This window comes from Saccopteryx leptura, chromosome 3 (assembly GCF_036850995.1).
Source record: "Saccopteryx leptura isolate mSacLep1 chromosome 3, mSacLep1_pri_phased_curated, whole genome shotgun sequence".
NCBI lineage: Eukaryota > Metazoa > Chordata > Mammalia > Chiroptera > Emballonuridae > Saccopteryx > Saccopteryx leptura.
The window spans coordinates 161722781-161775956 of record NC_089505.1 but is presented as its reverse complement, the minus strand read 5'-3'; the positions used below and the strand labels follow the sequence as shown (position 1 = coordinate 161775956).

Below are 53176 nucleotides of genomic sequence, written 5' to 3'. Positions count from 1 at the left end.
AGTATTTATTTTTGATAATTTTGAGGACAGAAAAACCTTTCAATAATTCATTCTTAATCCTTTAATTCATTGTATCTGAAATTAAAATGGACAGCAGGAGTAAAAATGATAGTCATAAAATTCCAGAAACTTCATCTTCAACCAAGTTTTATTAGATGATCTTTACTAAATATGATTTTATTTTGCTTTCCATGTTGTTTTTTTCCTCCTGAAAGATATTTTTCTAGATGCCTTGTGGAAAGATGAAAGATTAGAAGAGTACAAGTGTTGAGGTAATAGCAAATCAGTTTTTATACAGTTAACACTGCCTTTCAAAGAGTTATATAAATGAATTGAAAGCAAATGCCATCCTGATAATGTGAAGTAGGAAGAAGGAAATGTTAAGACCTCACCTGCATATACAGTACGCTGATTCAGAGGCTTATGAACCATCACAACCCCACACACCCAGTCATGCTCCAGTACAATCATTCTTACACATCATAGTTAATTCCTATAGAGATTATGCTGGAATTAACCAACTGAGAACTACAGTGAACTGGTAGCTTAATTTCCATGTAGATACTTGTCAGAATTTACTAGCTTTACTTTGTTTCTTTATGCCATCACATTTGTAATGTCATTCTGTATTCATGCTCTGAATTTGTGAATATTCTCCTCATTCTTCTAGTTTGTTGATCTGTTCCTTTATTTATTTACTCATTCAACAAAATTTATGACTGGACACTTGTGATTTGTCAGGCACTCTGCTAGGAAGACGGGTATATAATATTAAGTTACGATCCCTACCTTCTTCAAAGTGTTTCTGATGTCACAAGAATCCTGGATGCTAGCAATTATTTTGACTGATTTTCTGTAGCTCTTCCTATAATATGGAGCATTATTTTAATTCAGAGAATGTCCCAATTGATTATTATGCAGTTTACTATTATGAATTTTGTACGTATCTCAATGCAGGTATATTGTAGCACACTCTGTAAGTTGCCTCAATATCCACTTTTCCTTCTCACTGTCGAACTTCAGTTATGTTCTGTATCTTCAACTCTCATGATTGAATCAACTCTCATTGATTGATGAAAGTCACTTCCATCTCAAGCTCAAGGGTAAATCCAGGTTGATCTAAGCCCATGGTCCTCAAAGTGTTGTTTGCAGACCACTAAAAGTCTTCAACATTTTTTCAGAGCATAAGAAAGGTCAAATGTATTTTGATAATAATACTAAAAGTTACTAGTAATTTTTAATATGTTGACATTGAATCTCTAACCTTGAATACACATCTTTTATATTCTTTGTGATGAAATAGCACTCCTGCTGCATAGCAAAGTACAATGTTTGTACTTGAGGAAAACCATCTTGGCAAAAGGTGTGAGCTGAACTACTTAGTGTTTCAAAAGCACCATGTCTTTTTTTTTTTTTTTTTTTAAATGAGAGGTAGAGAGACAGACTTCCACGTGTGCCCTGACCAGGATCCATCTGGCAAACCCTGTCTAGGGCCAATGGTTGAACTGATCGAGCTATCCTCAGTGCCCAGGGCTGACGCTCAAACTGATTGAGCCACTGGCTGTGAGAGGGAAGTGAGAGAGAAGGGGAAGAGGGAGGGGCTAAGAAGCATATGGTTACTTCTCAGCTGTTCCCTAACAGGGGATCAAACCCCAGATGACCACACACTAGCCTGATGCTCTAACCACTGAGAAAACCAGCCAGGGCCAAGAAAGACAATCAACAATATTTATTGCTAATGATAAAATTTGACATTTAAAAAATTAGATTTTTGGACAACCTTTATTGGTTGTAGATAACTTGATGGCTCCCCAATAGTTTTTTTTTCCTTAAAATTTTCAAATATTCTGTTAACATGAATTCACATGTCCCACTCAATATAATACCCCCAACAACATGCCCCTATTAGACCCCCTTTTCTCTCCTCCCCTTGACTCCCTCCCCACCTTCCCTATGGGATTTGCTATCCTGCTATCTGAATCTATGTGTTATGTATATATAATTTCACTAATCCCTTCACCTTCTCTGATCTCATCCCTTCATCCCCCTTCCCTCTAACAGCTGTCCCTCTGCTCCCTGTGACCCCACCTCTTCCTCTATTCCTTTCTTAGTTTACTTTGTTCATTAGATTCCACATAATAAGTAAGATCATATGATATTTGTCTTTCTCTGCCTGGTTTATTTCACTTAGCATAATAATCTCCAGGTCTATCCATGCTATTGCAAAAGGTAAGATTTCCTTCTTTTCCACAGCTGCATAGTATTCCATTGTGTATATGTACCACTGCTTTTTAATCCACTCGTCCACTGATGGAGCATAGCTATTGCACTAGAGCAGGTGTCGGGAACCTATGGCTCGTGAGCCAGATGTGGCTCTTTTGATGACTGCATCTGGCTTGCAGACAAATCTTTAATAATAAAAAATAACATTAAAAATATAAAACATTCTCATGTTTTACAATCCATTCATTTCCTACTGCTCATGTTCATGGTTGCGGGTGGCTGGAGCCAATCTCAGCTGTCCTCTGGGACAACACCAAATTTTTATTGGATAATGCGTACATGGGTCATTGTATGACTCTCATAAAATTACATTTTATAATATGTGGCATTCATGACTCTCTCAGCCAAAAAGGTTTCCAACCCCTGTATTAGAGCATCTGGAAGGGTAATAAAAACCAGGCTGGTAGGCTTTGCCAGAACTGTGTGATGGGTGGATGAAAAAGACACAGGGAAAGTCTAGTTATTGTGTATTATTTCTGTTGCTGACACAGAATTTCAGGCTTTTATTTGCTCAGCAAAAGGCCAGATGGCCTACACTTACCCATTTTCTACATTTTGTTTATGTTCACCTCAGTGGAGGGATTCAAATAGCTTAACAAATGGTTCACTGCCCTAATGATTGTTTTAAGTATAAAAAAATATATACTAAAGGGTAGTTTATTATTTCTTATATTTAATACTTAAATAAGAACAATAAAAGAGGTACACAAAATTAGGTTATGTTATAAGAAAGAGTTTAAAAATATTAATGAAAAAATATTAAATAATGCCTGACAAAAAACAATACAAGTTGTCACCCACTGGTTGGCACTTTTTCTCTTTATGTTTGTTACTGAAGTAACAAATGTGAGATAATAAAATGTAGTATTTTATCAAATGCATAATGAGTTTTATGAAATGAATAAATAAATATTACAAGCATAGTTCTGTCAATTTTTATTCAGCTATGGACAGAATGAATATTACTGCGGACACTTAAAATACGCTGTTGCACAGATGAACATTGAAAAAGAGTAAGGAATGTAAATTTGTGATTTCCACATTGGGCAGCTGCCCAGGCGTCCACCTTAGAGAGAACCCTGATTACAAGTGCCATTTTAACAACTGGTTTGCTGAACTCAACTAAAAGTTAGGTATAGGTTCTGCCGAACCAGTGTGATCCGACTGGACCCCACCACTGGTTCACCTGTACATCCACAGTCGTCTCACTGGCTGAGTGGTTACCGGTCCCCTAAGGGCACTGCACTGCTGATAGACCTGCTTCAGTAGCACTGTATCTAAATGCCCTGCTACACAGCTTCTTTTCCCAAGATTGCTGTGAGAGTAACTCAGACCTTCCCAGTGACTAGGGGTCTCCCATGTAACTACTTGTCCCTTCTTTACTACTTTCAATTTAAACCACAATACCCTTTTTGTCAATCCTGCTAATCATGCCAAATTGATTATGTCATATCAAAAAGTCTGTTCTATGTTTAAAGATTGTTAAAAGTGACCACGAAACTTGGTTTATATGACTTTCATTTTGGTTTACTTGCAAACCTGTTAATAATTCCTGCCAAGGTTACAGTAGATAAGGAGGCAAGTGGTGATGCTGACCTTTGTGCCTGTCCAGTTCCTCAGGAAACTGAACTATGGGGTAAAACTCTGTGCAAAGTGAGGAACAAGGGAGCCATATGCTTGTAAACTTGGACTCATAAGTCCACCTATTCTATGAAGAAAAATTCTTTCAGCACCCTAGTAGGCCCATAGTTACACGCTCTTTTGTTTCAGTTTGTTTGCATCTTTAGGGTCTCTGGTAGGCCTGGCATGTAAACCTGTGCTTCCCAACCTACTTTCCCTCTTTAATTGATCTCACTCATTGCTATGGTTGTGACTCCTAGGCTATGACTCAGTGATAATTATTAAAATATATTTTAAAATTTTGTTTTCTTTATCTGAAATATATATGATTATATTGAACCAAAATAAGAGAGACTATGGTTTGAAAGGTGGTAACTAATTTTTTTGTTAGTATTTTTCATGTCAATGAATTGCACTAAACATGACCTTATTTATATTGTATATAGTAGTATATAATTTGGAAACTTTGGGAAAATACAGTAACATCATTTACATTTAAAAGTTCCAAGACCAAATACAGATTATTTGCTTTCTTACACTTGTATTTGACTATTCACATAGACAATTTTTAACTTTTTGATAAAATTTAAAGTTTTATTCTAGACAGCTTTTGTATCAAATAATATACAAATGGCATCAATATTAAAAAAAGGTTTTTATTCATTACTTTTTCTGATAAACAAAATAATGACTAAATACACTTATTAAATTTTGGTATTGACTTACAATTTTTCAAATACCCCTGGATATTTATACTTAACGTATCCCTTCTAGACCTCTTGAAATTATTTTTATGAGTTCATGATCACACAGGATGAATTTAAATATTCAAAAATATCCTATACTTCTGTTGTTGATGATTTTTAAAACCTTGATGTAAGTTGCCTCGAATTTTTCTTCTTGTTTAAGATACAAATGGTGGCACTTACAATAATACTAACAGCTACCACAGACCCAACCACTATCAACACCAAAGAAGTAATGTTAATTCCAGAAGTAGGGTAATTTTCATCAGGATTTGGATGACTGTCATCAGCATCTGCTTGAGGAATAAACAAAGCTACTTGTGCAATGTTGGATAGTTCTGATACCAAATTGCTTTTATCCACACTTCGAATAGCAATGAATATGTGGGTTGCATTTTCTTCTGCAATATTTCCTTGTTTAAATGCAAATGTTTCTTTGGAGTTGGCATCATTTGGTAACAGATCAGTAGTGTTTACTTGGAAAGCACGATCAAAATTGTCTCTTAGATCTAGGATGCTCCCACTTATTCTTATGATATACCGTTGAACTAAGAAAATAAAAAAGGTACATGTAGTTTAGAAACTAGAAAAGCATACATATTCAATTCCTTTTCATTGATTCTCCTCAAAAATATTGTTTAGCTATGTCAAGTTTATGCTCGTATCTAAAGCCTTACTAGGTTTTTTTTTTTTAATATAAACTGAATTTTTATTTTTAAACTTTGCCTTTGCTACCTTTTCTGTTTGAAAGTGGGACCAGTTAAAATGTGTCATATTTCATTGATTCAGAAATATCAGATTATAGCTCTGGCCCCGTAGCTCAATTTGTTAGAATGTATCCCCATGTGCCATGGTTGTGGGTTTGATCCCCTAGTCAGGGCACAATAAAAAATAAATCAACCAATAAATGCAGAAATGAGTGAAACAACAAATTGATATTTCTCTCACTCTCTCTTTCCCCTCTCTCTCCATATATCTCTCAAAAATCAATAAATATAAAAAATGGTTAACATGGTAAATTTAAAAGTATCAGATTATAAAATTAATACAATTACACATTGTTCTCTTTTCCCACCCACCCTTATACCTTTGCTTTTGCATGAACATCTTTCACATACCCATTGCCACATGACACTTCATCCTTACCTTTTCCAACATCAAAATCATCTCCTGGTGCTGTCCACGTTAGGTTGATCATATCCCCATCAGGTGTGGCTTCAAGGTCTGTGATTTGACTTGGTGGGTACAGGTCAGGCAAGGGAAGTGAAACATTTGAAACCACAAATGCACCTCCAGATGCTGTTCTGGTAAAACTCTCCAAGTTTGTCTGAGTATCCTCATCAATTTCAGGTCTTGGTGGATTTGCTTCAATTTTCCCTGCATTAAAAATTTCTTTGTTTATAATGAGCACAATTCTACTAGTGTTTTCAATGGAATCTCTGTTCCACTTGTCCTCTCCTCTTATATATGTAAAAAAGTGTGGGGCAAAAGTGAGTTTACAGTTGGGAGTTTGTGAAACAGTGTGTGTGTGTGTGTGTGTGTGTGTGTGTGTGTGTGTGTGTGTGTGTGTGTATGGATATTGTAGGATAAATTGGATAATGAATTGCTAAGGAATTAAGGCTTCCCTGAATGGGAATAATGTTATATAATTTAATAAAAGCTTTTTTTTTTAAAGGGAATTTCTTTATTTCTCAAACTACCTTTATCTGGGAATAAGCCTGGAGAAGTTGCTCCAGTTCCTTCTAACCACTTGTGCCAGGTTCTTCCCTTCCTCCCTGTTGCAAGTACGAGCAGTGTTTTTAACTGCGGTCTGCAGACCAGCCCTTCAGAAATTTCATGCCAGTCTGTGACAGAGTTAACCACCCTGATGTTGTGTGAAAATTGTAGACCCAATGATTGTATTCAAATAGCTTATGCTCAGGGTGATTTCAGCCTTCGTGGTTCCTGAAATAATTTTTCTATTTTCACTGGTCGCCATGCGTAAAAGAGTTGACAACTCCAGTGCTAAGGAATAATACTTCAGGTTATATTCCACTCATCAACAGAAGGCTCCCCAAAGTCACAAATAAGGGACAACACAAAAAAAATTAACAAGGAATGCATTTTTAATCCTTATTATCACCTTGCTCAATACATTTTTATTTTGACTTAAAAATATTCAAACTAAACATCTGACCAGGCAGTGGCACAGCGGATAGAGTATCAGCCTGGTACTCTAAGGACCCAGGGTCAAAACCCCTAGGTCACCAGTTTGAGCACGGGGTCACTGGCTTGAAGCCCAAGATTGCTGGCTTGAGCCTAAGGTCACTGGCTTGAGCAAGGGGTCATTGGCTCAGCTGGAGCCTCCATGTCAAGGCACATATGAGAAAGCAATCAATGAACAAATAAGGTGCTCTATGAGTTGATGCTTCTCATCTTCCTCTCTTCCTGTCTGCCTTTGTCTGTTCCTGTCTCTCTTGCTTAAAAAAAATATTCAGAATAAATGTTTGCTCACTTAGGTAACTTTCACATTACATGTAACCTAAAGGGTAAATACTGCTATTGGCTTATGCATAGGTACATAAGATATTAGCTTGTTTCCTTTACCCTTAGTTGGAAAAGTGTCATACAATTGTTGCTATAGGTAAGGTACTCCAAATTAATATAATGGCTGACATGTATGAATGTCTACTAGATGCTAGACGCTGTACCAGAGCATAGGTTAATTTGAAGGCAAACTCCAGTATGACTGAGAACTTTATTTTAGAGATGAAAAAAACTATGAGTTGCAAAATATTTGAAGTCTTAATCACATCAACTCATGATTATTCCAGCCAGCAGTGGGTTGCAGATATCATGAACTACTTACCATCCACTACCCAGCCCGGTATATACTTGGCTCTATTTGGTGGATGCCGTAAGCTCCGTGTGACAGCATTTGCTCCTCCAACAGCCCGTACTTTTAGGCTGTACCTGCCATTTTCTGAATAAGCTGTAAAGTATCTGGAGTAGACCCCATCATTCTTGAAAGTATCAGCACCTTGTCATAGAAATTAAGGAATAAATTATTATTGTCAAGAAAAGGAGAAATTTATACATTTTCTAAAGCAAGCACATGGCCTTTATAAGCATATCTTTTAGATTGGGCTCCCTATTTTGTGATTGACCCTTTGAGGAATATTTCCATTATGCTTTATCCAACAGTAGCTTGTTAAATTGATATCCTTGAGTTACGATCTATATATTTATGTATAATACATTTATAATGTTATATGTTATTTTATAATAAATATAATATCACACACATGGCACACTGATACTGATGTGTATATAATAAATAACTTCACATTATCAACTTATATGCAGATTATTATATACCTTTCTTGCCATTTCTCAGCCAAATCCTGTCTGAATCTCTTACTTTATCTAAACATATAATTATGTCATATCTATGTTCAAATCAGAAACATTTCCACTAGAGAAAAAGTAAATTAATATAGGATTTAATTCTCATTATTGTCACCTACAAATTAACATTTTTATATAATCTTCAACCATCCTTTTTTTTTCTTCTAATCCTCACCTCTTGCTCTATGATCCATTAACCTCCTGATCTGATAGTGGAAAGACCTGTCTATTTTTAAGAATGAGCAATTGGGGGAGTTCAGGAATACTGCATCATAAGCATATTTCTTGATATCATGAGTACTGAAGTTATTTGCTAAACTGCAAACCATTTCTCAGGGCGTTTAGCATTCTAAGACAGAAGTTCTTACAATGAGATTCTTGAACCCAGAGCATCTGCATTTCTCTGGATTGTATTAGGAATACAATTCCTTAGACCTCCTAGGAATTGGGCCCAGAACTCTGTGTTATTAGAAGACCTCCAACTGATTCCTTTGCTTTCGAAAGTGTAAGAACCTCGGCTCCAAGACATTGGTTATGATCAATGTATTCTCAGGTAAAATCATTCCAAATTAGCTAAGTAGCTACCTGGTAAAACCTTGAGAAACGACAAGATGAAGGTAAGTTTTAATGTAGCTTGGAGGGGGTTGGGGGAAAAGGAAGAGTTAGAGGACAGTTGAGGAAAATACTGTCACATCAGGTGAAATCACTGGGGTGTACCAAAGAATCTTTACCTTCTAAATTATTCACAGGGCCAATTCTTGTTGACGATAGGATCATAAACTGAATGAATTACTAATTACATTGCATAAGACACTGATAGAAATCTGTGATAATTCAGATGCCTGTCACATTGGTTTTCTCCTTGCTCATTGACCTCTCAAAATAAGGTTACTTCCCAGAATAACCCAGAGTCTGTTAAAAAGGTCTTCAAACACCACTCACACAGACAGGCCAGGGAGACAGCATGGTCACCACTAGTCTTATTTCCTGCAGGCAGACCTGGTATCTGATGCCCTTGTGTTGCTGCCTCCTCCCTTGGGGCAGTTCCGCCTGCCCTTGGGCCTCAGTTCCCAAGACTATATTTGCAATTTGGGAATTGCTCTTACCTGTCCCCCTTCCCTGCTGGGGGTCCAGGTTCTACCACTTAGCCCCTTAGGGCTGCTGTGCTTCACTCTCGCTGGCCAGACTTTCTGATGTGGCCCTAAGAAACTGCTTGTTCAGGATTTCTGATGCTGTCCTCAGTCTCTTGAATGAAACCTTTCTGTCTGGTAGTAGACATTAATTGTCTAGATGACAGATAATAATGACATTAAATAACATTAATTGGATGTTACTATGTGTGAAATATTTGCTAATCTTTTTGTAGGTTTCACCTGGATAAAATTTCCTGCTGGGCCTGCAGTTCATCACAATCTGCGTCAGTTTTCTTGGTGTCTTTCTCTCCTCCATGCTGCCATAGGACCCATAACACATCCCCGGTAATGAAAATGAAAATATAGGCTTATTTTTTTATTTATTTATTTTTTTTTTAGTGAGAGGAAGGGAAGCAGAGATAGACTCTTGTGTGTGCCCCGACCAGGTTCCACCCTGCAAGCCCACTAGGGGGCGATGCTCTGCCCACCTGGGGCCCTTGCTCCACTACAGCCAGAGCCATTTTTTAGCACCTGAGGCAGAGGCCATGAAGCTATACTTAGCACCCAGGAATAACTTGCTTTAATTGAGCTGTGGCTGCAGGAGGGAAGGAGGAGGAGAAGGAGGAGGAGGAGGAGGAGGAGGAGGAGGAAGAGAGAGAGAGAGAGAGAGAGAGAGGGAGAGAGAGAGAAAAGTGAGAGGGTGAGGGGTGGACAAGCAGATAGGCACTTCTCCTGTGTGCCCTGACTGGGAATTGAACCCAGGACATCCACATGCTGGGCCGACGCTCTACCACTGAGCCAACTGGCCAGGGCTTAGGCTTATTCTTTTTTTAAAAAAAAAAAACCTGTGAATTACCTGCACCATTATCCAAGAGTTCCAAAACTTCTGTGTTTCCATTTTTTGATTCAATGAATGCAGTCACTTTGGCTCCAAGAACAGGTAAATACCCTTGTGTAACTTCTCCATAAACAATCATTGGACTGGGGAAGCTGTTTGTGTCTTGATTCATTTTAGCATTCACTATGATTGGAGGTACAGAAGCATTTGCTGCCCGAGAATTAACTGTTATAGTTAATGTTTCTGGTTTTGTGTTGGCTTTAAGACTATACGTCCAAACACCCGCCTAAAAATTCAATGGAAATATAGTAAGTATCCAAGATCTAGCTATTTTCTGCAGTTCCATTATCCAACTCTAAAAAAAACCTTATCAAAGTGTTGCAGAGTAAACAGGGCTTTGAGATTTTTGAGGCTTTTTTGAAGGTAAAAGGATGAGAGTCAAGGCACTTTGGACAGGGCATCCTGGCTGTTGTCATTCACGGTGTCCAAATTGTGATATCTCTGCTGGGAATAATAAGTTTTAAAAAGTTTTCCTTGGCCTTATTTTTGACCTCAGAATTTGCAGACTGTATGGTCTGGTAATGCTAATAAGGAACGACTATCTACACACCAAGTTGCACAGACTCCTGCATTGCCTCCTCCAAATGACTGTTACTCTACCTAATTTTTCCCCTTCTCTTTCTTCCTCCTAATGCATAAGTTCTTTCCTACCTTCCCTGCCAGCCTAATTTCCAGGACCATACAGGTATAGAAAGTACATTGTATTTTATCTTAATTTTGAAGATAAGTATTGGTACTCATATTTATGATATTAAACAATGTATTTTTAGCTATGAAACAAATCTGGGTGGAAATAAAAAAAGCTGATTGCTTACCTTTGCAGTTCCTGGAATACTGAGATAGGCCATTTTGGAAACTCTGTCCTCTGTGAAACTTCCCATTGATCTTCCATTGGGATCCCAGAGAGAAATAATGGGAATCCGGTTCTCCCATGTGACGAGAAAGAGTGTGTCCTTTCCCACAGTGCTATCAATTATTACAGTTCCATTCATCCAGGTATTATTGCTAAGCGTTAATCCCTTACTTTCAAGCTGTATAAATATATTTTTAAAAAATTAATGAATGAGGAAAAGAGTAATTTTATTTATTTATTTATTTATTTATTTATTTATTTATTTATTTATTTATTTATTTTAAACATAGTTTCTAATTTCTGGCCTGGGAACAAACTTACAAAGGGTATACCACCTGAGGCTTGTGATCTCTCTGAAGGCTGGTTGGGATGTGACAGTTATTAGTCAGAAAGTGTGGATATATAGGGGCTGAGAAAAGGACATAGTATAATAAAAGCATTAGAGCAAGAGAATGTATTTTACAGCTGGAGACATGGTTGTATTATTTTTCCCAGTTGTTTTTGTAAATGCCCACATGAGACTTTAGCATTAAAGGGTGATACAACATTGATGAAAAATTAGCTGTAAGGTATGTGTGTGTGTGTGTGTGTGTGTGTGCAAATCACACTGAGTTTATCCATCTTTGTGATGACCTGAAAGAAAACACTTATTGGTGGTGGCTACAGTATTTGAGTAGAAAGCAAATAAAAAGACAAACACTCATGGTTATTTTTCTGATGTGAAATCTTCAAATAATTCTTCACACATTCTGTAGTTAGTAGTCCTGGATGATAAACATGTCCAACAATAGAATAAAGAGGGCCCTCGCCAGCTCAGTGGTAGAGCGTTGGCCTGGTTTGTATATCCTGGGTTCCATTGCTGGTCAGGGCACACAGGAGAAGTGACCATCTGCTTCTCCACCCTTCTCTCTTTTCTCTATCTCTCTTCCTCTCCTGCAGCCTTGGCTCTACTGGATTGAGTGCATTGGCCCTGGGCACTGAGGATAGCTTTGTGAAGCCTCTGCCTCAGTGCTTTAGTATGAGCTCGGTTGGGACTATGGCCCCAGATGGGCAGAGCATTGGCCCCAGACAGGAGTTGCCGGGTGGATCCTGGTTGGGGTGCATGCTAGAGTTTATGTCTCTATCTCACTCCTCTCACTTGAAAAAAAAAAAAAGAGTGTAAAGAGGACAAAATGATGTTTATGAAGGTTGGACTTTTGAGAAGAGAAGAGAAAAGAATGTTAGGACCTTTCTCTGAGAGGAGTCTCAAAGAAAGTTTTTCAAATCTTTGCATATTACTCTTAGTCAAGTACAGCAAACTTTATCTATTGACCAAGAAGGTGCTGTCTACAATGTGTCATTTCAGGAAATATTGGGAAGTTCCATTTCTACTCCAACCCAGTCCTAAACCCAAATACCTCCATATCAGTGCTGAGAGAGGAGAGTGAATTCTACCATTGAAACATCATTGCAATGACAAAAATCTCAGTCCTGTGTTAAGTGGACATGTCTTTGAGTGGATAAAATATTATTATCCAGTTAAATATGAATGCCTTTTTGAGACGTCCCACCGGAAACTTGTAAGAAAGTTAGAAAGCTTTGGTACTAGGGGAAAATAACTGGGCGGGAGTGGAGAACAACCTTTCTTCTGTGTTCCTGCCACCATTTAAGTGAGGGGAACAAAACTTTTCTGCCCCTTTCGTACAGTTTAAGAAGTCCATTTTTAAAACTTGGAGTACTTCCTGTATGCAAATGTCTTTTTTCTGGCTGACTTTCTGTATCCGGCTCTTAGAGTTAAAATTCTCTTGGAATATTCTATTTTAATGTCCCACCATCCTTTAAATTCTACTAAGGTTTTAAGCAGAACCCAAAATAATTCTCTTAAAATCAGTTCTCCCTCTTTACTTGTCAGTGTTAGAAAGTAGTATCATCATTTTCGAAATCAACCAGATTGAAGCCCTCAGAAATTAGTTTTATTCTCTTGCAGTTCATTTTCTATACACTACCAAGCTAGACCCCAGATCAATTTTTAATCTGTTTGCAAGGTGAAGCTACAAACCAGATCTCCAGATCAATCTGCACATATAATCCTAATCCTGCCTCCTGTAATGTATGTGCTCTTCATCATTGGAGACTAGAGGAAAATAGATTTGTTTAGGTGATTATGTCAAGTTTTAATGTAGGCAGTGACCTGGAAAACTAGAAGATGGAAGACAAGTCTTCACATAGGTGACATGATATAGACTTTGTGGAAATGGAAATGAACAAAAATAGAACTTTGTGAAAAAATATTTTTCAAGAAAATAGTCTGTGTTGACATTTTACATGGGGTATGAATAAAGAGTCGAAGTTTAGTCCAAGTTTTTCAATCAAGTAACAGGGAATGAGGGTGTTATTTAAACACAGATTAAAAAGAGTTCAGAGGAGAGGTGAATAAAATAAAAAGCCAGTGAAAAGAGTGGTTAAAGACATAAAGGAAATCCTAATTTTTAAAAATATTTATTCTTTTTCTCCAAATGAATTTCTTTCCAAACTACTTTTCTTCCTTTTCCAAGTCTTGAGTTCACCCTAACCTAATTTATTCCACAGCAGTGAAGTGTGAGAGAAATCTTGGAAGTATGAGATATATTTTTATGTGTCATAGAAAAATGGATACTATATTATTAGACAGTCTATTTTGTATGAAAAATTTAACATTTTGATGTTATACTGTAACCAAACTCTAGGGGAAAAGGAAAAGAAAAACTATGTTGGCTATTTCACTACTTAGTTCACTATTTGACTACTTAATTTGGCCATATCTAAAGAATAATTTCTATTTTATGCTGAAGTTTTGATTTTAATTAACAATTTACTTTGAGAAAAATATAGAACTTAAAACTTATAATAACTAAATTATTTTTCTTGGTTATGGCTAAATGCAAACATAAAACTTAAGGAGTGGGAACTCAGACCTGCAGAGACTGCTGGGAAACAGGGGCGTTTTCTGATGCCAGGGCTGCGAAAGCATCAATGAGGCCATTGTTCTGAAGCAGATCCGAGGCATAATAATGTTTTCCTCCTAAAATGTAAATACATTAACTGGGTTGTTTTCTAGAAAATAAGTACTTATCACAATTTAGTAATTTTAAGGTAACAGGGTGAACAAATAATAGTTTCAGTATATATTATTAAAAGGGACCCAAACCAGATTGGTGTAAAGCAGGGGTCTCAAACTCGCGGCCCGCCAAACAATTTTGTGCGGCCCGCAGACTAATCCACAAAGTTCAAAATATTTTGGATAAAATTAAGTAAGCCTAGGAGCCTACTTGTATTTTTTATTTCTCTAGCATCCTAGCTAGATATTAGCTTAGTTAACAGCAGTTGTGATGCGAACTACAGTTTCTGGTCGTTTTGTGACACTGAGTAAACTGCATGTACGATTGTGCTTGTTGTACTGATTTTTTTTTGTTTTCAACTGCAGTGAGAAACGTGTTGCGTAACAGTTGCCTTTTGTAGACCTAGTGCGGCCCAACGGCTGTGATCTTGCTCTGCCGCCCACATGCTGAGTTGAGTTTGAGACCCCTGGTGTAAAGATTAACTCTAAAATGTTAACTTATATAAGTCATAACCAGAAAGTGTAAGCTACCCTCATACCTCACTTAAAGAAATCTCAACTGGTTGAAACACATCAAATAATCATAGCATCAAAAAAAAAAAAGTAAAGAGACTTCCATATATTAAGCTCCCAGATTTCACACAGCCCTTAAGGAAAATTGTTCATTTTTATTTATGATACAGTTCTTAACAATGTTGGCCTTCGGATTTTCACAAGAAACTGAGTTGTCAGTCTCGGCATGTATGCAGTTCTATTAAAGGACTAGAATCTATTTACCTGTTACATTGCTCATCTCTTTGACTGCTTCATCAGCAGATGGTCCCAAAGCAATTAAATGAACGATGGCCCCACTTTCTTTCACTTTATCAAGACACTGTATTGCAGAGCCGTCCTCCCCATCAGTCAGCAGCACTATTTCGGATCCATCCAGTTGGGAGTATTTTTTTTTTATTACCTATAAATATAATCATAGCATAATTACTAAATGTTCCTAGAACAAGTACACTTTATAGGAGATCAGAAAAAGATATACAGAGAAAATAAAAGTGTACAGAAGAGAAGAGATGACTTCTGTTTTAAAATTACAGACTTTGAAATCAACAATCCCTAAAGGAACTTGAACATTACTCTTTTCTGTCCATCTGCCGTAGGGACTGTTTGCTCAAATGAGGTTATGTGGGAGCAGGGCTTTTGAACATCCTTCTTGGACTAAATAACAATGGCATCTCAGTCTGAGGAAGGCAGGTCAATCAGACACCAAAGATGTATTTGCAGAGTGTGTTACTGAATATTTCTCTTCCGTCTTTGACCAGACTTCTCTCTGACAAAACTTCAGTGTATAAAATCTGTTGCATAGACAGTTAAATGCATTAAAATACCACTTCAACATTAAAAAAAAACTTAATGATTCTAAATTAGGGAGCTATCAACTCAGTCTGCTTATAGAAAAAAGAAAGTTCTAAGCAAGTCAAGGTTAGGAATCTTGTTATAAAACTTTTATTTTACATCTAAAAGTAACAAGCACAGCCTGACTGATGGTGGTGGAGTAAACAGAGTGTTGACCTGGGATTCTGAGGTTACTGGCTTTAGCCCAAAGGTTGCTGGCTTGAGCCCAAGTCACCGGCTTGAGCAAGGGGTCACTGGCTCAGCTGGAGCCCCCCAATCAAGGCACACATGAGAAGGTTCCCCCCACATATATAAATATATTCTCTAAGCACCACCACCTTAGTTTTGTGGTTGTTACCTGTATATACAGGTAAATAGGTAACAAGCACAAAACTAAGTAAGTTGGTGGTGCTCAGAGAATACATGAATTATGTTTATTGAGATGAATTATATTTGTGGCTTGAGCCTTTTCCTAAAGCTGAACAGTTTACACTCAGATTTCTAAATCTAAGCTTCTATGTAAAAGTAAAAAGAGAATTTGTCACAGGGTAGCAACTATATTTTATCTTCTTCGATAGGTGCAATTGGTAGAGGCTTTTTGGTATACCTTGAGAAATTCAGTACAGACCAAAAGGGAAAAAATGACAGATTTATCAGTGGTTTTCATGGACTGGGAGTGGGCGAGTGTGTAGACTTGCAGAAAAGGGTTTAGAATGTAGAAATCCTTAATAAACAGGGATCAGGGAATAACATGAACAGCCCAATTTCAATTTTTGCATATTGTGAGGCAAATAATGATCATTACATATATTGCAATTTGGGAGAAATATGGTCTGGGACAGGCACTAAAAGCAAACTGAAAAACAGGAAATGCTTTTATGCACATACAGCTTTCATACAGCATCCCCAGGACATTCCCCCACATATTTCATTGCAAAATAAAGATCTAAAGATGAAGCAGATTTCTTTTTCCTTCACCTTTCCTATCCTGTATCAGTTATTTATTAAGCACTGAAGATGTGATAGTCACTGTCATAGCTTCTGGGGACTCAACAGGAATTACATGGTTCCTGCATTCCTGGAAACAGTGGAATTACATTTAAAAATATTTGTTGAGATATAGAGACAAGTGACAAAGATAATATATTCTATAGTTCAAGAGAAACAACACAATATCACAGTGCTACATTTTCTGGAATACTTGCTAGGCATTGAATGTATTTTATACAATGTGTAATTTAATCCAAGTCCAAGCTCCCAATCTGCCCCTAGATCACTACACTACTACTGCTCTTATTCTCTACAATTAATTTTTCCTTTCTTTTTCCTTTTTTTATAAGTGAGAGGAGGTTATATAGAGAGACAGACTCCCACATGCGCCTCAACTGGGATCCACCTGACAACTCCTGTCTGGGACCAATCAATGCTCAAATCAACTGAGCTATTTTTAGTGCTTGAGGCTGATGTGCTCAGACCAATTGAGTTATCCTCAGTGTCCGGGGTCGACAATGGAACCAATTGAGCCACTGGTTGTGGGAGGGGAGAGGGAAAGAAAGGGTAAAGAGGGGGGAAGCAAATGGTCACTTCTCTTGTATGCCCTGACCAGGAATTGAACGCAGGACATTCATATGCCAGCCAATGCTTGATCCAATGAGCAAACCGGCCAGAGCACAATTTATTTATTTTATACAGAGCAACCAGGTTCATTTTCTTAAAATATAAATTGATTATCAATCTCTGATACTTAGAACCCTTCAGTAGCTTTCTGTTGTGCTTAAAATAAAATAAAAACCTCTTACTTTTTTTTAAAGTTTTGAAAGATCTAGTCATTGTCTGCCTGCTGACTACATATCATATCTTCTCGTTTGTCAAATTCCAGTGCCACTAGCTCTATCAATTTTTAGAATAATCCAGTTTTTTTCCACCTCTTTCTTAAGGGACTTGGCCCTTTCTTTTCTGCCTGAACCAACTGCTCTTTCTCATCCTTCAAATCGTAACTTAAATGTTACCCTTCTGAGAGGACCTCATGGCCTCTCCACCTAAGGTAGGAAGTGCCCCTACTTTTCCAGTTACTCTGTCACATCATCCTGTTTGGTTTCTTGGCAACACTATCTTCACAACCTACAATTATTGTTTTTGTTCATTTATATATGTATTATCTGCTTCCCATTAAACCTACATGTATCACAAGAACAGAGAAGCATTTTTTGGAACATGAATATATGTTGAATAAATTAAAATATATGTTTTCCCCCTACTTCCTACAATAAATGTATCTTGAATATACTGAAGCATGAACAACTCTGTGTGCTAGCTTTCATCATCGCATTTTACCAATGAGGTAATTGATGACTACATGGATGAAGAACCATGCTTAGGTTCCAAGAGCTAGGAAGTGATCATCGGAGTCTTCATCTAAGACTTCATGTTAGAAAGCTACACTAAAATGCCATGGAATTCATAAATGAGAGACAGTTTATAAGTGTTGTGAATAGCAGGGAAGACTACATGAAGGAGCAAGGATTTTGAAGATTTGGTAGAATCTTAACATGCAAAGATAAAAAGAAGGAAACATTTTAGGCAGAAGAATTGCCTGGGCAAAGGGACGGAGCTCTTACTACATGGTGGCCATGGAGAGCAGCGTGTGCAGTGAATTGGTTAGAGCACAGAGCACCAGAAAAGGGGAACTCAGAGGGTAAGAGGCTTGAAGAATATCAGACCAAGGAATCAGACTTAATTTATAAACTGAGGAGAGAGTGAAAATTTCTAAGCAGGAAAATGACATATTTGATATTCATTATAAGCTCAAGAAGACAATTTGGAAAAAAATAAGATTGATAATAGCAGTTGTGAATTAAATATTTACTGTGTAATATAATAAATATTGTTCTAAGTATATAAATATATCATTTTATTTAATTCTCATAATAATTCTATGAAGTAGATGTTCTTATTTGCCTATATTTATAGCTAAGGCATTGAGAGTCCAAGGATACTGAAAATGCCTAAGATCACATAGCTGGAAAGCAGCAGTCAGTACTCCGATGTCAAAGCCCGTGACCTCACCAGAGTTCCTTACTCTATGACTACCAGTCCTTGCTACATCTGCTTTAATAGATACACATCAGATTGTCCTAACTAATGTCACAAAAACTGAAATGTGAACTGGCCCACAGTGGAGGCATACCATAAAGCTTTTACAATGCCTTAAAGTTGATGACTTTTGTTGCTGAATCATTCTCATTTATTTAACTAACGTTTATCGAGCACCCATTGTTGCAAGGGAAAAAAAAAAACAAAGCTGCTGACTTCATTGGACTTATACTCTAGTGGCATTTTTATAATAATATATCCACCCATCAGTTTATTCATTGATTCATTGGTCCATTAAGAAAAATCAAGTGAATTTTTTATGTTCTTAGTTCTGTATTTCTTAGAATTAGTTATGTTAAAATTATTGAGCAATTATATGCAGCAGTACTAATAGAAAAATGTCCTAATAATAAAAAAAACAAACTATACATGCAGCATGGGTTTCACCTGAAATGCTGATTCAATTCCAGCGCAGATGGAAGTTCCTCCATCAGCTGCCGTAGGCAAGCTATTCAAGAGTTGGTTTCTTTCATTGGGGCTTATTATTTGGACTAGGTCACTTTTAATGCTGGTGGTACTGTCAAAGTGCACCATCCCCACCCAGGTTTCATTCTCAACAATCTGCTGCAGAAAAAGTGTTGCTGCTTGATTCATTCGATTTAGGCGGTCATTAACCTGAGTGAAGAACAAGAAAAACAAAAAAGTGGTTTTGTTTGGAAAATAATAGCAGATTACATAAAACAGATAAACAGAATTTGTTAAGAATTTTCTATCATTAGCAATTAGTGTTATTAAAGACAGCAAATTTTTAATTGATGAAATTAAAAATATGTTTTTTTTTGTATCATGGAGCATATAAGGAACACAGGCTTTTAACTAGAAGTGATTCTTGGCTGCTAAGTACTCAAATTAGAGGTGCAGGTTAAGGGGGTTGTGTTGGAATTGAGGGGTGGTGACTGACATCTTATAGACTCTTTACTACTCCCAGGGTATCAAGATGAGACCATTCCCTAGGTCCTTGGAGACTAGACAACTCAAAAGTTAAAACTTCCTTGAGCTGCAGCTAAATTCTGAGAGGCCCTATTTCTACCCCTTCTGCTCCTAACCTCTTCCACCATTTCTCCATGAATAGATTAATTAGAATTGGTTCTCTGGTACTCATTAAGACTCACATCCATCTTAACTAGGTGAATGGCCAGGATGTAAATCTCTTCTTACATTTGTCTTTTCCAGTCCTTTAGCACCAACTTATCTGTATTACTTCCTCTTAACACATACCCTAATTTCCTTCTGCTCTGCCTGGACCCAAATTACAGTGAGAGGCCTCTACATCCCCATCTTTGAGGGCTCTCTCTGCCACTTTGATTTACTTCTAAACCTGGCTCTGCCTGCACCCTGTCTAGAGGAGGCTACTCATCTTCTCTCAGTAATTGGAGTATTAGAATGAACTCACTCAGAATTACATCTCCTGCTTTAACTACAGCTGAAATAAAAATTAGGCAGACAAGTGACTTTCATTCAAGTATTTCAGAAATGCTTGATTTTTGGAGTCTGAAATACTATATTAAGGGTAGATAAAAGCAGAGTACTGTTCGGAGTTAAAAGTAGAGATTATCGCCTCATGAAGAAAGATTAAATGTAATTCTATCTGCTTTATAATTGTAATGATTCATCAGATTTAGTAGCTGTTGGGAAACAATCATATCTTTTCTGAATCTAAATTGTCCCCCCCACACCCTAAAAAGACTAAAAATACTCGAAACCCTTAATTTTAATGGCACAAAGAATTGTGTATTGCATAGTTATAAGCCAGCCCCAGGACAAAGGGAAGCAGTAAAAAGTTAAACATTACATTCTTTTAAGAAATATTTTCTTTCAGTATCACATAAATAGTTTGAGGATTTCCATTTTCTTTTTGAAGCTAGGAATCTGATGATATTTCAAAGTACAATAACTACACACACAATTTTTACAAAGAGGCTAAGATGACTTTTTTAGAACCAAGAATAATTAACCATAAACGGTATATTATTCATTATCCTATGAACTTTGTTGCTTAATTTCATGTTCTGAAAATGTTTGCTTCTAAATTTAGTAAGAAAAATGAGAGAACGTCACAGTTGCTTTGCTGGCTATATATTACAGTGGATTATACTTAGAAGGACTTTCAAATGTGGATTTTTAAAATGTAGATGTATTATTTGTCTGTTTTGGTTTGTGGAAGGTTTAATAAAGATTAATAATTTGGATTTACAGAGAGACTCCCCATTCAAGGTCCTGAAAAATTCTAAGTAACTAAAAGGGACATTAATTGGTAGGATCAAAGAGAGAAGCACACCTTTTATTATAGGGACAAAAGCCAGTGGCTATTGATGTCCCTGAAAAGCCTTTCTTTCCCATTGCCTCCAGAGACCTTGATAACATGATAAGGTTGGTCTAGGTCTGGAGTTAAAAAAATAAATTTAACAATTCTTTTTCCAGACAAAAACGAAACAAAACAAAACAAGAACAAAACTATGCTGCATATCAGATGACAGGGAGCTGCTGTGGTTGATGGGTCATTTGGGCCTGGGGTGTCAGAGGCACCTTAATGGAATGTAGGCCCAGGGCTGCTTCTGCAGGGAGGAAAGGGAACCTTTTATATTTCATCTGTCTAAAGGGATATGGTTTTCTTACTGGCATAAAAGACTTAGGAGCTAGCAAGGCCTAAGCCCAATGCTCTATATTCCAGAGAGAGCTTCTGACCTTACTCCTGTCCCCACTTTCTTGGCCTACGTGTCCCCTGGGGCTTGTACTGCTTCAGCCAAGGTGGGGTCACCTGGAATTAACACTGGACAGCAGCATCTCTCTGGGTTCATTCCTGAGGGTGAGGTCATCCTCCAGCTCTGAAGGGAACTCTGTGAGGTGGGGGGGGGGGGGGGGAAGGGCTGAACTGCCCCTTCACCCCCACTGGCAAGCTTTTCTGCTTTGGTCTGCAGAACTGGGACGAGACTTGGGCACATTGTTTCCCCCCTCCCTCCCCCCACCCCAACTCCTTCACTCCAAGGAAAAGACTCATGAAATGGCTTCATCTTCAAGGTTTTAGGGGCTTGATTTACTTTCCCTCTTAGGTGAATTTTAAGTGTGCTCAGAGAAGTATGGCTGCCCAAAGGATTCCTGGACTTATTATTTTGGGGGAGAAGGCAAAGATTCGGGCTTCCCCCCAAACTCCCTAGCTCATCCCTTAGATTTTCCCGGATAACCTAGGCCCCTCTGGAAGCAGGTGAGGCGGGGAACAGAAGGGCTCCCATGTGCCCTCATGCTCACATTCAAAAATTGCTAAAAATGTTAAAATAAAATATGGTTTCCTTTTTATCTTGACAAATCAATGATAAAATCAAAAAGACATTAATAAAGCTTTGGTCTTTATATAATGAAATATCAAGATGGCTGAATTTAACTGTTTTTGCATGTTTGGATAAGCTAGTAACATCTTGTATGAGTAACAAAAGATCAATATTTCAGAAATTATTTTATTCCACAATATTTTATTTTCTTGATTTTGGCAAAACACTAATTATGTTGTTAAAATAAAGATTTTAATGTAATTTGTGTTCAACTAACAGTAATAACAAAAAAGGTTACAAATAAAATGCAATTATATTCAAAATGCTTAATATTTGAGTATATTTTTATCAAAATGTAAGTTAAAGAAAACATAAATTTTAAATTATAGTTTGTATATTTTAAGAGTTTGTTTTAAAAATATTTATATTATCTATTATAATTAAGAGACAAAATAAAAATAATACATGAATACAGCAACATTTTAAATAAAATTATTTAAATATGGCTGAATCTTTCAATTCAATTCTAAATATTTGATTAAATCTCATTTAATATGTTTGTAAAAATTTAATTATTAGTTGACTTTGGGTTATGGCACACAATGCAATCAACAGTTCAAATGCCAAGGAGATGTTCACCTAAATAGACTGTCATCTCTCCTTCCCGAAACTTCCAGAACACTGGGATGTGCCGGTGGCTAGCACTGATGTTCTTTCTAAAACCCTGTAATATTGTGAATTATTCTCCACCCTTTTCAGTAACCAAATAATCCCCTATTTGTCAAATACATTGTTTCTGATTTTTAGCATACTCAGTCCTGGCTCAAATGTACCCCCCTTCTGGGTGCTTTATCATATTACATCTTCTCTTTTGTAGTCCACTATTTTAATAATTATTTATTGAGCACCTGTATGTGGTAAACCTTGTTCCTGGCAAAAGTGAGACAAAGATGAATAAGACATGGTTTCAAGTCCTAGGGGACATGGTTCCTAGAGGATATGGTTTCAAGCACTAGAGGAGCTCCTAGTATAGGAGGAGAGACCAGCAGAAGGGCCTTTAGCCCAACCTGGATGACCAGCCCCTCTCCTGGAGTAGATAGGTGCCTGTACCAAATTTTGAAGAAGGATGAGTTAACTAAGTAATGGGGAAGAGAAAGTTTCTCTATGCAGCTGCAAACGCTTTAAGGCTATGGTTCTCTATTCCTAGAGTCTACCATTTACTAAATGATGGGGGAGGAATGAGTGGCTGAATCAGACTATATCTTCCTTATGGTGATGCTTTTCATTTCTATCTTTAATCATAAAGAGGTATTTATATAGATGATAAATAAGACTGACTCTGAATGGACTTCAGCAATACACTCTGTCCTCCTGTACGTCAAGTATTTCCAGTAGATAAAGGGGGAAGTTGAGAAAACATTTCCATATTTTTATCTCTTGTTCTGATCTTCTAAATTAAATCTTTACTAATGAGCCTAAAAGTCCTACTCAAAAAACCCTCCATTTTCTGAAAATAAGAGTCTATCATGTTATGTCTTTTAAATTTTTGTGCCACTCTTTTTTCATTACAATATTTACTGCCTATCCTGAGGTCATGATTACAAAGATGTGATGGGACTTATGCCACCAAGCAAGTTAGAACAACCTAGATGAAGATAATGTTCAGCATGTTCTTAGGCATTCAGTCATCGTTAGCCACTATGTCTAGGAAATATGGATCCATGGACTTACTTACCCCCATGCTTCCAGATTTATCAAGAACCAAGCACAGAATTCTTTCTCCGATCCTCAGCAATGAGAAGACAGGTGAAGGGGGTGATTGCACCATAGGCGTGCTGTTTTTTATGTCCTCAGAATTGCTGATCACCTCCCATATGCTTTTGTAACTGCATTTCTCGTTTTGCAGGCTTGGCGCTTCTCGGTTATGGTTTTTTTCATTACAGAATTCAACAACCTAAAAGGTTAATAAAATGAAAGAAAATGTTTTATATATGATACACTTAAAAATGCAACTAAAAATTTGATAAAAACAGAAAATCTGCTCTGCAAATATACTATTTATTTAATGACATAAGATTCATTGAGGATTCATATAATGGTAAGGTGGATTTTCAATAATAGCAATAACAAGTAACATTAGTTAAGTGCTTACAATGTGCCAATGTTCAAAGAGCTATGTATTAATACATATAATCCCTCAGGTCACCTGCACAGGTATTTTTTAAACATGATAACATGTCCTTTGATTTCAAATATACAATATGAAGAAATAATTGACATACTTACAGAATTGATACCTTGCATAAACATTATGGATGTCTTTTCAGATTGATCTTTATTAGGGAAAAATTGACACTCTTTCTGATACAGTTTTGTCTTAGGATCAGGTCTGCACATCTTAGTTATACAGCTGTTTCCTTGACATGTTTGAACTCTATTCACACCAGTAATATGTGCGGAACACCTGAAAATATGTGACAGTCTTTGAGGCAACCTACCCATTTACAGTTTTTTGAAAATTTTAAGTGTTTCTATTCAGAACGATCCTTACATCAAGGTCTTTATTCTTATTTGACAACAAAGGTTAAGGATTTCTACCAGAGCACTTTCCCAAAAAATTTCAGAGGGAATTTTAAGTGGTATCTCCAGTATGCAATGGCTGAGTTATCTGCTGAGATTAAAGTTGCTGCTGACCTGCTTACACAAATGGCTGTGGGTTCCCCTTTTCCAACCATCTCTCATGGTAGCTGTGTGGTAGTAAATGCATTGCAGGCATCTGAACAAAGCAACTTGTGAAATCATTTACCCTCGGTAACACCTTAACTTAAAGTTCTTTGTTTTTTCAAAGAAGGGCTCTCCAAAAGAATAGAATGTGGCATAACTACAAGTATTTTGATTATTCAAGGAGAATTTTAGTCCAAAGTGAAATGTGGTCTGAAGGAAACATGGAAGTACTGCTAAGGCAGTAAAGAGTGGTGGAGGCATTTTAGACCTATGTTTTATTGCATGGAATTGGCCACAGGTGGCGGTAATTATAACATGCTGGGGTCTTTTCAATGTGTTTCCAGTTCATATTTAAGAAACAATGGCTAGGTTTCATTCAGCCATTTAGGGAATCTCCTACATATATGTATGCTTCTATTGCCTCAGAACTCAGTGAATGTAATCATGTTATCTATATTAGCAATCATGATGAATTTTTTGCAGTGGAAATGAGACATTTAGGGGAATATGATATAATCAAAAGGAACCAATCTAGTACTCTTTAAAATATGTGTCCTGAAAATGGTGCTATGGGCTGATAAAGGGTCTTCATTGAAATGGTATTCTTTGAGTTTGTAAATTTTTGATAAGTCCCCAGCCCCAGCAGGTCATTTAGAGTTGATTTAACTGATGGCACATAATTTTAGATAGATTTTCTCTAACCATTCTGTTCTCTTTGCCTCAGAACAAAGAGGATTGTCTATTAATAACTGTGATGTTATACTGGCATTTTAAAATGAATTTTATAAATCCCAAGAAATTCCTGTTTGGCTCCTTGAAGCTGCTTGATTTTTTTACTCAGCCAGCAGTTACCACTATTTATTAACAGTTTTATTTTCATTCCTGTGTAATGTAAAATGTAAATAATTTTGATCTTTCAGTATACAATACAACCCTTTACACAGAGCACAGCTTCAGTGTAAATGTGTCCCGGAATCATTTAAAAATATGTCAACTTGGCTCCCAAATGTTCTTGAAGTTATGTATATTTTCAACTGGTGATGAGCTACTTTGTGATATATTTTCTAGAATAAATCAGAAATAAACAGAAAAGCACTGTTTTGTGATATAGCATCTATTATCTGCATTGGAACAAAATGAATGATTGGTATTTCAAATAAATCAAACTAGAGAAAATAGAAAGGTACATCCTGAATTAAAATTTAAAGAAATTTAAATGGCCATGCCTTGTTGCTTCAATTCTTTTTGACTTAGCGCTGTAGAAAGGCTTATCGTCATTGTACTCATCAAACACTCCCCAGCGGAGATGGGCCCACTCATGGACAAACAGTCTACCTGTAGGAAAGTATTTTAAAAACATGATCATAATTCAGGTGATGAAATTTATTCTTCAAATATTTAAGAAATGTTTTTTAAATAAAAATAATTATATTTGTTTTATAAATAAATGCCAATGTTTACTTTTTTTTTTTTTTTTTGTATTTTTCTGAAGTTGGAAACAGGGAGGCAGTCAGACAGACTCCCGCATGCGCCTGACCGGGATCCACCTGGCATGCCCACCAGGGGGCGATGCTCTGCCCATCTGGGGCTCCGTTGCAACCAGAACCATTCTAGCGCCTGAGGCAGAACCCATAGAGCCATCCTTAGCGCCCGGGCCAACTTTGCTCCAATGGAGCCTTGGCTGTGGGAGGGGAAGAGAGAGACAGAGAGGAAGGAGAGGGGGAGGGGTGGAGAAGCAGATGGGTGCTTCTCCTGTGTACCCTGGCTGGGAATTGAACCCGGGACTCCTGCATGCCAGGCCGATGCTCTATCACTGAGCCAACTGGCCAGGGCCTAGATTTTTTTTATTTATTTCTCTGAAGCTGGAAAAGGGGAGAGACAGACAGACTCCCGCATGCGCCCGACCGGGATCCACCTGGCACGCCCACCAGGGGGCAACGCTCTGCCCACCAGGGGGCGATGCTCTGCCCCTCCGGGGGGTCGCTCTGTCGCGACCAGAGCCACTCTAGCACCTGGGGCAGAGGCCAAGGAGCCATCCCCAGCGCCCGGGCCATCTTTGCTCCAATGGAGCCTCGCTGCTCCAGGAGGGGAAGAGAGAGACAGAAAAGAAGGAGAGGGGGAGGGGTGAAGAAGCAGATGGGTGCTTTTCCTGTGTGCCCTGGCCGGGAATTGAACCTGGGACTTCTGCATGCCAGGCCGATGCTCTACCACTGAGCCAACCAGCCAGGGCCTACATTTTTGTTTTTTAAGAGAGCATATAGCATTGCATTGAATTATAATGTGATATGTAGTATATTATCTTTTTATTCTACAACATGTTAAATCAATGAAACATTTATATGTGTATGTATGTATATATGTACGTATATGTATGTATATGCTATAGACAGACTAGACTGGGCTTTAGGTTTTGGCTGGTGGGGAGCAAAAGAATCTTACCTATCACAATGTTTTTGTTTCTATGAAGTTCACTTCTACTAACAACATAAACAAATATGTAAAACATGTGGAACCAAAATTTCACGACAGCAAAATTAAATGTTAAAAAATGTCTATAAATGTTTCTTAGGGATTTGATAATGAAAAATTAAAGATTAAAAACATTGCTGTAGGTCCTATATAATGTTGGAGATATCTAAATGAAGTGAATTATTTATATTACTTAACACATACAAGCATTAATTATGTAAAAATAATTATTATTAATTATAGATTCAAAACCATACTAGGTACTAGGAAATATAAAGATGAGTGAGATATATTCCTTTACTAGGATATGCTTAGAGAGGAGTCAAAATAAAAATAATATTTTATCTAAGAATTTCAGGGTAAATGGAAGAATAAGGTTAAATCCACAGCTTGACATGCAGGAGGGAAAAAAACAAGAAGAGGCCCTGGCCGGTTGGCTCAGTGGTAGAGCATCGGCCTGGCGTGCAGAAGTCCCGGGTTCGATTCCTGGCCAGGGCACACAGGAGAAGCGCCCATCTGCTTCTCCACCCCTCCCCCTCTCCTTCCTCTCTGTCTGTCTCCCCTCCCACAGCCGACGCTCCATTGGAGCAAAGATGGCCCGGGCGCTGGGGATGGCTCCTTGGCCTCTGCCCCAGGCGCTAAAGTGGCTCTGGTTGCGGCAGAGCAACGCCCTGGAGGGGCAGAGCATCGCCCCCTGGTGGGCAGAGCGTCGCCCCCTGGTGGGCGTGCCGGGTGGATCCCGGTTGGGCACATGCAGGAGTCTGTCTGACTGTCTCTCCCCGTTTCTAGCTTCAGAAAAATACAAAAAACAAAAAACAAACAAAAAAAAGAATTTGAAGAATTTTTGTTCTAACAACATTAGGAAATACTTCAAAGAAAGTAAAAATAGGGAAGGGGAAGTTGGGAACAGTCTATTCTGCTACAATGTATTTATCTAACTCAAATTAACTCATGAGATCTTAAAATAGGAAGAAAATGTCAGTACTATGCAAAACTCATGTTTCTTCTTTAAGTCCTTACTATTCCAAATGTGTTCCTTGACCCAGTAGTGTCAGCATTACCTGGGAGATAACAACAAATGCACAATCTTAGGTCTACTCTAAACCTCCTGCATCAGAATCGAATCCCTAAATTATTCCTTCACACATTAAACTTGAAAAACACTGGTCCATGACTTCCTAGGCATATGGAGTCAGATGAGCAATTGTAGGATTATATATAACCTTTGGTATAGAAGGAAAAAACCCTCATATCAGTTAAATTCCTCATATCATAGGAATTTGTTTAATTTTAAGAAAATTTAGTATGGCGCCTGTGGCTCCCTTTTTACAGTGGTCCACTCTTAGACTTGCTTTATGCTCAGCTCGTGGTAGGTTGTCCTGCTTTTCATACCCACCTTAGTTAGTTAAGAAAGTAGATTTCAGGTCTTCACACACACACACACACACACACACACACACACACACACTCACACACACACACACACACACACACACGTGCGCACGCTTGAGATGATATGGAGTTGGTTTGACTGTAGTAATCATTTTACTATTCAGTAAGAATAGCAAATCATCATCTTGCACATCTTAAAGGTATACAACTTTTATTGCCAAAAAAGCAGCCCCTCTGACTTAGAATTCCATTTCCATCTATATCATTGTCTCAGTTCCCACTAACCAGATTCTCATTTGTAATAGCATTTCGCTCTGTGTGTGTGTGTGTATGTGTGTGTGTGTACTTTTAATATCTACTGTGATGGCAGTTTTCAGCCAAACTGAGCTACTATCAAGATGGTTCAAATGATCTTTCCAGGTGCCTATTATTATTGTTATCATTTTTATTACAAATTGCATACATTTGAAGACTCTTTTCTTAACCTTATTTTTCAAGAGCCATGTTGTTTTTAGAACATTATTTTTCAAAATGTGAGTTTTTCACAAACACATGTATCATATTATAGGAGAAACTCCTGTCTAACCATGGCATAAGGACTGTCAATTATGGAATGAGGCTGAAGTGGGGGCATAGGGAAAGAACAAGAGCTCAGATAGGAATGCTGACTTGAAAAATTGGAGAAAATCCTCCTCATCTAATAAGGTAGGTGAAGGTGGGCATGAGTTTGGAAGTAGAGAAGAAGAAGGTAGGGGTTCTATTCTCCCAGTCAAGGCATCTATTGATTAATGGGATTGAAAAAGTGGCTAGAGATCTTGAGAAAAATGATAAAAGTTTTAGAACAGCTACTGGGGCATAGTAAAGGGAATTGAGAAGAGGCAAGTTCAACATTGCTGAGTAGCTTTGAGGGCTCATTAAGATTGAAAAAGGTGTTTTTGTAATGATATCCATTCATTTTGTAAATTTATTTCACAATCTTGGAAACATTAGAAGCTAAAGGAAACCGGCTGCAAATGCAGGAGAGAGCACTTGGCAAATGGAATGAAACATAAAAATAAGAGTGGTAAGGGAATTGAGCTATTTATACTTTGCTGGACCTGCCAGGTAGAGAAAAAGTTATAGCTAGAAGGGAGCAAAAGATTAAAGGTGCTTAGTAGACCAAACATGATCAGACTAAGGTACAGGAGAGAGTTAAGTCTGAAATGGGATGAGATGGTGGAACTTTCAAGACCAGGGTGGGAAGCAGGTTCAGGTAATGATGAAAACCAGGCTTAACTGAATGTTTGACAGAAACTTAATGAGTGCCCACTGAAGGGACAATGGAAGAAGAGAAAGTGATCTTGGGGTATGAGGATTCAGGAATGTTTTTCTTGTGTGAAATAATATGCCTTAGTTCATTTAAACCAATAATCTTAACTTTTAGCTTGAACTAGATGAAATTGCTCTTTTTTAATAGGTAAAAATACTCACTAATATACAAGCACATTTAGTTCAACCAAATAAGTTGAATAATAATCTCAGCAACTACAGGCCATGAGTGTTTTCTCTTGGCCAGGAACGGTCATCGTGATGCGTGAAAAGCTCTTTTCAGCTTTTCACGCATCTGCCTTCTATCTAGACGGCATATGTGTAATATCTATCTAGCTGTGGAAAAGTAGAAAATTAAAATTTTTTATTTTAACAGAGAGAGAGACAGAGAGAGGGACAGATAGGGACAGACAGACAGGAAGGGAGAGATGAGAAGCATCCACTTTTTGTTGTGGCTCTTTGTTGCTGCTCTTTAGTTGTTCATTGATTAATTTCTCATATGTACTTTGACCAGGGGGCTATAATAGAGCAAGTGACTCCTTGCTCTAGCCAGAGACCTTGGGCTCACACCAGCGACCTTTGGGTTCAATCCAGCGATCATGGAGTCATGTCTATGATTTCACGCTCAAGCCAGTGACCCTGCGCTCAAGCTGGTGAGCTTGCACTCAAGCACGATGAGCCCATTGCTCAAGCCAGCAACCTCAGGATTTTGAACCTGGGTCCTCTGAGTCCCAGTATGATTCTCTATCCACTGCACCACCATCTGGTCAGGCTGGAAAATTAAGATTTGAAAAGTATACCTTAAGAAAAAGATTAATTATTGTTGCCCTATGTTCAAATTTCTGTAGATACTCTACTGAGTACAGTTACATGGATTATGTTATTTAATATTTACAACAATTCTATAAAGTAGGAACTCCTCTATTCATAATTTCACAGGAAATAAACACAGAGAGGCTTGCTCATTGTCCAATGAAACACAGAGCTGGTAAGTAAGGGAGTCAGGATTTGAACCTATAGAGACAGTTCTTGGCTCGAAGGCTTGTATACTTAACTTGGGTACAGAGCGGCTTATTGGGATCATTGCAAAATATATGTTAACTGAAATTCCTACCTGTTGGTCCATATTCATTTTGTTTTTTTCCAAGTATGAAGTCAGGGGTGAAATGAATGTATTCTCCTCTTCCTTTACAGGGTTTAAACTGCTTAGTGTATGGTTCATCTCTACCTTGTAGGGCAGGTAATGTAACTATAACGTCAGCCTGAGAATATTTAAAAAGATTTTTAAAACATCAGAAATAGAAATGCTAGCATTTAGTCTAAAAACTTCTGAAACGGTCAATTTGCAACACAATGGAGGAACATCAGAAAATGTAATATTTTAAGAGAAGTTTTTTGGTCTGGGTTGGTTGGCTCAGTGGTAGAGCATCTGCCTGGCATGTGGATGTCCTGAGTTTGATTCCCACTCATTGCACACAGGAGAAGTGACTATCTGCTTTTCCACCCTTCCCCCTCTCACTTCTTTCACTTCTTTCTCTCTACCTTTCTTGTCCCCTCTCGCAGTCATGGCTCAATTAGAACAAGTTGGCTCTGGGAGCTTAGGATAGCTTCATGGCCTCGCCTCAGGTGCTAAAATAACTCAGTTGATGAGCAACAGAGCAACAGCCCCAGATGGGCAGAGCATTGCGCAGTAGGGGGCCTGATGAGTGGATCCTGGTTGGGGCACATGTGGGAGTCTGTCTCTCTGTCTCCATGCTTCTCACTTAAGAAATATATATATATGAGAGAAAGAAAAGTTTTTTGATTCTTACATGTTTGTAGCTTTCGAGTTTTGGCCTCTTGTACTGAGGGTTTTCCTTCCAATTCTCGGGAATTAATATTGATACAGTTTTGAAAAATAGTCTTTTTTCTGTGGCTTCAAACAGGTAAGTAGATGCTGTAGTCACCATGTCCTGTTAGAAAAGGAAAAAATATGTGAGGATGGCCAAGTGACAGTGAACTAAATGGGCATAGGTTAATCACAGGCATTTCTGGATTAAGAATAGATAGAAGCCCTGGCCGGTTGGCTCAGCGGTAGAGCGTCGGCCTGGTGTGCGGGGGACCCAGGTTCGATTCCCGGCCAGGGCACTTAGGAGAGGCGCCCATTTGCTTCTCCACTCCCCCTCCTTCCTCTCTGTCTCTCTCTTCCCCTCCCGCAGCCAAGGTTCCATTGGAGCAAAGATGGCCTGGGCGCTGGGGATGGCTCCTTGGCCTCTGCCCCAGGCGCTACAGTGGCTCTGGTCGTGGCAGAGCGACGCCCCGGAGGGGCAGAGCATCGCCCCCTGGTGGGCAGAGTGTCGTGCCCGGTGGATCCCGGTCAGGCACATGCCGGAGTCTGTCTGACTGTCTCTCCCCGTTTCCAGCTTCAGAAAAGAAGAAGAAGAAAAAAAAAAAAGAATGGATAGAAAAAGCAACTGATTAGTGAGCAGAGTCTCTGCCTCCAAATTCCCACTCTGCCACCATTCAGTCCAAAATTATAACTTAATCCTGTACATTTAAAGGTTTGGTTTTTTTTTTGTATTTTTCTGAAGCTGGAAACGGGGAGAAACAGACAGACTCCCGCATGCACCCGACCGGGATCCACCCGGCACGCCCACCAGGGGTGCTGCTCTGCCCACCAGGGGGCGATGCTCTGCCCCTCCGGGGCGTCACTCTGCCGCGACCAGAGCCACTCTAGCGCGACCAGAGCCACTCTAGCGCCTGGGGCAGAGGCCAAGGAGCCATCCCCAACGCCGGGGCCATCTTTGCTCCAACGGAGCCTTGGCTGCGGGAGGGGAAGAGAGAGACAGAGAGGAAGGAGGGGGGGGTGGAGAAGCAAATGGGCGCCTCTCCTAAGTGCCCTGGCCGGGAATCGAACCCGGGTCCCCCGCACGCCAGGCCGATGCTCCACCGCTGAGCCAACCGGCCAGGGCCACATTTAAAGGTTTTGAGTCTTCCATAATTCTTCTTCAAAAAGCAAATGCTTCTATTTTGTGTTAACAGATTGTATAACATGATAAAGAGCATAGACTTTAGAGTCATCTCCTTGGTTCCAATGTTGGCACTAGCACTTTCTTAGTGATAGATCTTGGCCACTTTACATAATGCTCTCAAGAGATTAGTTTTCTCATTTCTTAGGTGGACTATTACTACCTATCAAGGCTGTCATAAACATGAATTGAGTTATAAAGTACTCTACACGTAGACAGTGATAAACCTGGTGGATGAGGAAGCAGCATTACTGTTTATAAGTCTAATAGAGAACAGCCTTAGTTGATACAAGCTTAGAGCAGTTTGTAGGCATGTGTCATAGAGAGGTTTTCCATTATGCAACCATTCCTCCAGTAGAAGCAGCTGGGATGGATTGGAGCCTGGAGGTGGGGTGATGAAAATTTATAGTAGAGGTAGACCTTTTTAATCACAGTCAGAATTTGTTACTCTGCTATCAAGCTGAAAATAATGCCATCCTATAATGTTCAGTATCCTGAACCTAAAAATACAATGATTGATAAGAGAAACAGATGTATACAAAGACATTATGGTAATCTAATCTGCATGATCAAACCCACTGAGTAATTGGAGATCCTGGGTGCTAGATGATGATGTCAACCTCTTCATCTTGCTTGCAACATACCAGTCTAGATTGCTGTTTTCTTCAAGGCAGGTTCTCATTCTCCATGACATTCCTAAACTAGCAGAAGCCCAAATAGAGCTGTCCTGCTTCAGGAATTTCACAGCTCTTTTCTGTTCTGTTGAAGACAGGCAGGTGTGATGACTTATATGCACTGAAGAGAACAGAAAACTGATTGGGTTTAGAACCATGAATTCAGAGATCTAAAGACCCAGAGGACAATCTGGAAGTCAGGAAAAGGGTTTTGAAGAGCTCCCAAGGTAGGTTGGAGGTTATTTCCTTACTGGCCTAAAGCGATGAAAGAATTCTCTACTTGTTCCCTAAGAATACCTCCCCTTTCTTTTTGTTTTGAGATATTCAGGTCTCAACAGGTTGTTACCTTTGCTTGAAGTGATGGCTCTCTGTGTCTATGAGATAAAAATATATGATATATATGGTGGTTGAACTCACCAAGCATAAAAGGGAGAGGACTGAAATAAATAAAATCAGAAATGAAAGAAGAAATATTACAACTGATGCCACAGAAATACAAAGGATTATAAGAGAATATTATGAACAATTACATGCCAACAATTTGAATGACCTAGAAGAAATTTAAAAAAAAATTCTAGAAATATATAACGTATCAAGACTGAATCATGAAGACATAAAATATGAACAGGCCAATTATTAGTAAGGATATTAAATCAGTGATCAACACCTCCTATCCCCTCAAAACCCTGACCCCCCAAAAAACTGTCCAGAATCTGACAGCTTTACTGGTGAATTATACCAAACATTCAAAGAAGAATTAATACCAACTCTTCTCAAAATATTCCAAAATAAAAGAAGAATGAATGCTTTCAAATTTATTTTATGAAGCCAGTATTATTCTGAAAACAAAACCAGACAAGGATGCCACAAGAAAAAGAAAATTACAAGCCAATATTCCTAATGAATATACATGAAAAAATTCTCAAAAAACTATTAACAAACTGAATTCAACAATACATTAAAATGATCATACACCAGTGGTAGTCAACCTAGTCCCTACCGCCCATTAGTAGGTGTTCCAGTTTTCATGGTGGGTGGTAATGGAGCAACCAAAGTATAAATAAAAAGATAGATTTAACTATAATAAGATGTTTTATAAAGATTTATTCTGTCAAACAGCAAAAATCTGACATAAAGTACTTGGTAAGTAATTATTATTATATGCTTTAACTTGCTGTAACTCTGCTTTGTAAATTTTATAAAGTAAAGTTACTTCCCTACTTTATAAATCACCATTACTGTGGAACCAGTGGGTGGTTAGAAAATGTTCCTACTAACAGAGATACAAAAGTGGGCAGTAGGTATAAAAAGGTTGACTACCCCTGTCATACACCATGATCAAGTGGGATTTATTTCGGGGATGCAAGGATGGTTCAACATTTGCAAATCAATCAACATCATTAACAATACAAAGGATAAAAATTATATGATCATCTCAATAGATGCAAAAAAAGCATTTGACAAAATTCAACACCTATTTATGATAAAACTATCAGGAAAATGGGTATAGAAAGAACATAACTCAACACAATAAAGGCCATATATAAAAAACTCACATTTAACATCATACTCAATGGTAAAAAAAAATTAAAGCTTTTCCTTTATGATCAGGAGCAAGACAAAGATGCCCATTCTTTCCACTTTTATTCAACCCAATATTGGAATCCCTAGCCAGTGTAATTAGGCCAGAAAAAGAAATAAAATGCTTCCAGATCAGAATGGCAAAGTAAAACTGTCACTATCTGGAGATGGCATGACATTATGTATGAAAATCCTAAATAATCCACCAAAAAGAACTGTCAGAACTCATAAATGAATTCAGTAAAGTTGCAGGATGCAAAATCAATATAAAACATATGTTGCATTTCTGTACACTAATAATGAACTATCAGAAAGAGAAATTAAGATAACAATCCTATTTACAATTACATCAGAAAGAATAAAATGTCTAGGAATAATTTTAACCAAGAGGTGAAATTTCTGTACACTTAAAACAAGAAGACATTAATGAAAGAAACCTAAGAAGATAGAAATAAATGGAATGATATTTCATGATCATAGTTTAGAAAAATCAATATTGTTAAATACTAGCCAAGACAATTGTTCATACTAGCCAAGACAATCTACAGATTCAGTGCAATCCTTATCAAAAAGCCAATTGTATTTTGCACAGAAATAGGAGAAACAATCCTAAAATTTGTATGAAACCACAAAAGATCTTGAATAGCCCAACCATTCTTGAGAAAGAAGAACAAAGCTGGAGGCATAACACTCCCTGATTTTGAACTATGCTACAGAACAGTAGTAATCAAAAGAGTATAGTATTGCCATAAAAACAGATATATAGTTCAATGGAACAGAATCGAAAGTTCAGAAATAAACCCACGCATAAGTCATCAATTAATTTATGACAAAAGAGTTAAGAATATACCATTAAGCAAAGACTATCTCTTCAATAAACGGTGTTGGGAAAACCAGACGGTCCCATGTGAAAGAATGATGCTGGACCACTATCTTACACTATGTAAAAAACAAAACAAAACAAAACAAAACAAAACTAATTCAAAATGCATTAAAGACTTGAACATAAGACCTGAAACCATAAAACTCCCAGAAGAAAACATAAGCTCCCTGACATTGATCTTGGCAAAATTTTTTTGATACCAAAGCAAAAGCAATAGCAAAAAACAAACAAAAATTTCCCAAACAATCTAATTAAAAAATGGTCTGAGAATTGAAAAGACATTTTTCCAAAGAAGACAAACAAATAGCCAACCGATATATTAAAAATGGGGTGCTCAATATCACTAATTATCAGGGAAATGCAAAGCAGGACCACAAAGAGATATTGCCTCACACCCATTATAATATTATATATGTGTAAAAAATAAGAATAATAAGTATTGACAAGGATATGCGGAAAGGGATTGGTGGGAATGTACATTGGAGAAGCCACTGTGGAAAACAGTATGGAGGTTTCTTTAAAAACTAAAAATAAAACTAGCATTTGATACAGCAATTCTACTACTGGGTATTTACTCAAAGAAAATGAAAACACTATTTCAAAAAGATATATGTGTCCCTGTGTTTACTGCAGCATTATTTACAATGACTAAAACATGAAAGCACCCTGTCTATGGATAGATGAATGGATAAAGAAGATGCAGTATATATAAAGAGTGGAATATTACTGAGCTGCAAAAAGAAGGAAATTATGCCTTTTCTGACAAGATAATGGACCTCGAGGGCATTATGCTAAGTAAAATAAGTTAGACAGAGAAGGAACAATGACAAACAATTTCATTTATATGTGAAATCAAAAAAATAAAGAGAAGAAAAACACAAAAACGGAACTCATAGATACAGAGAGCAAGTTGGTGGTTTCCAGAGCTTTAGGGTGGGGGGGTCCACTAAGTGGGTGAAGGCAGTCAAGACGTACAAACTTCTAGTTATAAAATAAATAAGTTATGGTGATATAATGTACGGCATGGTGACTATAGTTAATACAATTTGTATATTTGAAAGTTGCTGAAATTAAAAGTTCTTATAAGTAAAACAATTTTGTAACTGTGATATAGTGATGGATGTTAACTAGATTTATTTTGGTGGTTGTTTTGTAATATATATATATAGATATCAAGTCATTATATTGTATAGATAAAACTAATATCATATGTTAATTATATTTCAAAAAATTTTTTGAAAGAGTGAGAGAGAGGAAGAGAGAGAGGGTGAGAAGTATCAACTTGTAGTTGTTTTCCTTTTAGTTGTACATTGAGCTTCTTGTACATGCCTTGACTGGGACCATGCCAGTGTCTCCTTGCTCAAGCCAGTGACCCTTGGGCTTTTTCATGCCAGCGACCTTTGGGCTCAAGGCAGCAACCTCCTTCTGATGAGCCCATGTTCAGAGCCATCAACCTCAAGGTTTCAAACTGGTGACGTCAGCATTCTGTGTGGAGGCTTTATCCACTATGCTTCCACTGGTCAGCCTTAAAAACTTAAAAAAGGTATATATAGTAGCTTGAACTCTGGTACCAATTTGAAAAGTGCGGTGATGGTGTACAGTTGTGTGGGTTGTGTATTGTATAAGTCTAAGAAATTTCATTTACTTTCGTGTCTCTATGGCCCTTTGGACATCCTAGGGTAGTGGTGTGTTCTCAGGTTATAAAGGTTTTGTTTTTTTTTAAGATGTTATTTATTCATTATAGAGAAGGGAGAGAGAGAGAGAGAGAGAGAGAAGGGGGGAGGAGCAGGAAGCATCAACTCCCATATATGCCTTGACCAGGCAAGCCCAGGGTTTTGAACCGGCAACCTCAGTGTTTCCAGGTTGATGCTTTATCCACTGTGCCACCACAGGTCAGGCTTTATAAAGGTTTTTTGTAGACCCTATTATCAGATAACTGTCATCTTCTGGAGCCTAGTAGGTTGGCTAATAATTGTTTCCACAGGCTTTTCAAGCTATATATTCATTCTAAATTGTTTCTCAGAATTCTTGTAATATTCTAGTTGCATCAGAGCAGGTTGAGATATCAATGTTTTCAAAGTACTCTCAAACTAGAAAGACACGTGAATATAGAAATAAGGAAAGCTGACAATTGACATCTTAGGGTACAAATTACGAATTAATTTATCATAAAGTTTATTGTGATCAGATAGTATCTCAGAAATAAAGTAATATCCACACATTGGTTCACCAGTTACAAAACAACAACAACAACAACAACTGATTTTTGTCATCTTATACAAGCCAGAACTCAAACTCTGGTTTGTAAGTGAGTCTTCAAAGCCCATGTGCTGATTCTCCACTCTGATTGTGTTACTCAGCAAACCTTTGAAAAATCTTTTAATTTCTTCCAATCCCAGTTTTCTCTTCTTTATAATGTGGATGATAGTATTTTACACAGTTGTCCGATATAAAAAATACAAGCACTTTGAAGAAGCTGAGAGATTGTCAAGGAACATTGTATAATCTAGGAATTTCTAATAACAATTGAATTTTTACTTGTAGTTTCAGTAGAAGACTATTTTAGCAATTTTTTTTACCCCTATAAATAATTCTTCCAAACGCCGATATCTAAGGTTCAGTAGTATTTGAATCTGACTGTCCCTGGACACTAAGAGGCCATCATTTGGAATCAGCTATATTAACTGCTATCCAAGCCTGTACTCTTTAGTAAAGGGATCTTTATCTTCCCCTGGAATTCAAAAGGTATCAGTAAGTGAACATCACTATGCTGCAAGAGTTTATACAGAATGAGTGATAAATGGAAGCCACAGATTTATCTGCTCACAACTCAAGTCATGCCTATCTATCTGCTTCTGATGAATAACAACACCCATACAGAAGGCTAAAACAGTACGCATTAGGGCGAGGTAGTTGAGGAATTGAATATGAGGAATTAGATGTTAATGTCAGGGACAGGACACAAATTTACAGGGCTGCAAAACCAATCTCTTTGTTATAAAGAATGTTACAGCTGAAAGAAACTTTAAAAATACATCTTGATTCAGTTCTGGTGCCTTTCTCTTCACCGCCTGCACTACCTAATGAACTCTTTTGTTCTCATGGCTTTAAATCTCATCTACACACTGATGATGTCCCAATTTTCTTCTCCACCCAGATTTTCCTCCTGAATTCTGATTCCTATCTCCATCTATGAGGGTATCTAATAAGCATCACAAATTCAAAAATGTCCTAAACTAACACCTGATATTTCAGCTTCCAAATAATCACTTCAGTCTTCCCCTTCCCAGTTGATGATAATTCCATCTTTCCAAGTGCAAAGGTCAAAACCCTTGAAGTCTTTTTGACTCCTATCTCTTCCTCCTACTTTTGCCTATTCCACATACATATAAACTTTCAACAAATTTGTATTATAGCTTCAGGATATGTTCAGAATCTCATCACTTTCATGATCTCTACCAAAATATTCCTGTTCCTAGTCACCATTACTTCTTATCTTCAACAGCTTCCTACCTGGTCTCCTTCTATACCTCTGTGCTGTGCAGAGTTTATATGGGATTAGTGAGAAATGAAAGCCCTCTACAGTTTCCTGGACACTGCAGTCAGTGGGATCCTAGATAATGCATGAAAGAGCACATTACTCCACTCCACTGCTCAGAACCCTCCCGTGAACTCCTATTCCACTCAGACTAAAAGCTCAAGTCTTTCCACTGGTGTGGGTCCTGCTACCTCTACAACTTCAGCTCTTTCACCCTTCCTCTTGCTCCTTTCCACTTGTTTCATTGGTCCCAACAAGCATGCTATCATCTCCATGTTGCTGCTTCCTCTATTCCCTTCCCCAAATCCTCAATGGGCTCTTCCCTCACTCATCTCAGGTCTCTGCTTAGATGTCACATCAATGCTGAGGCTTTCTCTGACTACCCTACAGGAAGAGTAACCCATGTTCTCTCCTTACGCCAGCCACACCAACACAGTCTACCCACCTTTGCTGATTTATTTTACCCCATAACAACTTACTACCAACTGTCCTCTATACAGGTACACGTTTTTATTACCTGTATCTGAAAAGAATGTACACTGCACGAGGGAAGGCACTCTTTTACTTACTGTTGTCCTGCTATAAGCAGGCATTAATTGTTTAAATACCAGAGAAGTCCAACTGCTCATTTACAGAAGAAGAAACTGAGAATCTAGAAGGCCATGCCTTGTCTTGGGTCTTGTGTTGAGACAAGGGGAAGTCCCGTTTCCAGCCTCTGTCTGATTTCTCCTGGAGAGTCTGGCACTGACCTCCTTGCACTATGCTGCTTTTCAACTTTCTGGAGCGTTCAGAAGTTTCCACAATAATTATTAACAACTAAATTTTTTTCTTCTCTTTAATTCAAACAGAAAAAATCTCATTTCTTACCTTTATTTTTTCAATTAGTGTTTCATTGTCTGGCACATCTGGGTTTATAGCAATAATCAAGTCTTCATAGCCATTGCTATTCAGTCGAACAAGAGAAGTGTTGGACTCTTGTAGCAAGTATAGGACTAAGAGGAAAACAAAACTTTTGAATAGCACCATTGTTCCTCTTGACTTGTTCTTGGCCTCAGTGTTGCTTTGTTTAAGAGGGTTGGCTATCACCTCTCTCTTCATATGTTTATATACTCTAAAACCTTGTAGGTGTGGCTGATTATGGCCCAAAGGTCAGAGTTACATATTTGGGAAAAGATTTGTCTGTAGTTTATATAATCATTTTATTGTACATTACTGTAAAAGTGATCAGAACTTTTCATAAAATGAATTCCAAATTTTTAACTTGGGAAGCTTTTTCTATATTTTCTAATTTTGGTTAATTTCCTAAATGTGGATATATACTTTATATTTTCTGTAGAATGCAAATGTGAAAATTAATAAAATTTCATAATAAAATTAATAGAAACAATAATGTTAATGTTGTTTTTCAGTTTTACAAAGCAATTTAATTGTTATTTAGATTATTTACTAAGGGCATCAATAATGGAAGAGAATGTAAGATTACTAAATGTAAATAACACCAAATTAAGTAAAATATCTTTGAAGTATAAATTAAAAACTTTAAATACTTTGATATTAAGGAAGACTTGAAGTTACTAGAGTAAGTTTTATAAAATTCCTACCCAGTAAAGAATGAATGAAATTTACTTTTATACAAGCCTATCAAAAAATTCTGATAGAGCCTTGCCTGGTTTGTTCAGTGGATAGAATGTCAGCCTGGCATGCAGATGTCCCAGGTTCCATTCTTGGTCAGGACAGACAAGAGACGTGACCATCTGCTTCTCTCCTCTTACCTCTCCCCTTCTCTCTCTCTTTCTCTCCCACAGACAGTGGCTCTGTTGGTTTGAGCACTGACCCCAGGCGCTGAGGATAGCTTGGTTGTTTTTAGCACTGGCTCCATAGAGGGGTTGCTGGGTGGATCCTGGTCTAGGTGCATTTGGGAGTCTGTCTCACTATCTCCCCTCATCTCACTTAAAAAAATATGATAGAATAATTGTAAGGTATTTTTCCCCACCAAGAAAGAAGGAAGGGGTCAGAGCCACAAAGTGTGGAATAATAAAAGGCTTTATTGAGTACAGAGTGCATCCCACCTGACGAGGTCCTCTGGTCCCAGGGGGAAAAGACCAGAGGAGTTGCAAGGGGTGACTTGCGTGAGAGATATTTAAAGGGTCCCTAGGGTGGTTGAGCTAATATGACGTGGTGAAATCTCACTGGCTTGACAGAGGTGTCGCTCTTTCCCAAAGGGTTCCTGGGAAGTTTCTTTTGGCACGCTTGGTTGTGGGCGGTCCTAGCCAGTTTCCTGGAGGGCCTGGAGGGCCACATGACCATCCCCCACTATCCACCAACCTTACAATAATTTTTTAAAAAGAGTCTGGTAACGTGCTGGTTTCTCTTAAAACAACGTAAATAATATTCATATTTAATATTTTTTGGTGCTAACCAGGGCAGAGATTCTCTCACTTAATCCTCACTACAACTCTCTAAGGTTAAGCATGAATATTATCTTCATTAAGTATGGGGAACGGAGGCACACAGAGTTTCAGTAACTTGCCAGGATCACATAGCTAGTAAATGGCAGAGCTAGGGTCTAAACCAGCATTTCCACCCCAGAGCCCATGGATTTATGTACTTTACCATAAGGTAATGTTGTTTTATAAGGTAAATAGTATTATAAGTTTTTTTTTTTAAGAGGAAGAAGGGGGTCAGTGTAAAAGTTGATGATGACTTAAGGAAATATAGTTCTAAAGAAAAAGTAACCAGGATTCTCATCAGAAACCCAAAAAAGAAATGAAAATAGAATGGCACATAATTTGTGTTGTAATCTGAACAGGCAACTTCCCCAAGATAGAGGCTTTGTCATTTGTGCCCAGACTCTGCCCTTTTAGGCAGCATCCCATACCCTCACTCTATTCCCTCAGGGATATTATGAGGTACCTGTACAGTCGTAGAATTAATATGCTTTACAAGATATGGGAGGAGCTGCTGCATTGGCAACCCCAGGGAAACCGTTATTTCCTGGAGAAGATAAGGGACCATGTATTTACCAGATACGTCCTAAGCAGTCTTGCAGTCCTAAGCAGTGAGTTCCCTCACTGACCTCTCTTTCATCTATCCCTGCCTCTCCCTGACCTCTGGATTTGGGGCTTCAAGCAAATCATGAAGCATGCTCCAAACCACAGAGTTGATGCTCAGGAAATTGGTATTGACTGATGAACTGAATTAGGGAATGATTATCATTTTAACCCAAAATAACAACATATCACAATCCCTAAGCAGAAACTTGTCCAAGGTCTTTGAAATGTTGAAGAAATGAGGGACTCAGATCTCCTCTAGTCTTTGGGGAAGTATGTAGAGTATTTGGGAGTGCTATTAATCCCTCAATAAAATCGGGAAACTCTTGGTTTTAAGGTTGGAAGCAAGACTCTTCCACTTTGCCAGAGGAGTAAGGAAAAGCTCCCTTCAAGCACGGAGCACATGCAGCTCCCTGAAAAAAGACAAATATTTATAACTTTTCCCCTCTATTTGTTCCAGGGGGCACAGAAGGGAGTGATGCTTTATGGATTGTAAAAAGGACCTCCTTGGAATTGGAGACAAGTGTCTGCTCTTGACTTAATTTCATCTCTTTCTCTTGCTGTGTTTCTAATCCAGTTGATAAAGAGGGAAGTGAGCAGCTTTTCAGGTGCCATTGCTATCCGTAACTATTCTGCTTCTTGCCAATTCCCGGTTGGTTGGCTCAGCTATGAGAGCCACTGTTGCCATCAACCCAACCTGAGGTAGACATTCTGGGCAGAGGCTGGCTAGTCACAAACTAGGAAGCACTGTGCTAAGAATGTCTACACTGAATTCCTTTCAGCAAATAGGCTTAGTCAGGGTACTTAAAAAGGCTGGGTTACCTTATCTATAACAGTGATAAGAAAAATCTTTGAAAAAATTTAGTCAGCCTACATATTAAATCTGTGATTTCAAAGATATTGCTGTTATAAAAATACCAAGGTTTTTTTTCCAAGTGAATTGATTTAAAGATAAACTAAGAAAATCGTAGAATAGGTACATGAACATGGCAACAACATTTAAGTTGTTGATAACTCCTATAGAATTCACTCATTTATTTAAACACTGAATTTATAATATAGATTAATTATGACTTTAGTTTTCAGTGTCAGCTTGGGGATTATAGTATAAGAAAAAGTTTCTCCCTATACCTTCACAAGCCCCAGAAATTATGCATTTAAAAATTATTTTTGCTGCTTTTGATTATTATTGTTAGTGGTCTTTATTATTTTATTAATATCTTTCATTGCTTTCACTACTTTTAGATTTATAATGTAATTTTTCCTTTAGCTACTTCAGTTGATTGCTAGCCATTTTATTTTTTTTTATTTTATTGTTTAGGAACAGATGCTAAAACAAATACATTGATCAGTATCTTGACCATGTCCCACAAATTTTAAGTATATTGTGTTCCAGTTTAGACAGTCTGTTTTGTTCCACTGATGTGTTTGACATTTATTGTTACATAGTTTGGTAATTTTAATTTTAGTTTAGATTACATCTTTCTTTCTTTCTTTCTTTCTTTCTTTCTTTCTTTCTTTCTTTCTTTCTTTCTTTCTTTCTTTCTTTCTTTCTTTCTTTTTTTCTGAAGTGAGAAGTAGGGAGGCAAAGAGACAGACTCCCGCGTGCACCCAACTGGGATCCACTCAGCATGCCCACTAGGGGACAATGCTCTGCCCATCTGGGGCATTGCTCCATTGCAATGGAGCCATTCTAGTGTCTGAGGTGGAGGCCATGGAGCCATCCTCAGCATCCAGGCCAGCTTTGCTCCAATGGAGCTTTGGCTTCAGGAGGGGAAGAGAGAGACAGAGAGAAAGGAGAGGGGGAGGGATGGAGAAGCAAATGGGTGCTTCTCCTGTGTGCCCTGGCCGGGAATTGAACCTAGGACTTTCACACATTGGGCCGACACTCTACTGCTGAGCTAGCCAACCAGGGATAGTTTAGATTACTTCTTTAATTTTACATCAGATTGTGAAAATTTGGAACATTTAATACTAGGGTTGTTTTGCTAAATCTTCCCAGTGTCCTTAAGTATCATACAGTAATTTCATGTTTGGTTGGATTAATTTTTATTTAACTTTTTAATAAAATTTCTAAGTTGATATATGCAATATTGATAAATTAATAAATATTATTTTTGCTAATATAATTACTATGAATTGTTTCTGTATAAAACTTTTATTATGTATAAAACTCTATTCAGCTTCAAACATAGTTTTTGCTAAGTTGTTATCTGGTCATAACCCAAAAAGGAAAATAGTTGATAAAGTTTGATTAATAATTGATTCTAGTGGGTAACAGCTTCCATTACATAGTATTAATGGTTTGGATGAACATTTAAGATTTTAGAAGAACTTACCTTTCCTGTGTTAATAATTATTATCCTACTCTCTTTCTGTCTCAAGCAGAGTTGTATTGTGATAAGGAACTGTGCCATTCACAAGTGAATAAGTAGAACTGTTTTCCAAAAGCCATAGGAGGTACAGATTTGTCCTTTCCCATGTTAAATAGATTAACGAGAGAAGTTCCTTATACTCTTCACAGGGAGGATGAATATGCCAAGTCAAGAAAAGGGGATATTAATTTCTTGTACTTTTTTTTTATTAGTAAATGAGAGATGGGGAGACAGAGAGACAAACTCTTGCATGTGCCCTGACTGAGATCCACCCAGCTAGCCCACTAGAGGGTGATGCTCTGCCCAACTGGGGCCACTGTTCCGTTGCTCAGCCATCAAGCTATTTCACACCTGAGGCGAGGTTATGGTGCTGTCTTTAGTGCCTGGGGCCAACTTGCTACAACGAGCCAAGGCTACCTGGGGCCAACTTGCTTACCTGAGCCGTGGCTGTGGGAGGAAGGAAAGAGAAAGAGAGAGAGAAGGGAGGGGGGGTAGTGGTGGAGAAGCAGATGGTTACTTCTCCTGTGTGTCTGGGAATCAAACCTAGGACTTCTACATGACAGGCTGACACTACCACTGAGCCAACTGAACAAGGCCTCTTTTTTCTTTTTCAAATCCCATCCCAGATACTTCTCTTCACCAGGAATTTAGCTGAACAACACTGGAATCTTCAGAGAGGGTCAGATTTCTGATTACTATAGCAACACAAAGATCTCTTATCATGGGACTTTTTTTTTGGCATATGACTTTTAAATCATGGATCAGTAACATGATAAGAGGGCAATAATAGCCAATTTCTTATGAGAAGAGGATTTGGATTATTATTATTGAGGCAGAAATATGGTCTATGATTTAATATAAAGAATGATATCTAGAACTTCAAACACTTTCTCTTTATTCTACAAAGTAGTAGTTCAGCTCTCTCCTGCTTCTATTCCCAAATTTGAACATTCAAACTCATTAAGGAGAAAGATTCATGATTAGAAAGAGCCATATAGTCTTACATAAAGAAAAAGAAATCTACTTTCTATAGGTTCTCCATATGTGGATGGCAAGTTGGAGATGACTTGATTTTCTCTCACTGTTATAGGATCTGTGCCTTGTTCAATCTCTATACAGTATTAACCTAATGGTATTAAATCCTCAATTTTCAAGGACTTTTCATCTTGTAACCAGGCAACTTCTCAGTATTCTTAAAGATTTCTTACCCAACAGTTCTTCTGGCTCCAATTCACCTTGAATATCACAAATTATCTTACTTACAACGTACAACATCACATTCCCTTTTCTAATTCTTCAAGAGATTTAGGTTGGCACAACCCATTACTTGCTATTCAGAATACATCACAATTGGTCAATTTGTAGTTTCTAGTTTTATTTCCCAATACTACCTGTAATAAATATTCTCTTCTAATCAATGAGGTCTACTCATATTTTGTGAAAAACTATTTTTACTTTTAACTACTTTGCCCTTGAGCACACTAATTTTTCAAATTTTTGCTTATTCTTCAATATCTAGCATAAATTTTACTTCTTTATGAAGTGTTCCCTAATCTATCCAGCCTGTCATTTCACTTCTCTGAAATTCTGTACTTTTTGTACTATAATAGGACATTCTACATGGAAAACTGCTGATCTAGTTTCTGTATTTATTCACTGTATCTATGAGTTTTTGTTTTGTTTACTTTTTGTTTTGGGTTTTCTATATTTTTGATTCCATATATAAGTGAAATCATATAGTATTTGTGTTTTTCTTTCTGACTTTCATTATTCCTTTCATGTCCATCCATGTTGTCACATATGGCAAGATTCCATTTTTTTAATGCCAAGTAATATTCCATACAGAGAGTGGGGCAAAAGTAGGTTTCTAGTTGTGAGTATGTGAAACATAGAGTTTATTGTATTATTATTTATTAATTGTTGTATTATTTCTATATGAATAATTCTAAGCCTACTTTTGCCCCACCCTGTATACATTGCATCTTCTTTATTCATTCCCCCATCGATGTACACTTAAGTTGTTGCTTCCATATCTTGGCTAATGTAAATAATTATACAGTGAACATAAGCATGCCTATATCTTTCCAAATTAGTACTTTTCTTTGGATAAATACCCAGAACTAGAAGAGCTGGATCATATGATAGTTCATTTTTAATTTTTGAGGAATCCCCATAGTGTTTTCCATAGTGGCTGCAACAACTTACAGTCCCACTAACACTTTATGAGAGTTCCTTTTTTCTCACATTCTCTCTAACATTTGTTATTTCTTGTCTTTCTGATAATAGCGATTTTGATAGGTGGAGGTATATCTCATTGTGGTTTTAATTTGCATTTCCCTAATAATACGTGATATTGAACATCTTTTCATATGCCTCTTAGCCATCTGTATGTCTTCTTTGGAAAAATTTCTATTCAGATCCTCTGCCCACTTTTTTTAACTGAGTTGTTTGTTTTGTTGCTGTTGTTCAGTTGTATGAGGTTTTAATATACTTTGGATATAAACCCTTATTGAATGTCTGATTTGCATTCAGTAGGTTGCCTTTTTGTTTTGATGATGGTTTTCTTCACTGTGAAGGAGCTTTTTAGTTTAATATAGTCTCATTTATTTATTTTTGCTTTTGTTTCTCTTGTATTTGGAGTCAGATCCACAAACACCACTAGATCAAAAAACTGTTAGACCCAATAAATGAATTCAGTAAAGTTGCAGGATACAAAATTAACAAACAGAAATCTATGGTGTTGCTATATACTAATAACAAACTATCAAAAATAGAAATAAAAGAAAAATGACTTACTATTGCATCAAAAGAATAAAACATTTAAGAATAAATTTAACCAAGGAGATGAAAGACATATATACACTGAAAACTGTTAAGCCACTTATGAAATAAATTGAAGAAGACACAGATAAATGGAAAAACATTTCATACTTATGGATTGGAAGACTTAATACTGTGTCAATACTCCCCAAAACAATCTACAGAATGCAATCCCTATCAAAATTCCAATGGAATATTTCACAGACCTGGAACAAATAATTCTGAAATATGTATGGGACTGCAAATGCAATCTTGAAAGAAAAAAAGAACATGGCTGGTGATATCATGCTCCCTAATTTCAAACTATACTAAAGTTATGGTAATCAAAATAGTACAGTATTGGCAAAAAAACAAACAAACAAAAAAACAAAACAAAAACTCAGACACATAGATGAATGGAACAAAATTGAGAACCCAGAAGTAAGCCTACACATATAAGAGCAACTAATTTACAACAAATGAGCCAAGAACATTCAATGCAGAAAGGACAACCTCTTCATTTAATTGTATTGTGAAAACGAGATAGACACATGCAAAGATTGAGACTGGGCTTGTGCTCCAGTTTCCTCCAGTGCCATAATAATGCATCTTTGTCCTCTCTCTTTTCTGCACCTCCCTCTCTCCTGTCTTCCTATTCCAACCTTTTTTCATTTTAACAAAGAAAATACAGTAACTTGGATATAGTAGTTTCATGCAGTGCACAATTTGGAGTACTTAATATTACTTGACCTCTGTGAAATTTGATGTTGATCATTCCCTCTTTTCTGAAACTGCTTCTTTTCTTGGTTTACACAGCATACTCCTGATTATCTTTGTAAATCTCAGGTTGTCTGTCCCTTCACAGTCTAGTTCACAGGGCCTCTTTCTTTATCCTTCATTTAAGTGTTGACTTCTGTCAAGTGTTCATTTTTGGCTTTGGTCTTCCTCTCTGTTCTCGTTGGTGATCTCACCCCCACACATGGCTCCAGTTATCCTCTACACAATGATGACGGCCAACTACACACCCAGCCCAGACTCTGAAACAATACTAAGTGAAAGAAGAAATGGAACAATATTTTCAAAGTGTTGAAAGAAAAAAATTACACTTAATATTTCAAATTATCGCTTAAATATGATATTAGAGAGAAATAAAAGTGATGTCAGAAATTCTAGGCGTTAGACCACCTAATACACACTCTAAAAATACTCTTGGAGGAAAATTTTTAGCAAAAATCAAAATAAATTTAAAAAGAATCAATGCAATATGAGAAATAAATAATTTAGTAAAATTTCTTGTCTAAATAAGCAATAAATAAAAGCAATAAAAATTTATTAATTCATATCTTGAACTCTAGAAAACACTACTATGAAAGAGTTTGGTTTTAAATCCAGTGAGAGGCATTTCTGTTGAAAGTGAGGGGGTAAGGGGAATATAAATATTAATAAATGATTGAATTTTATCACTATAGGAAATAAATAAATGAATAATAAATATATGAATAGATCTTAATAAGTTGAGATAACTACCAGAAGATGAAATAATAATGTATAATTCTCAAACCAGCAGAGTAAAATTTAATCTATTCAATGGAAATTAAGAAACGTGGGGAAAAGAAGAAACAAAAGGAAACAATATAAAATAGAAAATATGGACAAAGATGGTAAATAATTTCTAACAAGTCATTAAACCTATGTGAATTAATTAAACTCACTTTCTGCAAGGCAGAGACTCACAGCTTAGATTTTGAGAAGATAGAATAATATGCTATCCATAAAGACATATTCATAATGGTAATGTTATAACAATTTATAAATTATCTATGTGTAAATGTATAAATTATCTATGTGTATTATGTATGAAAGGCAAGATACTTGTAACATTAATAAAAAAGAAAGAAATCAATCGCCTTAGAAAGATTTTATTTTACCTCATTATAACTTTGCACAATAGCTCACTAGCTCAAAGATTGCGATCTCTATTTTTACATAAGTTCTCCTCTCTATTTTGATTCTTTTTAATGTTTTCTACAGCATGATCAATCTTGTCCTGCTACAGCTTTTTACTATCATTCATTCACTGCCTACAGAATAAGTCCAAGTTTTTTTATTCAAGGCCTTCCTTGATTTGTAGCTTGGCTACTTCTCCATTGCCTCCCTACTCAGCCTCTGTCCTCCCCATTTCCTGCTCTAAGCACACAGAAGGTTTACATTTTTCCAAATGGAACATCCTGTCTCATTTTTAGGCTTTTGTCTCTTTGGTTTTTTATGAATGGAATTCCCTTCTACCTTTTCTACTTGTTCTTTAAGACTTAGATGAGGTGCCATCTCTTCCATGATGCTTTCCCCCTTATTCTCTTGTAATTATATGATATTATATCACATCACATTTAATTTTGTACCTATCTCCCTGACTAAACTGTAAGTCATTGGAAGAGCAGAGACTACATGGTTTCAGCCTCCAGTATGATGCCTGTCATACAGTATGAACTGTTTTCAATGACTCAATAGATCCGTGTCTACAAATACTAAGTTCCAGGAGCTAGACAATACTAGACTCAGACCAATAGGTAAAAAACAAAAATTTAGGAAATAGGTTTTGTGTATGAAGGTTATAATCAGTGGCATTTTTTCAGTTCAAAAGAGACAATGAAATAAAACAAGTTATTTTTTAAGGTACTAATTTTATTGTGTGAGTGTTTTATACAGCACTCTGGTTTCATGTGACAGAAAACCAACTCAAATAAATTATTTACTTAATTTAATTATTTGTGTGTTAAATTATTTACTCATTTGCTTATTTGTGTCTTCTTCAATTACTTTCATAAGTGTTTTAACAACTTTCAGTGTTTGGGTTCTTTATGTCCTTGGTTAAATTTATTTCTAGGTATTTTATTCTTTTGATAAAATGGTAAATGGTATTTTTTTTTGATAATTTATTATTAGTGTATAGCAACACCACAGGTTTCTGTGGTGTTATTTATTTATTTACTGGAAAGATATTTGGCAAATCTCACATAGCACTGAAAAGGCAAGGTTGGCCCTAGAACTCAGGTTCAGTGGGAACTGGGGAAACTAGGGAGGTAAATTTAGCCAGGTTTTTGTTCATTTCTTGGACTGTTGGCTTCATCATCTCATGCCAGCTTCCCTCTTTTGGCCAGAAAATATGTACAGAGACTCATCCTGAGCCTCACAACACAGAGTTTTGCTGCCATCGAGACATTAATCATCTTCCCTGCTCCTGGTTCAAAGGTCCTGAAGAAGAGCTCTGATAAGCTTGTTCTGAGTCAAGTGGCCATTCTGAGGAGTCAGCCTCAGCCAGGAGAACACTCTGCTCTGTCTGAGTCAGGTGCCTATCAGGGTGAATCAACTATGGCATGGAGGACAGGTCAGATAGCAAAGATGTGAGAGGCGGAGGCAGTCTCCATTCTCACCACCCAAAGTGAGGCCCTCCAGCAGCATCTGGAGGTTGTTAGAAATTAAGAATCTTGGAACTCTGGGACTACTGAACCAGAATCTGCATTTTTACTAGGTTCCTGGGTGACTTATATATACACTCAGTTTTGAGAAGCACAGGACACATGAACCAGGAAGAACTGTTCTCTACTTCTTCTGAGGTTGGGAGGATTAGCACTGGGTTTAAATTGTAACAGAAAGTATGATATTTCAAGGAAATGTTTGCTAGATCATCCTAAGTGATCAGAACATAAAATACAATATTTTGAAATGTTTTGGATTTTTTTTTCTAAATAAATTTTACAAAGACATATAATTTTCTCTCAGACAGTTTGTTACATATGCAAAGATAGAGTCATTTCAGCTTCCTTTACTCTTATTTCATAGCCCTAAGACTAATTACTGCCTTATAGAAATCCATCTCTACTTTTTTTTTACTAAGAGAGAGAGAATAAGAGATGGGAAGGGAGAGAGATGAGAAACATCAACTCACAGCTGCGGCACCTTAGTTGTTCATTGATTTCTTCTCAGATTTGCCTTGACCATGGTGCTCCAGCCAAACCAGTGACCTTTGGGCTTAAGATAGCAACCATGGGATTATGTTGAATCTCATGCTTAAGCCAGAGACCCCATGCTCAAGTTGGCAACTTTGTTGTTTTGAACCTGAGACCTCAGCATTCCAGGTTGACACTCTACCTACCATGTCACTACAGTCAGTCCAGAAATTCCCACTTTCTAAACCAGTGTCCAGTTTCCTCCTTGAGTCCCACTCTTGTTGTGTGGCTCATCTGTCTATGTTGAATAATTTTTTTTTTCATTTTCTGAACACATGGTTGTACTGTTTTCAAAGCAGCAACCATCCTTTAGAATTGTAATTAAACTAGAGTAGCTAAAGGCTCTCTCCATTTGGTCCAGAGATTTACTGGAGGCAGCTGAGTAGTTTCTCCTTCAGGATGTAGGTCCCTGAGAAAGCTAGGAACCAGTCCTCTTGCCAATTATCCAGGAACCAATATAGATCAGTTTAGCTGGCACCTTTTTCCATCTAGACCAGAGTCTGAAACTATCTGGGGGATGATTTCCTAAAGCCTGATGTGGTCCCAGGTGAAAACACCCTGGTTGGCAGAGGCATTAGGCTGCTATATAGGCTGTACTGGGATAATCAGTCTCAGCCAATTGGTATTTCTTGTTATTGTTTGTATGGGTTTATGGTAGCCTTGATTGTGTGGCATCAATCAAGAATAAACAATGTCACTGAACTTTCCCTATAACTGAAACCTAACTCATTTAGTTTGAAAACCTAATTTTAACTCTTTTCATGCCTTTCTTCAAGAGAATATATGGAGTAGGATGTATTGAAGATAACTTGTGTCACATAATGGGACTTACAAGTGAGTGCAGGCAGCAAGAGTCTTTATGAATGCCATCAGGTAGACACCAGGATTGTCTAGTCCAAATCTTTTCCCAAAATGATGGATTTTTTTGATGTACACAAGTATTTCCATAGAAGGTAAAGTGCCAGATTTAAAAATTTTTAGCAATCAATTCCAGGTGAACATATATGGTAAACAGTTATGGGGAAAGGGAGTGGAAAAAGCTCATTTACTTTCCATCTTCCCTGAGAGTGTCTTAAGTTTGCCGCACCTTAAGGTTGACCTTCTATATAAGGTCAGAATTAATTGAACTACAGACTCAGGATTACCTTTCTGAAAACCAATGTTTGGGGTCTTCTCTGGAGACCAGTACAGTATTCTTGAAAAATTAGTTAATCTCAGAGGTGTGTGGTGTCCCATGTGTCTTTGGTATGACTCACAGGCTCGTGAAGACACTGCTGAGGGTTCTCGTTATGCTGCAGAGCTGTATATTCTCCATTCCACCTCCTTTTAATTGCTCTTTTCTGTTTTCCTAGTGCCTATTATTTATTGCCATTTTGAATTTCTGACATCACCCTTCTGGTATTTTTTTTTTGTTTCTTAGCATGTTTTGGCTTGTGTACTATGTAGATTATTTCTTTTTTAAGTGTAAAAATCTTATATTGCTTATAAATGATGCATGTTTATTGTAAAAAATTGAAAGACTACAATGTTTAAGGAAGGAAATTTTAATTACATATATATTCTTTCT

The 53176-nt window shown here is 37.4% G+C and overlaps 1 protein-coding gene across 1 annotated transcript; it reads right to left on the bottom strand.

Annotated features, from left to right (window-relative positions):
- Window positions 1-1707: 1707 nt before the first annotated feature.
- CLCA4 (chloride channel accessory 4) lies at window positions 1708-40456 on the bottom strand. The gene is made up of 14 exons (XM_066376715.1): window positions 40246-40456; window positions 31506-31646; window positions 30809-30956; window positions 25752-25860; window positions 24088-24265; window positions 23541-23755; window positions 18923-19151; window positions 14774-14951; window positions 13854-13960; window positions 10883-11098; window positions 10026-10293; window positions 7498-7668; window positions 5796-6026; window positions 1708-5197 (listed from the first exon to the last, which is right to left on the bottom strand). Exons 1-14 carry the CDS (start codon window positions 40402-40404, stop codon window positions 4767-4769), a joined length of 2781 nt encoding a protein of 926 aa, XP_066232812.1. The 5' UTR covers window positions 40405-40456; the 3' UTR covers window positions 1708-4766.
- Window positions 40457-53176: the final 12720 nt, after the last annotated feature.

Coding starts and splice junctions, on each gene's coding strand:
- CLCA4 (XM_066376715.1), bottom strand. CDS start 40,404: ATGGTGCTATTCAAAAGTTTTGTTTTCCTCTTAGTCCTATACTTGCTA. Junction 25,861..30,808: donor AAATGAATATGGACCAACAG/GTAGGAATTTCA, acceptor ACTTTCCTACAG/GTAGACTGTTTGTCCATGAG. Junction 6,027..7,497: donor ACCGGGCTGGGTAGTGGATG/GTAAGTAGTTCA, acceptor TTTTTAATGCAG/GGAAAATTGAAGCAAATCCA.